This window comes from Apium graveolens, unplaced genomic scaffold, assembly GCF_009905375.1.
Source record: "Apium graveolens cultivar Ventura unplaced genomic scaffold, ASM990537v1 ctg1077, whole genome shotgun sequence".
Taxonomy (NCBI): Eukaryota; Viridiplantae; Streptophyta; class Magnoliopsida; order Apiales; family Apiaceae; genus Apium; species Apium graveolens.
In genome coordinates, this window is record NW_027417092.1 from 7,888 (window position 1) to 79,976 (window position 72,089).

Sequence of the window (72,089 nt, forward strand, 5' to 3'; positions counted from 1 at the left end):
TTGACTGGTCCAAACAAATCCATATGTAGCAGCTATAATGGTTCATCAATTGTTGTTTCAAGCTTCTTTTTGAATGATGCTTTCCTTTGTTTGCCTTTCTGACAAGCATCACACAAACCATCCCTTGAGAATTCAACAAGAGGAATTCCTCTTACTAGGTCCTTTTTGACTAGATCATTCATTGTCTTGAAATTCAAATGGGATAGCTTCTTGTGCCATAGCCAACTCTCAACTGAACTTGCTTTGCTGAAGAGACAAGTAATAGATTCTGCATTTGCAGAGTTGAAGTCAGCTAAGTACACATTTCCTTTTCTAACTCCAGTTAGAACCACTTTGTTGTCTTTCTTACTAGTGACAACACAGGCTTCAGAATTGAAGGAAACTGTATTCCCTTTATCACATAGTTGACTGATGCTCAGTAAGTTATGTTTGAGACCATCAACTAATGCAACTTCATCAATGATGACATTCCTTGTTGAAATCAAGCCATATCCCATAGTAAACCCTTTGCTGTCATCTCCAAAGGTTATGCTAGGGCCAGCTCTTTCCTTAAACTCTGTGAGCAGGGAGAAATCTCCTGTCATGTGTCTTGAATAGCCACTGTCCAAGTACCATAGATTTCTTCTATTTCCCTGCACACTATAAAATCAATCAATTTGATTTTGGTACCCAAGTTTCCTTGGGTCCATTCTTGTTAGCCTTTCTCCTAGACTTCATTCCTCCTGCATCTCTAGACTTAGGTAACTTTGAGTCAACCTTGGTCTTGGATGTAGTTGGTTGAGGTGTAGGGTTAGTCACAGAATCATTTAGCACATTTGGAATATGATAAGGCATGGATTGTGCATACATGTTATTCCACATAGGCATATTGTATGGCATTTGAGGCATACTAAATGCAGCAAGATAAGGATTGTTAAAATATGGCATGTTTGCAAAATGTGCATAAGGATTCTGTTGAGACATAGTAGGCATAGCATGTAGAGATGATGCAGACATGTTAGGCATGGAAGAGGGTACAGTTATGGGGGTTTTCTTAATAGATTTGCAATTAGCAGATAGATGATTAACACTACTATAATGCACACAGCTTTTTCTAGGAGCATACCTATCAGGTGTGTAATTGTTATGTTTGTTAACACCTACCTTCCCATTTCTGTTAGATTTTCTTTTAGTTTCCTTTTTATCCTCAACCATCTTGAGCCTATTATTTAACTGTTCTAAGGTCATGTGCCCTATATTCACCTTACTGACATCTTTGGATGTGCTTGCTTCTTCTTTAATAAAGTTCTTGGAAGTTGAACCAAACTTTTTGTTGAGTTTCTTTAGATTTTCACTAATAGAAACATCTGCCTGTTTTAATTGAGGAACCTTCAACGGATGCTCATTTTCTTCCTTCAACGGATAACCTTCATCATCCGTTGATTCCACATCCGTTGACAGCCCATCAATTAATTCCAGTTTCTTTTTGTTTTTATCCCAGGCAGTTTCACAGAATGATTCAATTCCTTGGACCTTGGCAATTTGAGCACTAACATCCCTAGATGTTTTCCAGGCTTTAATCACCTCTTGCTCTCTCTTTAATTGATTAGAAAGTATTTCTACTTTCTTAATAGATTCAGCTAGTTCATTCTCAACAGATATACAATGCAGCTTGGTTTTCTCTAGGTCAATCAACTTATCTTCTAACATAGCATTTCTATTACTTAAAAACAGATTGTTCTCTTTAATCCTACTATTTTCTTTAGCAAGAGATTTAAGAGACACACGCAAATGATACAATTCAGTAGACATGTCATTAAAAGCATCATTGCACTCTTCTTTAGTAAGTTGTGTTACATCAGTAGTGATTACCTGAGTTGTTACCTGATTGCTTGATGAACTAACTTCATTTTCCTCAGAATCAGCCATGAGAGCTAAGTTGACATACTCCACATCTTCATTCTCTTCCTCTCCATCAGCTGCCCAATCTTTTTCTTGAGTAATGAAAGCCCTTTCCTTTTGCTTGAGCAGATCAAAATATTTCTTCTTGTAATCTACTTGGTCAAATTTCTTCTTTTCAGAAGTTGGCTTTCTGCACTCACTTGCAAAGTGTCCACTTATACCACAATTGAAACACTTGAACTTTGATTTGTCCACCATGTTCTTATGAGGTTTAGTGGCTCTAGTGTTTTTCTTAAACTTCATCTTTGCAAATCTCCTGGACAGAAATGCAAGATGCTCATCAACACTATCAGAGTCATCTTGACTGGAGTTGTCTTCATTCTCAGCAACTTGCTCTTTTCCTTTGCTTGATTCCTGATATCTTGTACCATCTTTGGAGTTTGATGTAAATCTCACAGTTTCTTTTCTGCATTCCCTCTCATTTTCAGCTACCAATGCAACTGAACTTCCTTTCTTTCTCCCCTTCTCCAATACCTCATCCTGTTCCATCTCTAGTTCATAAGTCTTCAAGATTCCATATAATCTTTCAAGAGTGAAGTCCTTGTAATCCTGAGAGTTTCTCAAGGAGACAGTCATGGGTTTCCATTCCTTTGGCAAGGATCTTAAGAATTTAAGATTTGAATCCTTCACCTGGTACACTCTACCATACAGCTTCAATCCATTCAACAGCTTTTGGAATCTGTTAAATGTGTCATTTAAAGATTCATTTTCTTCAAAATGAAAATACTCATACTGTTGAATGAGAAGCTGCATCTTGTTCTCTTTTACTTGTTCTGTACCTTCACACAGCAGCTGAACTGTGTCCCAAACCTCTTTGGCAGTTGAGCAATTTATCACATTATCAAACATATCCTTGTCAAGACCATTAAACAAAATGTTCATAGCCTTCTTATCCTTGTGGACTTCTTCTGTGTCTTCCATTGTCCATTCTGCTCTAGGTTTTGGAATGGATTGACCAACAGCAATTGTGGCCGTAGCAACTGTGGCTACTTTGTGGGGAATGTGAGGACCATTCTCAATACAGTTTACATAACCTTCATCTTGGGAGAGCAGATGAAGGTGCATTTTCACCTTCCAGTGGTGATAACTGTCTTTGTCAAGAACTGGGATCTTTACTCCAATATCCTTCTTACTCATCTTTGTTAGTTTCCAAGATCTTTAAACTCTTTGTTTGTCAAGAGCCTGATCTGATACCAATTGTTATTCCTAGTGAACTAACAATGAGATTTACAGAAGGGGGGTTGAATGTAAATCTCAAAACTTTTTCAAGTTTTGAGTAGTTTATAAAGACTGTGTGTTCAAGATGAACAAGTGTGTGAATTGCTTTAAGCTGATACAGACAGATATATATTCAAACACAAATGTAAAGAACACAATAAACCTTTAAAAACTTTTCTGGTGGATTTGTTGTTCCACCAGAGATGGTATTTCAGAAATTCTGTGATCTAAGAATTTGATCACAGCTGCATCCTAGTACAAACTAGATAATTTTTCTCTCAAGATTTTTCTAAACAGCTCTGGAAAAATTCTTATCTAATTACTAGCTACTACTTGGTTTATATATTACCAAGTTTACAAGTGAAGACAAGGATATAATAAAATAATAAAGTAAGATCTCCACTTGTTTCTTCTCCAGTTCACTCCAGTACTTTGTTGACTTAATGTCTCTTTATACTAGAGTAGAACGGCTGCTTTTTCTGATGTTCCTGAAATTAGGCTGCCACATTTCAGTTATCTCTGTTCACCCACGTGCCTCTGTTTGTAGGTATAACTACCACTTATCAACGGTTAATCAACAGAACATCCGTTGAAGCTTTCATCCGTTGATGCACTCATCCGTTGAAGGATGTTATCCGTTGAAGCTTTAGAGACATCCGTTGAAGCTTAGCTTCTCATCCGTTGAAGGTCTTTAAGTCATCCGTTGATACCACTTCATTTATACAAAATTACAAGGCATGAAATATTTACAATTGGCCTTCCTATCTGCATATCTTCTAGTAGTCAACATGACTCATAGTTTCTCTCAACTTCTAAGAATTACATCTTAAATACAGAGACTGAAATATGCTACAACACTAGACTTATTTCTAAGTAAAGCTACACCATCAACGGATAGCCAAAGTGGTCTTATCCGTTGAGGCTACAGACACTGAATTTCTACTTAAGTGTTTTGTTAAACATATCATCAAACTAATGCACATATATTCCTAACAAGGTTTATGTGCCTCTTGTGATTAAAAAAGTTTCTGTTAAAGATGCCAATCTTACTCTGGATTCAAAGAATATTTCTAAGACAACCTCTGACATGGCTCAAGTTGTTCAGAGTAAAGATGAAGTTAGTTCTGATATGAATGTGAAGCAAGCAACCTCTGACAAAGCTCAAGTTGGTTTGATATCAGAAGATAAGCTGAAAGGTAAATTAACCTCTGACGTTGCTCATGTTAAATCTGCTACAAGTCTCCTACCAGGATTCACTAAAGCTAAACAGACTCAACCTTTGAAGACTACAACAAGTGGTTTTGAAGCAAGGGATGTTGTAGGAAAGGTAGCTAAAGACAAATCTGGATTGGGTAGTTTAAGAGAGAAAAGAGTAAGCAATACTACTAATGATCCAACTTCCTTGAGTGTGTTGGATTTTAAACGCAGCGGGACATGATAAAACACTTTTACACATACAAAATCCAAATAAAAGCATATAAATCGTGAATAAAAATTCGAGGGATCGAATCTAACCTTTAAAAATAATTCGGAGACAATGATCAGAGATCCTTAGCAATTGCTCCTCAAGTGTGAAGCACTCCACCGGTATCCACCAAGAAAACGACTTTTAGGAGGAGGAGGAGGTGGAGAGAATTTGGTTTTCTGAAACTTTTGGGTTTCTGGGGTTAGAATAAAATAGGGTCTATAATAGTGTATTTATAGGCAAAATTTTCAGCTGAAATTTTCCCATAAATAATATTATTATTATCCCATTTATTATTCTCATTAATAATTAAAACACCTTTTAATCATTAATCCTTTTTCTAAACACTTTAGAAATAATTCTCTCTCTTGATTTAATTTCCAAAAATTAAATCCTTAATTAATAATATTAAGAACTTTTCTTAATTAATTTATAATCAATTAAATCTCATTTAATCAATTATTAAATTTGCCAATTAATTATTTATTTCACAAATAAATAATTATTAGCCATTATTAATTAATTCCTCCACCATAAAATCATTCTCTTTTTATGGTGTGACCCTGTAGGTTCAATATTAAGCCGGTAGTAGAAATAAATAATAATAAAACTATTTTATCATTATTTATATAAATTCTCTAATTTATTAAATATGATTAATTAATTAATCACATTTATTCTACATCGTGAGTGATGCTTCTCAACATATCGCGACTATCCGGATAATATGAATTCACTGCTTAGAATACCAAGAACCTGTCAGTGAATAGTTACCGTACAATAAACTCCTTCTACCCTACAATGTCCCGATTAAATACAAGGCATGGATCTCGTGTCAAGCCTATCTAATTCAATCACTTGCTTACCATTTACTATGCGTAGTTCTATGCAAATTAGAAACTCCTTTCTAATTTCATTCACTCTGGCCAGAGATTCCTGAACTAGCATAAGCGGATCAGTCTTGAACATTCGCTTCCTTCACTGGAAGGGGTAGATCCTATATTGATCATACACTATCTTCGTGTACAAATTCCTATACCCAGAAGAGCCCTAATAATTGTCCCTGGAGACTAAGAACTAAACCAAAGCATAGTTCAGTGTACACAAGATGACTATGATGACCTCAAGTCTAAGGATACTTGTACAACTATCACTAAGCGAACAACGACTGACACGTGAGTGAACTCCATCAATTGTTCAGCTTGGCGAGTCATGTTCAGTGAACTTATTCTATAATAAGCACCTACATACTAGCTATAGTGTCACCACACAAATGTCTATGAGAACAGACATCCTTCATAATAAAGCAAGCATAGTATGTACCGATCTTTGCGGATTATTAATTACCAATTAGTAATCCTATGACCAGGAACTATTTAAGTTTAGAGTTATCATCTTTTTAGGTCTCACTATTATGATCTCATCATAATCCATAAAAAGCTTTATTCTAAACTATGGTATATCTTATTTAAACACTTAAATAGATCAAGCCCGTAATAAAAACAAAACAAGTCTTTATTAATATCAATGAAATCAAAACAGATTACATAAAAGTTATTCCTAAATCCTCATACATGATTGGACTTAGGACATATTCCTTTCAATCTCCCACTTGTACTAAAGCCAATCACTCTGGTATCTAATACCCATCTTGTCTTTATGACGATCAAAGTGACTTTCATAAAGTAGCTTTATGAGTGGGTCTGCTATGTTGTTATGTGTGTCAACTCTAATTCAATACAATACAAGAAATGTTACCGCGCTCCCACTAACCCTTTTGTAAACGCATGGTTCATCTACGTTTTTGATAAAATCAAACTCTTTGATTGTCTCATCAAAACGAATGTTCCATCTTTCGAGAAGCTTGCTTTAAACTACATATGGTTCGCAGTAGCTTACACACTAGGTTTTCATTTCCCTTGGAAAGAAACCATCTGGCTATATGCCAGATCTCATAGTCATAGTAAGCAGCATTCGCAAGCAAAATCCGAACTGATTTTAACAGGGCTACAGGTAAAAGGTTTCATCAAAGTCAATCCATTGCCTTTGTTTGAATTCTTTTGCCACAAGCCTGGCCTTAAAGGTCTCCACCTGGCCATCTGCTCTAATCATTCTTTTGTATCTAGTATACATAGATTTCTTTCCGGATTTCATGGCACTATGCCATTTCTCTGAGTCAACACTACTCATAGCCTCATTATAGGTCACAGGGTCATCATCATTAATGATCGACAACTCATTGTCATTCTCAATGACAAGGCCATATTACCTCTCAGGTTGGCGAGACACTCTCCCTGACCTATGAATGGGCTATTCCACAAAAGGTTGTTCAGTCAGAACAGGTGTTTCCACTCGATCTATAGTAGTTTGTGCTTCTTAAACTTCATCAAGTTCAATTTTGCTCCCATTGTTTCCTTCAAGGATAAACTCCTTTTCCAAGAAGGTAGCATGTCTGGAGATAAACACCCGATGATCGGTGTAAAAGTAATACCCTAAAGTCTCTTTAGGATATCCCACAAAACTACATTTTACGGATCGATATTCCAGCTTATCTGGGTTAACTTACTTGACACAAGCTGGACATCCCCAAATCTTAACGTGTTTAAGACTCGGTTTCCTTACTTTCCATATCTCATATGAAGTTTGAGGAACAGATTTGGAAGGCACCTTATTTAGTAAATATGCTGAGGTTTCCAATACATAACCCCATAGGAATACTGGAAGATTTGCATAGCTCATCATGGACCGAACTATGTCTAACAAAGTTCGATTTCTCCTTTCAGATACCAATCTGGAGGAGTCCACTGGGAGACTATACCATTTACTTTGAGATAATCTAGAAACACTTCATTAAAGTATTCACCACCTCGATCTGATCGAAGAGTTATAATACTATGTTTGGTTGTTTCTCCACTTCATACTAATATTCTTTGAACCTTTCAAAGGCCTCAGACTTGTGTTTCATCAAACACATATCCGAATCCAGATCTATCATCTATGAAAGTAATGAAGTATGAAAATCCACCCATGGCTTGCTTAGACATTGGTCCACATACATCTGTGTGTACCATTCCTAGCAAATTTGCAGTCCTCTCTCCATGTCTACTAAATGGAGACTGCAGTGCCATAACGAAGTGAGATTTTCATCATCCCTTTTCTTTTATTAGTTTGTTCAATGTGAAGTAAATTATGTCACATATATACAGACCATTATTTAAAGCACCACGTCCATAAAGAACATTATCTCTAAGTATAGAACATTCATTATTCTCAATAATAAATGAAAATCCATCCAAGTCTAACTTAGGAATAATATTCCTCACAATCGAGGGAACAAAATAACAATTATTTCAAACAATAGTCTTGCCCGTAGGCCTATGTAAATGAAATGATTCTACATCTTCAGCAGCAACTCTTGCTCCATTTCCCATCAGTAGAATCACCTCCTCTTCCTCAAGAGTCCTACTTCTCCTTGGTCCCTACAACAATTGCAGATATGAGAACCACAGGCGGTATCTAATACCCAAGTAGAAATGACATATTCACTTCTATCATGAACATACCTGAATCAGAAGCGGTAGTCTCACTACCCTTCTTCTTCAATTCTGCAAGGTAAACCTTGCAGTTCCTCTTCCAGTGCCCCACCTTGTTACAGTGAAAGCAAACAACTTTGCTATTGGGGTCTTCAGCTTTTGGTGGAACCGGCATTTTCTCACCTACTTTCTTCTTCTTGGAAGAGTTCCTCTTCCTTTTCTTAGGATTGGATCCTTCACCAATTAGAAGAGCAGAACTCTTCTTAGGGGGGAAATTCGATTCCGCAATCTTCAACATGTTGTGGAGTTCAGGCAGGCTGACATCCAACTTATTCATGTGAAAGTTCACAACAAACTGCGAGAACGAACTCGGAAGCGATTGCAAGACCAAGTCTTGGCTCAGCTCCCCATCCATGGCAAAACCAAGTTGTCCAAGACGTTCAATCAAATTGATCATCTTAAGTACATGGTCATTCACAGATGATCCCTCAGACATCCTACAACCGAACAGCTCCTTCGATATCTCATATCGAGCTGTCCTCCCTGCCACATCATACAACTCTTGTAGATGCATTAGGATAGTGTGAGCATCCATATGCTCATGTTGCTTCTGTAGCTCAATGTTTATGGAAGCTAGCATGATGCATTGAGCAACATTTGCACCATCTATCCACCTACGATACACAATATGTTCATCATTATGTGCATCACTAGCAGGTTCAGTAGGCTTAGGTGAGTCAATCACGTATTCCAGCTTCTCAATCCTGAGAACAATTCTCAAGTTTCGAAGCCAGTCAGCATAATTAGGACCAGTCAATTTGTGAGCATCTAGTATGCTCCTGAGTGATAGTGCAGAAGATATAACGTACAAAGTAAATCTGTAAATGATAAACACATAACAACACTTAGCAAATATTCAATTTCATTTCAAAACACTATATGAATCGGGTCTTTATTCGTAAGTGGCTCCCACTAGTTTATCTAATTTATTCAACCCTCTACGTGAAAAATTAAGCATTCATAATGCTAGTGGGAATAGGGATCCTACATTCCATTACACAACCCCGGCAGTGGCACGAAACGCCATGTAATGTTCAATAGGCAGACAACTCTTGTCAATTACATCTTATGTTATTCCCTAATCAAACTTTAGCCTCTTGAATAATTGAGTCACGGCTGTGGCATGACAAACTCAATATTCTAAGTCAAGTCAAACCCAACATTCCGTACAAATGAATCAGTCCCCAAAGGCCCACGACTGTGGCACATAACGACCTTTAGATTCTTATCCAATGTACACATCTCTATGTAATAGACAAGTATTTCTTATTTCGAAATCAAAGCCCTCGGCTGTGGCACGAAACGACAATGATTCAAAAATAAGAACTACTTTCTATCATGTTGGAAGGCTATGACCGACACAAGCCCATTGTGTCATTGGCCAATTACTACTTGATATTATTTAATTTTAGAGGGATTATATTACGTTACAATCATAATCATATTATAAAGAAATTCTTCCTTTTAAATTAAATATTTCAAATCAATAATCAATAATCAGATGATTACCAGATCGGGTGGAGCATTGTCAAGAGGCGTCACTTAATAACCCTTTCTTACAGATAGAAATCTGTTGTTGACAGAATCATCCTTTCTCTCATATCGAAAATTCATATTCGATTACATGTTTCACAAACACAAGAATCTCATGATTGTATTCATAATATTGTTATTAAGGTTATGAAACAATTTCACTATACTAGGTTGTCTAACAAACGCCTTATGTTTATTTAAGTTCACCTAAATCTATCATCGCATGATAAACTAAGCATATATCACATATATCAACATGAATAAACATCAAGGTAGGCATGTTACATCATCTAGCACATAGAACTAAGCATTATACATCTCTATGTATCACATGAAGCATTTAAAAGCAATTAAAACAGTCAAAAACAACTTTGAAACACTTCATGGAAATATAAACTGTTCAAAATTTTTATATAAACTAAAATTGATCACTCCATTAGATCCGTCTCGAAAAAACGAATCCAACGGTATATTGCACGCCTAAAACGGAGTTACGAAACTCCCAGAAAATCAATTTTAAAATCAACAGAAGGGCTGTAACGCATTACAGGAACGCGTTACAAGCCCTGTAACGCATTCCCGTGATGCGTTACACCCCTTTTAAGCCATTAAAGGTGTGTAACGCATTCCCGGAATGCGTTACACCCCTATTTTTTTTTTATTCCACAGCCGCCTGACAGATTCTTTTATCGGTTAGCGTGCCTGACTGTTCTGTCTTCTACTGTGCATCACACATAACAACACAGCATGTACGAATATATACTTACAGCCACATATTATATACAACAGAATATTATATATATATATCTATATTTTATTATGAATTTAATTGTAAGAACTTCAAAAATTCATAATAAAAAATCTATACATCATAAAATTATGAAAAAAATACCCAGACGATCTACAACACTTGTAGAACCCAGATCAACATTCAAAATTATTCTCAGAAACGATTTCTCATCAGACAAAATTAATCCATAATATAACTTGTAAAAATCATAATTAATTCATACAAGCACATAAAATTCTGAAATTTTTACCACAGATCTATATGCATACAACCTACGCTCTGATACCATTGTTGGATTTTAAACGCAGCGGGGCATGGTAAAACACTTTTACACATATAAAATCCAAATAAAAGCATATAAATCGTGAATAAAAATTCGAGGGATCGAATCTAACCTTTAAAAATAATTCGGAGACAACGATCAGAGATCCTTAGCAGTTGCTCCTCAAGTGTGAAGCACTCCACCGGTATTCACCAAGAAAACGACTTTTAGGAGGAGGAGGAGGTGGAGAGAATTTGGTTTTCTGAAACTTTTGGGTTTTCCGGGGTTAGAATAAAATAGGGTCTATAATAGTGTATTTATAGGCAAAATTTTTAGCTGAAATTTTCCCATAAATAATATTATTATTATCCCATTTATTATTCTCATTAATAATTAAAACACCTTTTAATCATTAATCCTTTTTCTAAACACTTTAGAAATAATTCTCTCTCTTGATTTAATTTCCAAAAATTAAATCCTTAATTAATAATATTAAGAACTTTTCTTAATTAATTTATAATCAATTAAATCTCATTTAATCAATTATTAAATTTGCCAATTAATTATTTATTTCACAAATAAATAATTATTAGCCATTATTAATTAATTCCTCCACCATAAAATCATTCTCTTTTTATGGTGTGACCCTGTAGGTTCAATATTAAGCCGGTAGTAGAAATAAATAATAATAAAACTATTTTATCATTATTTATATAAATTCTCTAATTTATTAAATATGATTAATTAATTAATCACATTTATTCTACATCGTGAGTGATGCTTCTCAACATATCGCGACTATCCGGATAATATGAATTCACTGCTTAGAATACCAAGAACCTGTCAGTGAATAGTTACCGTACAATAAACTCCTTCTACCCTACAATGTCCCGATTAAATACAAGGCATGGATCTCGTGTCAAGCCTATCTAATTCAATCACTTGCTTACCATTTACTATGCGTAGTTCTATGCAAATTAGAAACTCCTTTCTAATTTCATTCACTCTGGCCAGAGATTCCTGAACTAGCATAAGCGGATCAGCCTTGAACATTCGCTTCCTTCACTGGAAGGGGTAGATCCTATATTGATCATACACTATCTTCGTGTACAAATTCCTATACCCAGAAGAGCCCTAATAATTGTCCCTGGAGACTAAGAACTAAATCAAAGCATAGTTCAGTGTACACAAGATGACTATGATGACCTCAAGTCTAAGGATACTTGTACAACTATCACTAAGCGAACAACGGCTGACACGTGAGTGAACTCCATCAATTGTTCAGCTTGGCGAGTCATGTTCAGTGAACTTATTCTATAATAAGCACCTACATACTAGCTATAGTGTCACCACACAAATGTCTATGAGAACAGACATCCTTCATAATAAAGCAAGCATAGTATGTACCGATCTTTGCGGATTATTAATTACCAATTAGTAATCTTATGACCAGGAACTATTTAAGTTTAGAGTTATCATCTTTTTAGGTCTCACTATTATGATCTCATCATAATCCATAAAAAGCTTTATTCTAAACTATAGTATATCTTATTTAAACACTTAAATAGATCAAGCCCGTAATAAAAACAAAACAAGTCTTTATTAATATCAATGAAATCAAAACAGATTACATAAAAGTTATTCCTAAATTCTCATACATGATTGGACTTAGGACATATTCCTTTCAGAGTGAACCGGGTATTGGAGCAACTCCTGAAAGTTTGAACTTATTGGAATCTGTACAATTGGTTTATCATACATTCCTGAGAGAATATATCATGCTATATTTTATGACTGATAGAAGGATTTACCAAATTAGGCAAAGAGATATACCACTGAAGTATTATGAGGAATTAGAACATGTATTATTCTTACTTCAGGTGAAGAACAGATTTACAGATAGTGCTGCAGGTTATTTGAAGTCTCAAATTGAAAGGCAGAAGAAGCTCTACTCTGTAAAGTCTGATAGCTCTTATTGTCCTAAGTACAGAGACCACAAGGGTGATATTGTCGAGATGAAGCCTAATACTGCAGAAATCAGAACATATCTTGGTATTAAGGGGCTTGAGTTCAACTTAGAGTCCGATAAAGCTTTTGTCATCAGACTAGATCAGGAGATAAGGAAGGCAAAGATAAATGATCTCAGAGCAGCTATCTTTCAAACTGGAGAAGATACTGCAGAGCTTAAAGATGCTAAAAGGAGGATGATTGATGAACTAAGATATGCTGAGAGATGTTTGTTAAAAAACTATCTCAGAACAACTCCTGACATCAGAGAGATCAGTGATTGAAGCCAAGTCAGAAACTACAACTGCTACAATTATGATATGAATACAGACTGAAGTTGTTATCAGAAGTTAAAGTTAGTAAATCTTTAAGGACTGTAAGTTGTAGTTATCTAATCAGATTCTCATGCATTTGTACTTAATGTTTTTGACATCATCAAATATTTGTTGAACTTGTATATTATGCTAATTTACAAGTTGGGGGAGATTGTTAGATATATTTGTGATGTCATGGCTAATATGATTTATGTTTAGTTATTTCAGATCTTATCAAACAGGGAAGATCAGTACTTACTTGAGATCAGCACTTATACTGAAGACAGTACTTAAGATATCAGAACTTAAGTTATCAGTACTTAAGGTTCAGGAGATATTTATCAGAAGATAATATCAGGACTTAAGAAGATGTTCAGATAAGGAAAGTAGCTGATTGAAAGGAAAAAAGATCAAGACGAACATAAGAAGAGATATGCATGAAGAAGAATTCTATTGAGAATAGAAGACTTGGAAGAAAAGATATCTGATTGATATATTTTAGGAAGCAGAATTATATTCCATATCAATTAAAAGATCTTGTAACTATGTACTATATAAACATAGACATAGGATTTACACTATAGGTGTTATCATTATTGAGCATATTATTTTATTGTAACCCTAGCAGCTCTCGTGATATTTGTTCATCACTGAGAGAGAACAGTTTCATATTGTAACAGAGTTTATTGAGTTAAATAAAATCTGTGTTCTGTTACTTGTATTCTTAAATTCGATTTGATTGTGCTATACACTGTATTCAACCCCCTTCTACAGTGTGTGTGACCTAACACAGACCTAATATTCACTTCTTTGAGGTCTACTCTCAACTTATGGTAACTCTTCATCACTTTCAAGTTGCAAGGAATGCAGTCAAACTTGTCACAGAATGAGTAGGGATCATTTGCATTTGCTTCATTATACTTGCAGGCTTCCTCAACTGGCTTGCTAGCAACCTTTTTACAAAGGTGAGTTAGATGATTCACTGAACCATATTTTTGACATTATTTCCTTGAAGCATCTGCATTAAATGCAAAGTTGTTGCTTTTATTTATCCCATTCTTCCCATTTCTATTCTTTTTCTTCTTTCTTGCATCTTCAAGTTTTACTTCCTTGATAGGTGTCTTGGAATCTTGGTTGACCATGGGCTTCTTTTCAACTTTAGAAGTTGGAGTTGTTTCTGTATTCTTCTTTTCATTGTCTTCATCAGCAATTTCTTGCTTTATGATCAACTCTTTTTCACTGAAGTCTACTTCATATGCTTTGAACATAGGTGAACCAACCTTTCTCAGCATAGCTGGGACATCTTCATTTTCAGTTGTTTTTCCTTTACCACATATAGCTTTCTTGTTGTTATTCAAAGCATCATAATCAAGACCAATATCTATATTAACACATGGCTTGTTCTTCTCATGGTACTGACCAACCAACTCAGATGCATTCCTGAAAGACTTCAACTTTACTTCATTCTTTTCCAGCTTCTCCCTCAACACAGCTTCAATTTCAACAGCATACTTCAGCTTGTTTTTCAAATATTCATTTTTTTGCTTGACTGACTCAAGCTCCACAAGAAGCAGAACCAACTTTTGCTTCTCACTCTCAAGCTTCTCGTTAGCTTTTGTTAGCCTATTTACTTACTCAGTGGCTGTTACCATGCTAGTGTGTATATGAAACATCTCTACACTCATCTTTTCCACAGTCTCCTTATATTTACTAGCATTTAAATCAATAGTGGTTAGAGTTGGTACCTCTGATTTTGAAGTGGATGCTTCTCCATGCTCAAAAGCCATTAGTGCATAGTTTCCAACTTCTTCATCCTCATCATCATTATCAGTGTCATCCTAACTCTTTCCTTCTGCAATATAGGCTTTTCTAGACTATTTCTTCAAGAGAGCTTCATACTTTGCTTCCAGTTCCAAGTAAGCTTTATCCTTCTTCACCTTTTTGGGCTTCCTGCATTCAGTAGCAAAATGACCCAACTCATCACAGTTGAAGCACCTTATCTTTGATCTGTCCACAGATCATGTTTTGTAGCCACCTTCGCTAGCTGAATTATACTGAGCTTTTGGTTTCCAATTGTTGCTGTTGGAAGATTGTCCCTTTCCTTTGAAAAACCTTGGCTTCTTCACTCTTATGGGAAAATTTCCTAGCCAAGTAAGCCATGGATTGGTCCATTTCATCTATCTCATCCAAGGTGTAGTATTCATCTTCCTCCAGCTCCAACACAACTTGCTTCTGAGGTCCTTTGTTCTTTTATTCCATAGCTTGAATAACTGGAACTTGATTATCTTGCTCATCTTCACTTTCTTCTCTGTCATAAACAATCAAAGCACTGGAACCATCAACAACATGTCCATGGTGTGTTTTCAATGACTTTCTTTGCAACATCTCAAGTTCATAAGTTTTCAAGATTCCATATAGAACTTCCAAAGTCATTCTGCTTAGATCTCTTCCTTATCTAATAGCTGATATTTTCTGTTCAAGATGGTCAGGAAGAGCTAGCAGGAACTTTAGGTTAACCTCTTCAGCGTCATAATATTTATCATGTAGCTATAAGTCATTTATCAAATTATTAAACCTCTCAAAAACTTCAGTAATTCCTTCTTTTGGTTTAGCCATAAAACCTTATACTGAGATACCAAAATCCTTCTTTGGTTTGACCTAACTTCCTCTGTTCCTTAACATAAAATTTCTATCTTCTCCCAGATCTGTTTGGTTGTGTCATAGTTGATAGTATTATTGTACATTACATTGTCAAGTGACTCTATTAAAATCAGCTGCATGCTACTATCCAGAGAGACTTTCTCCTTTTCAGGTTTTAGTGTACTTTGAGGGATCTTTAGGAGCATAATGTGTTGGAATGACCATGTCTCCATCTGTAGATTCCTCAACTCTTTCCATGGGGGTGAAAGGGCCATTTTTGAGAATCTGAACATATAGTGGGTTGGCCATTCTTATGAACAAAATCATTTTCTTTTTCCATAATGTGTAGTTAGATCTGTCAAAAGTAGGGATCTTGATACTACTAAGCTTCTGTGTATTCATTCTTCCAAGATCTTTAATCTGTTTGCTTTCAGATTTTGCTCTAATACCACTTGTTAGGACTCTATCAAGATTAGCTGCAAGCCACTGTCTAGGGAGACTTTTTCTTTCTCAGGCTCAGTGTACTCTGAAGGATCTTTAGGAGCATAATGAGCTGGAATGACCATATCTCCATCTGTAGATTCCTCAACTCTTACCATAGGAGTGAAAGGCCCATTCTTGAGAATCTGAATATAGAGTGGATTGGCCATCCTGATAAACAACAACATTTTCTTCTTCCAGAGAGTGTAGTTAGTCTTATCAAAAGTAGAGATTTTGATGCTAATAATTTTATGTGTATTCATTCTTCCAAGATCTTGAATCTGTTTACTTTCATATTTTGCTCTGATACCACTTGTTAGATAATGAATCACACACAGGGGGGGGTGAATGTGTGTTTATGTTTTTCTGCTTTTCTTGAAGTGTTTTTGATGGTGAACAAAGTAAATTAAAATCTTGTAGTAAAATGTGTTAGTACTGAATTTAGACAAATAAAACAGTGAACACAAATCTTTCAAAACTCACTTAATTTTATATTAAAATTAAGCATGTTTTGCAATAAAATTTCTAGGCTCTTTGTTGATAAAGAGTTTAGCTTCTTTCCTGAGAGAATACAAGATTTTTCTTATCTAAATTGTTACTCCTAACAAAGCATCCAGTGTTTACTTTATAGAACAGTAAACACTGGTTATTACACAGCATGCATTAACATGTACTAAACCCTATTTTTGGATAATCAAATCTTTTTATTTCTGGCTTAGTGTATCTTTGCTAATCTTGCACGTCTGTGACTTTACTTTGCCAGTTAATCTTGGCCTTTGATCATGCACTCTTCAAGCTGCTTTTGTAGACTTGTCAATCAAACTGATTAGATTGTTTTTGATTGATAATCTTGGATATTGAACTGGTCTGCACTTTGTACTTTGAGTTTTACCTCGAGATCTCCAGTTTGGTATATAGAGAACTTGACATCTCGATAAGTATATTGGCTTATCGAGATCTCTAATCACTCTACAGTTATTTTGACTTATCGAAGTCTCTGAGTTCTCTATAAGAGAATTTGGCTTGTCGAGATCTCTCATCTTCATGTCTTCACTTTGGCTTATCGATAACTCTGAGTTCTCTAGTGACAAGTTGACTTATCGATAACTCTGAGTTCTCTATTAACAAATTGCCTTATCGATAACTCTGAGTTTCTAGTGACAAATTGGCTTATCGATAACTTAGAGTTCTCTAGTGAAGAAATGACTAGTCGATATCTCCATTCTTCATGTCTTCAAATTGGCTTGTGGATATCTCTGAGTTCTCTAGTAGCTTTTCCTGACTTGTCGATAAGTCATTCTAGAGTTCTCGAATGACTTCTCTATAAGACTTAATCTGTGACTTGTAGAGATCCTGACTTAGAATATTTTTCCCAAAACAGATTTATTCAACTCCAAGCTTCTTCATAATTCTTCTGAGGCATGATCTTCTTGATCTTCTTCCAGATAGAATTCTTAGGCTTGATACTGTTTACAGAAAAAAATTCCAGTCTGCCCTTGAACATTTTTACAGACTTAAGTGGTGCAATACAAAATGCAAACTTAGATTACAATACAACTTACTTAGGGCTGTCAATTTGACTTAGTCTTGTTATAGTACAGGCATGTCTTGTACAACAAATTTTCTATAAAAGAATGGTAGAGTAGCTGATTAGTTTTTTGTGTACGTGTTGTTTGTATTGTGTCACGACTACTGATAAAGAAGAGTACTGGATCGCTAACAAAAGGGAGGGTGCTCGGTGCTGAGCTAAATTTCAATGGGTTGGGCTTGTTTCTATGTTTGTATTTTAAGGCTGTTTCTATTTGAACAACTATATATATATATATATATACCCTTCTCCTTATGGTTGTAATTATGGACCTTCGACGACTCATGAAAGAAGCCAAACATGAAGGGGAAAAGTGTTGGGGTTGCTAAGCAGACCTAACTCCATATTAGTATGATTATATCTGCTTTAGGCCGAGCTCACACGGATTTTTTTTTGGGAACTCCTAAAAGGACTCACATTAATGGATTTATCTAATTGTTTATATACTAGCAATCATCCCCTCCCACAAATGATATGGGACAACTTCAACAATCCCCTCATTCACACATCGGGCTCGACACCCATCGAATCTGCCTCCTAAATGTTTGATCTGGCTCCCCTTTGATCCATACTATAATTCTACTTGGACTTGCCTGCCCTTTGGTCCATACTGGAACACCCACATACCTTTTCGTTGAACCCAAATTGGGGTAACCTATCTGCCGCTTCATAGGTTCTTTCTGGGAGCCCATAGGAGATGGTTATGGACTGTTATAACCTGAAACTCTGATACCACTTGTTGATCTTGTTAAGAAGACCTAACTCCACATTAGTGTGATATTGTTCACTCTGGGCCGAGCCCGCATGAATTTGTTTTTGGACAACTCCCAAAAGGCCTCATTTTAATTGAGTTATCTAGTTGCTTATATTCTAGCAATTTGCCCTCCCACAAAGGATGTAGGACAACTCAGGCTCATGTGTAACATTGGGCTAAAGTTTCTGTATATAGGGGCTATTTTTTGTTTAAATATGTAACTTTTTTTGACAAAAACCGAATTTGGCTAACGGCACAAGGGCCCGTAGCATGTAAATTTTTATTTTATGCTTAACTAATGAATGGCTTATTCGTATTATGTTGGATGTGTCTTTTGATTAGTATTTATTTTTCCTTAACATAATATTTTATTTTCTTTGGTTCGTCAGGGTTACGGGGAATGCTATAGAAAAGTATAGTGATGTTATGGAGATAAATGAAGGAAATCTTATGGTAATAGTTCAAAAAATAGGGTAAAGAAAAAGGAAAATCATGGTAACAATGATTAAGGAAATAATAAAATAAAATAAATGGATATGGGATATGTGTTTTGTATGATCACAAAGGGGGTTCAAAGGAGGTGGGCCAAGAATTAGGAATGATTAAGAATGTTAATGAGGCAGTTAAACCCTCTTTTGACTCCACGTTTTGCTCCCACTTGTATAGGGGTGTTTTATGTATGTGTGTGTGAGAGAGATTACGAATGTTACTTCAGACCTATGTAAGGGCCTTAGTCCGAAAAGTTCATGAAGGCGAATTTAGAAGGATTTCCCTAAATTAATAAAAATTGCATTTTTAACACGGATTATTTGGATGTCATCAAATATTCCTTTCAAATTGCAGATGGGTGTGAGATCAGAATACTCCATTGGAAGGAATGGAAAATGTTGGGAGGTTGTTTAGTGAAAATTCTCATTACCAATAAGGGTTGACATGAGAAATATATGATGTTCCGATGAGGAGACTCAGAGTATTTTCCAGAATACGGGGTCCCCGACGGGACAACTGGGAGATCCATAAAATCGAGGAAAATATATTTGATGGAGGAGGAGACTTGGGGTATTTAACAAATATAAGTTCCCACTACGAATATATTGTTTTTATTAAAATAAGTCAAGAATCAATCGAAATTGGTATAATCAATCAGAACTTAGATTAATTGGTAATGTTGCCCAGTAAAGTAATTGTTTAAGGGGGTTGGATACAATTACTTAAACAAATCGAATTATCACAAAAGTAAAGTAAGCACAGATAAATCAAATAACAATTTATATTGATCTTTAATAAACTGTTACAAAACTCTCTCAAGAACAATATTCTTAAGAGCTATCAGGTTATAGAATACTTGAGTTCTGCACCCATAAAGTTATAACCTATTATGTGTTTTTATACCACACAGCTACAATAAAACTATACCAATTACAAGGTATGTTACAGTATAACTCATCTACTTTTTATACATATCTAAATCAACTACGATCCTACAAGTCAACACATTCTGATTTATCTCGCAGCTCTGACTTGTCACTCAAGACATCTTCAACGGATAACCAGATCAACGGATATATGTTAGAGTTTCAATGGATATTCATATGTAAGTATCAACAGATGACTGAATAGAGTATCAATGGATGATAATGAAGCTTCAACGAGTAATCATATCCTGACAGTTGATCAGTTTCTGATTTTCAGACAGATCCTGATTCTTGACTTAGCCAATTCCCAACAATCTCCCCCAATTTATGCTTTGCAGAATAAGCATAAATTCTAATAGAATTGTCTAGTGCCAAAAATCAGAGAGACAAAATGTAGAGTATAAAGCATATTTTATTTCAGACTTTGATTTTCATATTTATTGATAAACTCTACAGTATCTCTGAACAAAAATTTTAACTCTGTCATCAATCTTTATCAACAGAATCTCCTCTAGCTTGATCTTCAAATTCTTCCCATACTCAGTTTCAACAGACAACTGGTAGATAACAGCTCTTAGATTTCTTATGAGTTCTTTCTATCATCAACTCCTCCAGTGACACATAACAAGTTTTTATACCATCAGGATTCATGGTTATATGTCTCTATGTGAGAATAGTTTCAATAACAGCTCCTCCCTTCTTCATGTTGACTTCTTGCCCTTTTAAATTTATGTATGTAAGAATGTATGATCCAAAGTAATGTGGACCATTATCCAGTATCCTTTTTCTGATAGTTGCAAGAATCATATTTGACCATTCGCTGGAAACTTCATCTTCAACTCTTAGCAAATAGTGAATGTATTTCAGTTCATTTTTTTGACATGATCAATAGTTCATCAAGTGAAAGAACTTGAACTTGATTATTTTGCAATAAGAGTAAGATTTTCTGCTTGGATTCAGAACCATCTTATTTTTCAAGTATAATCGTCACAACTTTAAGTCTGTCCAAGTGATCAGCGGTAACATCCTGACCAGTACTATCAGCAATAGTGAAGTTTAACAACTTTAGATTGACCAGTTGAGCTTCATGATGTCCTATTCCAACTCTTGTAAATGGTTCATTCAACATGCGATTCTTGGCTTGTATCAACCAATACTTTTTATCCCCCATAGTATTAGAACCAGGTAAACCATCCACCATTATACCTCCAGGAATAAAGCTCATTTCATCACTATAAATAAGATCAACTTTTCTCCATTTGTATTAGTTCTTAATCTTTGGAAACACTTGATTTTTCCTCTCTGCTCTTTCATATAACATCTTCATATATGTACTCCTCCATCTATTCCTTTCAGATCTTCTAAGCATGTTTCTGTATGCTTGATTTGCTCTGTCAACAGCAATCCTGATTTTTCCATCCCGAGCCCTTTCTTCTTTGTCAAAAGCCATTTCTTCTTCCTTAAAGTTTTCAGCATTAAAAGTTTGAACATATGCAGAAAGAATCTGTAGATTCATCTGAAATAGAATTTCTTCTTCTTCAATTTTAACAGAATCAAGAATAATTATTACTCTTTCAGTATTAGAAACTGAATCAGGATTTGTATCTTTGTTGTTAGGAATTGAACTTGGAATAACAGGAGCAGCTTCTATCTTAGATCCATCCTTGGAGACTTGACCTTTTTTTTGGTACTATCTCCCCCTTTTTGGTATCTAGACTTTGTAGAAGAGAGAAAATAACATCCAATTTAGAATTTGTAGCATTATGACCAGCTTCTAGAGCTGTCATTTTTTCTGACATATGATCTCGTTTAGCTTCCATGCTGAACATCCGACTTATTAAGCCATTGCGCTTGTTTGTACCTTTAATAGTCACAGATAGGTCAACAAGCTCTTCTCTAAGATCAACATTATCTTGCTTGAGTGTAGAGATAGAAGAATGCAGGCCTTTGACTAATACTGCAGTGGTCTTGATAGAGGCCTTCATGTCAGGATTAGAAACCAAATGAACAGCATGATTAACGATTGACTGTGCAGCTTCCAAGGAAATCTTCTCACTTGGTAACCGCCATGAATGATTCCATTCATGAGTTCTGTGAGCATCAAGAACAAGAGCATGGCCAGATGATGAACCAAAAGTAGACAATTTATGTAATATCCCAACATAAATAGATTTCTCAGAATAATAGATAAATTCAAGTTCACTTAAATAAAGTTCTCCAAAATAAATCTCACCAAATTGATACCAATCCAAAACTCCAACTTACAATCCATGAAGAAAAATATACTTAAATTGTCCATCTCCAAATTAAAACCACACTTATGAAGTCTGAATAAAATTCTAATAAAATGCAAGAAAATAAATGAGCCCCTCTAGATCCGCACTCGCGCTCATCCCATAAAATAGCCCACCTAGTTAAGATTACTAGCCGCGAAATAAGGAAACAAAACTGGCAGTAAGAGAAAGGCTCATATACAGATAACCACAATGTCAAGGTCTACAAAAGTTATACATGATAATATATATGAAAATAAACTGATCATCAAAATAAGAAGTGCTGACAAAATATAAATGTGATAAAATGTCATGAATACCAAAATCACAAAATAAATATACATGATTTCCCATCAAAATATCCAGGCTATATACATACTCTAACAGTTATAAATAATATTCAAACTAAATTTAATGGAATGCCAAACTTACTTACTTACTTGGGAGACAATCTTACACTTACAGGATGTCCTATACTACAAGAAAAACAGGGTGACACAACGGTTTTTAACCGTTATCTAATACCCCTTAATACCGTTGAGTATTGAGGCGCCGTCTGATACGCGTATCAGACAACGGTACCCGTCTATTGTCTCACTTAACTGAAGACAATAGAAAGCCGTAAGGAAGCATTGTTAGAAGGTTGGATTAGACAACATATTTCATTACAGAGGGTTGTAAGATACCATATGAGTCGTGCGGTTTTTAGAAGGATACCAGCCTCTGAAATCATTAACACAGCGGTTCTTGTAAAACAAAACCATTATACTACTCTCGTGTAGTCAACAGTTTCTTAAAATGAACTGTTGTAAACTATTATATTACTCAAGCATTTGTTAGATGCATACCAAGATCGGATATCTTTCACACAACGGTTTTTATGAAAAGAAGCGTTGTCCTTATTTCCTACAGTCAACAGTTTCTAAAATATGACATGTTGTCTAAAATGACTTACCACAATGGATTACACAATGGAACTAACAGATTACGCTCGTTTAAATTTCTAACAAACAATAGTTTGTGAAACTCAAATTGTTGTGAACTAGTTTGTCAAATTATATAATTTTAACAAATATTATTTTCATTCTATATAAATCAGTTGCAAATACAAATTGCAAAATCAAAACCCAACCATTCAAATATGTACAATACAGTAATACAAATTGCAAAGTTAAATACAAAATACCACCTTCATCTTATCATAGGAAACTATTTTCACTACAATGCCATGACATTATTTTTACTAAAAATGTGGCATCTGATGTGCACACCTCCCATAGGCTAAGAATTTTTTTGAGTAATGATGGAAAATGGTTCAATGGTTGTCACACATCCAGGTGCTAACTGCTGATCCGGAATCAGTACTTTCTCCTCCTGACCTTGAACTCCCCTGTATATAAAACAAACCAGCCAACCCAAGAATAAAATGATTCCAAAAGGGTACCTGTACAAATTCCACAAAAGTACACTTTTCTATCAAAGTAAAATGAATATAAATTCAAAGATGGTAACACAAAAAGAGATAATACAGAGGAAATCATTATGAGAAGTACTACTTATATTCTGGTCCTTGTTACAGTTTTGAGTTCAAAGTTCTTTACATGAAGAGAAAAAAAAAGCCCACATACAAGTTAAAAAGAAAAAAATAAAGGTCAAAGATAAGAGTAATGAAGATTTAAACTAACCCTGGAGTTTATTGAAGTTTCATAGGTCAGGAAGGAAACATTTCCAATGTTGCTGCATGTTCAGCTGTATAAAAACCTGCAGAAAATCACAAAACCCCATAAAATCTCTAAGAATCAGCAAAAACTAAAGAGCATTTCAAGAAAACTCAAGTAAATATTACAGGAAATTCCTAAAGACAAGTAATATTATCTTTTCAACTCCCACTTTTTTCAGTTTTTCTTCTTCTGCAGTTATGGAGTTAGTAAAACATGCAAAGTAAACAAGTTTCCTTATTTGAAACCTTACACCATTCAACTCCTTCTCTTAAAAATGATTACTATGTAAAATTGGCAAAACTCCATCTTGGCCTTTATTATGGAGACATACATATATAAACTTGTATCTCCATAGGTTTTAGTAGTCAGTTATACTTGGCAGACTTGTATCTCTATAGGTTTTAGCATCTCTATAGGTTTGGGTTGTAATGTAGCCAATTTTTTAATATAAGATATCTTAATAATTATGATAATTGAGAGTTTACATCTCCAGTTAGTAACACATACCGATAAAATTCTAAACTTGAAAATAACAACTAAACCACTACTCCAATAATAAATTTCGAAACTGAAATTATAGTTTACCTCAAACTCATCAACATCGACCTTAAGAAAGATGACATCAGGCATCTTCTTAGCAAATTCTTACTGGGGCAATAAAATGGCAAGGTCTACACCATGAAGCAGTGAAATCCACCACAACCTATCATCCAAATTCAAACACAGTAAAGATTAATAAAGGAAATAAAACTCAACCAAGGAAAAATGACTAATTGCCATTGCGGATGATTGTATTAATTACAAAACTAACGTAGCTGATGCACAACAACCAATCAAAAACCCGAATTAAATTAATTACAAACCAACGAAGCTGATGCACAACAACCTATCAAAACCCGAAACAAACTTGGATCCAGCAAAATAATAGGCTATAGAGTTAAGTGATTATTACAAACAGATCTGAGACCCAAAAACACAAAAAAAATACCCACAAACACAAAAAAAATACCCACAAACACATAGACACGTGATAAAACATAACAACAGAAACTAAACACTTCACAAATTATAAATTATAAGAAGGAAAAATTATAAACCCTTTCTGATTCTTCCCATCCACCAGTCTCAAACTCCTAGGAAACTACCCTTCAATCGCATTGGCATCCCCAATAACAGAGAGAGACAAAGAGAAGGAGAGTGAGAGTGAGAAAGAGATAAAGAGAGATAGACGGAGATAGAGAAAGAGAGAAAGAGACATAGCGGCAGACATAGAAAGAATCCAAACCTAGCTCGAAACCGTAGTTAGAGAGTAAAACTAGCCAGAGAACCCTAATTTAGATGGAGAGGCGGGTGAGTGAAGTGGGAGAGAGGAAGTGAGAAATGGGCTCGTGTATAATTCACTCTTCAGAAATGGGCCAGTGTATATTTCATCTGCCACCGAGAAATGGGCTACAGTTAGGGGCCATTTGTTAATAGATGAATGGAAGGGAATGAACTGAATTACTCATGAAATAACCATTCAGAGTGTTTGTGAATGATTTTTTAATCTGGACGACACCTGATTTTTTCTGGACGAATCCTCCTTTCAAATCCAGCTGAACCATTCAAATCACGTTGTACTCAGTGCATCTCCTAATCCATTGCCAATACTTACTCTTTTTTTACTTCAAAAGTTACTTGTTACTCAAATAATTGATAAAAAGTAGTATTATTATTCATTTTCATATTTTTAAAAAGCTAAACAAATAGAAGGAAATAAATACTTGTTTGATATCAATTAAAATTATTTATCCTATAAAGGTACATAATATCTAAAAAATTTAATTCAAAAAAAAAATTAAAAAAAATATTTTTGATTTAATAAACTAATCATTACTCGTATCTATGGCATCAATACTGTAATTTATGTAGTTGAAGTATTGAATTTTTGATGATTTGTTTTTTAGTTGGTCATAATATTATGACACTAATTTAATTAAAATATAATAAATTTAAATATCTAAACAACTAAAAATGGTCTAATGTTTTATTTATCAAAACAAATTACCTAATGTTCAAACTTCTATAACATTACATGCTATAAAAACTTTAAAGAAATTAAATTAAATTTAAAAAATATTCATTCAAAAATTTATATACTTTTTTTGTCAAACAACATTTCTCGTTCATAATTCAGATTAGTTATTCGGTCAGATTCATAATCGTTCAGAAAATATCGTTCAGATTTAACAAATGACCCCTTAGTGTTTTTGGTTTTGTTACGATTCAATTTTAAAAATACTACATATTAATTTAATTTTAAAACTTTTATTTTAAATTTATTTAAATATTTGAGTACTTATAAATGTAAATAATTTATTTATTTGGTGGTATCTTACTCTTTCTAGAACCGCCTTCAATAATTTTATTAAAATTAATTATTTTTAAAATTAAATAATTAATTATTTTTTATTTTATTTAAAAATTAGAAAAATATTATTATTAGTCTACGCTAACAATAATGGTGGTGTAGTGTAGCATCTCTTGCAACTTGAGTGACATTTGTCCTAAGAATAAATACTCATTTCATGTAATTTTTTATTTACTTTTAAAATACTTAAATATAAATATTTATATAAACATTTAAAGATCATTAGTTCTAAAATAATAGGTTTTAAACTGCGTTAAATACTAATTTGTGATAGACAATGGTTTCATAAAAATAATACAAAACAGTTGTACTTGTAGTATTTCTACAACAGTTTAGAACAAATGATTTATAAGACGTTGTATGAGTTTCTGTTCTACAACGGTTAAGTGAGAATAAACTGACATCTGTAATCAAACGATGGATTATGTCTTAAAACCCGTTGTTTGATTAATTTTCAGACAACCGTAAATGAGTCTCATGTAAATATTAGTCATTTTACCTAATTTTCCTTATAAAATCATTCAAGATAAGTTTGATTTTTTTTATAATTTTTGCATATGACTAAAATCTATATACTTTAACATCCGTACGGTTGGATCGTTCAAAAAATTATTTAAAAAAATATTTTGTTGATCGAGAACGAATCTCATTATAGGGAATACTACTTTTACCGAAATTTGCTTATAAAGTCATGCAAGGTAAGTTTAATTTTTTTATAATTTTTTCATATGACTAAAATCTATATACTTTAACATCCGTACGGTTGGATCGTCTAAAATATAATTTTAAAAATATTTTTGTTATTCGGGAAACAATCTCTTTTAGGGTTATAGTACTTTTACCGAATTTTTCTTATAAAGTCATGCAAGATAAGTTTAATTTTTTTTATAATTTTTTCATATGACTAAAATATATATACTTTAACATCTGTACGGTTGGATCGTTCAAAAAATTATTTAAAAAATTTATTTGTTGATCAGGAACGAATCTCATTATAGGGAATAGTACTTTTACCGGATTTTCCTTATAAAGTCATGCAAGATAAGTTTTATTTTTTTTATAATTTTTCACATGACTAAAATCAATATAATTTAACATACGTACAGTTGGATCGTCTAAAAAATAATTTTAATAAATTATTTTGTTTTTTGGGAAAGAATCTCGTTTAGGGTAGTAGTACTTTTACCGAATTTTCCTTATAAAGTCACTCAATATTAGTTTGATTTTTTTTTAATTTTTTCATATGAACAAAATCTATATACTTAAACATCCATACGGTTGGATCGTCTAAAAAATTATTTTAAAAAATTATTTTTAAAATTTAAGAATTCGATATCACACAACAGATTTTTTTAAAAACCGTTGTGTGACACCTTCAGAAAATCAAGGGCTCTTATTGTGCCAACTAAGTGATCTAGGTGAAGTCAATCAGTGGGTGAGATTTTGCAAACTAAGCGATCCGGGTGAAATATTTTCCACCAATCAGATGGTGCCACGTTTTTCTATAAATATACAACGGTTATTGTCTTGTTAGAACTTTCGTCTGAACCTTATTTAAGAACTGTTGTTTGATGTATAATAAGACCAGACTTTTCATAAACACTTGTCTGAAAGGTAAATATCCAACAGAAAGACTTCTAAATTAACCGTTGTCTCGGGATGGCTTAGATAACAGCTTCATAAACTGTTGTTTTTTTACATTTACAAGACGACGGTTTTTTAAACCGTTGTTATAGAGATGGATTAACAACAAATTTGAAAAACCGTTGTCTAACATATTACAACGGTTACTCATCCCGTTGTGTGAAGTATATCAAGACAATAGTTTTAAAAAAACTGTTGTGCAAACTCCACCTTTTTGTGATTTTTTTTACAACGGTTCACAAAACTGTTGTATGAACCTTGGATTAGACAATGGTTGTAGGACGGACAAAATAAAACTGTTGTCTGTCATTTTGGGAAAACGGTTCTTTTGTCAACTGTTGTCTAATTAGTGTTGTCTGAAGCTGTTTTTCTTGTAGTTAACATTTTCGGTTATCCAGAATATGCAGTCATCAAATCTTACAGGGGCTTGCATAGTACAAAGCAAATGTTACCCAAAATCTTACAGAGGCTTGCATAGCATAAAGCATATGCTACCCAAAATGGCTAAACACACACATACAGACTAGTCATGACTATACGTGTCCCACTACTCCGGCGACACACCTATACAATTTAAATACACCGTATATGAGGTGCCAAGCACGAGATTATCCACTCGTGATGGATATCTTATAATATCTCCCAAATCATATCATACCACTGTACAACCAAAAATATATTTCTCAACCATCACCAACCAAAATATCTTACAAAATAGAATATTGGTGCTTAAATCAAATATGACCAGTTCTGAAAAATATTAATTTACTCTATGAAGATGATCTTATCTGAAAAAGTACAAAACACAAAAAACGTAGAAAATTCTGAGAGCTTTCCAGAATGGTAAGCCTCGTTAAAATTGACCAAGTAACGAATTCGGAGGATAGACATTTGCGAACTGCTGAATAGAATCAGCCCCTGGATATTTTAATAATTAACTATTTACGACATCGAAACTACATAATTTAGCAGCGGAATATGAACATAAAATGTAGAACTCGAAAATACCTTTCAGGAATATTATTACTCATAAAATTTGCATAAAATCTCAATTTAATATGAATTTTTAAAGTTAGCACCTCGGTTTCGAAAATATCCTGGCACGTTACAAAAATGGCAGAAAGCACACTCTTACAAGCAGGATTTCAGAAAAGTTAAAGAGTGAAGATCATAGAAAATTCAATTATCTTTCTAGGGACACCAAGATCACCCTCATACGATAAAATATGAATTTTATACAAATATTATAAGAATTCAGACTATTGTAACTCTAACAACTAGCCACTACGAAAATAAAGAGCGGGTAAAACAATATGTACCTTAGAATTCAGAAAATATGATGGATACTCAAGAAATTCAGATGTCCCCAATCTTACTAAACCCTAGTTTAAGAGTAAGAAGTATCAAAACCTATAAATTTTATATCCTAAACGAAATACGATTGCATTTACGTAATTTAATCTTTACCTTAGCTTCAAATAGATTATGTTATCTTACTCCTCCCTCTCCTTCTCTCTCTACCTTCCTCCTCCCTGACCAAAATAATAACGTAAGTCTTCAAAACCCTATTCTTTTTCTTTCTTTTTTATATTCCAACGCCTCTTTCTATTTCTTTTCTTTTTTTATTTAAAAACTACTTTCTAATTAATAAGACAATATATAATATATTAGTTAATATTTGAATATTAAATAATATAAATATATGTCGAGGTCTTACAATTTAGATGCTTCTATTCGAGCTTCCATAGCAGCATCATCAGGATTGTCATCATCATCAGAATCTCCAAATTCATCATCATCATCAGAAAATGTCTCAGGAATATCAAAACAGTGTTAGGAACTTTGCCTTTGAGCTTTAAATTAGGAGTTGACTTAGAAGGCTTAGTTACCTGTGATGTTCCTGAAATAAGAGAACCAAAACCTAAATCTCTCTGTTCTTTTAAAGTGATCTCATCACTTCTCACACATATATCACTTTCAATAGTAATATTTTTCTCACGTTTATCACTCTTATCTACCTCTCCTTTTTCCAGTACAGGAGACTGCCTCTCAATAATTATATTTTTCTCTTGATCTTTTCTCACAATCTCATTAGAAAGGCTCAACTCACTAGGAAAAGAAGAAATAAGATGTGGCAAAGAGGAGTGGTCTGTAGTCATATAAATAGAGGTATCCATAGTAATAGGTCTATTTATAATCATGCTAGCAGATAAAGTAGATGTAGACAGAATTGTACATTGAGTATTAGAAGCCATTGGTATTGCTTTGAGAGGTTGTACCAATATGGCTCCAGTGTTATCCTTAGAAGTGACCAGTACATTAGGATTTGTAGAGTCAGGAACAGTTTCATCAGGAATTGACCTTGTGTTAGGATTTTGCTGCTTGTCAGGAATTAACCTCATGTCCGGATGTGATATGAAGTCTGCAACAGTACTTTGAACTGTTGGTTCTTGTGGGACTTGAGGTTCAGAAGTTTCTTCAATACTTTGAACTGAAGGTTCTTGTGTGCTTCCCTCAAAGATGAGATCATTGATGATAGCATACAGTTAAGCAATGTGCTTCTGATGCTTCTGATGAGCTTCCCTTTCGTGTACTGTCTTCTGAATATCAGCATCCACAGAAATATGACTCCCTTGAGCAATGTCAAGAATAGTCTGTTGAGTTTTAGTGCTTGCACCCACACTTTGAGAAGGTGGTTCTTGTGTAGCAAGGGCATTAACAGTTGCATCTTCACATTGAGAAGATGGTTCTTGTGGACTGTACCCCTTCTGTGGAAACTGCTTCTTGGACTGCTTTCTGACATACAATGTAGTGTCTGCAGCCTTTCTGTTAGCTTCATCAGGATTTGACTGTGCTGAGTCAGGATTTGATGGAGACTTGTCAGGATTTGCAGTTTCCTGACCAAGAGCAACTTGAGCTAAAACTTCCAAACCAGCTTTCTGTTGCTTATCCCGATCCTTTTCAGTTGCTTTAACTAGTCTTCTTTTCTTTTGCACATGACTAGCTGCTATAGATTCAGCTTTTTCTTCCTATGTACTAGCACCAGTAACCTCCACTGGTCTAACATGCATTTTAAAAATAACTGGTCCATCACTATCAGTATCTGATGGCTCATCTACCAGCTTAACACAAGCTGTAGTCTTTCTTTTCTTTCCACCTATACTCTCCTTGATGTTTGTTAGTGGTGTTACACTTTTCTTCCTTCCTCCACCTTGTTTCTCTAATGATTTAGTGAGAGTGAACCAACCTTTGAACCTGATTGTCTCTGAGACACATCAGTCCTAGCTATTGGTTTTTATTTTACAACTGATTCCTTTTGAGAAGAATTAGAGGTGATATAGTGTTTAGATTTGGTACGTGAAGAAGATACAATTGGGTCAGGAACAAGGTGGGATGTGCCATGTTCCAAATTGTATGAACTGGAGTATTTGTGAGGCATTTTGTTAGACAAAAATACCCACATTTCCCTTAGTAGAATTGTATCTCTCCTGAAAGTATCCTCCCTCTTTGGCAAATCAAGTAAAGACTTTGAATTGATTTGAAAAATCATTAGAAGCTCATCATCATCAAAAGTTACATTAGGTAAAAGATAAGTAAAAATCAACTACAAAAACCTAGTGTAACCAACACCACCATCCTCATCATTAAATCACTGTTCTTTTGAGATTAGCTGGTTGCTTCTTGAAACCTATGTGTTTTAACTATTCATCAATATTAAAAATAACTCGAGAATAAATTAGTTTTGCATATGTCCGAATTTTAATTTGAAGGCTAAAATTATTAAAACAGGCATTATTCACACATGCAAATTCAAAAAGAAGATGAACAGTCACAAGATTGTAATTCTCACAAGAATATGAAAAGTTACTAGAGCATGCATCACACATTAAGAATGAACAATCAAGGATTTTTCATTGATGATTTGAGATGAGTGCAAAGATAGAAATATAAAAGATTTTGAAGATTTAAAATAGTCCTAACTCCTAAAAGCAAGAAACTACTCCGTCTTCGTCTGCTTTTCTGCCTCCTGGCTCTTCATTGCCCGACGATGATAGATGTGAGACATGGAGGATGTAAGAGAGATGATGTTCTATCGCAGCTCCAGAGCCTCGAGGCGACGTTGCTCTGCCTCCTCCTATCTTCGTTCTTCTTCAAAATGGGTCTCCATTGTAAATAACTAGAGTTCCAGTTGATCATCCCAAGAGAGATGATCAAAGACTGACTGTGGAAAGTCAGCGGGGTGATAAACTTGACCGTTTATCTGGACACGACGTCTAAACGGGTCAAAGTAGATACTCCCATCAACAGGGTTGTTGACAGGGAAGTAAACACCGTTGTTACAACGGTAGAGTTGAAAGTTAGCCATTTGTTGGTGTAAGAAAAGAAAGGATTGAGAGTTGTGTTTGTCGAGAAGGGTTTAAAATTTTTTTTTACAAGTATAAATTATTCTAGTGAGAGAGGATACGTGATTATATAGCTAAACAAGACGTGAGAAACTAAAGAGACGCTATTGATAATCGTGTAATAATGAAAACAACATGCATAATATTACACGTATCTATGCAAGTAAAAACAAAGTCTCTTTATTTACTCCTATTCCTAATCTTAAAAGGATACTGATGACAAATTTATCATGATTACTCTAAAACAAATTTGTATCAATTAAAATTATGAAAGAAATAATGTTACCGTCCTTTAAGGAAAAATCAAGTCTTGTCCATCATGAGCTGAGATAATATTCGCAATCCACTTTTTTTAAAAAAAATCAAGAAATTTAATCATGACCCCCCCCCCCAGCATTTGCATTGATGGGTTCAGTAGCAAAATCAGGATTCTCATCAGCATTGATCAATTCGTCAGGAATTGACAAATCATCAGTAATTGAATTCCAGCATCGGTCCCATGTGAAACTCCCCCTGTATTAGTGTTGTTAGTTCCTGATTGAGTAGAGTTTCTATCTGTGCAATGTTCACCAATTTGATTTTCTCCTGAATTTTGAGTAGACTTTCAGTTTGTTGATGTTGCTCCCCCTCAACCTGTGCAGTGTCACCAATCAACTTTAGATCATCAGGATTTGCCTATTTTCATGACTTAAGCCTTTTGTTTGCAGATACACGCTCTTCATGAGTTTCTTATTTTCCAATCTACTGATGCCTTGCATTCTAAACAAGTTTCAGGACCATCAGTATTTGCATAAAGTTTGACTTCATAGATGTTTCCATGTATGTAAGCTTTGAAAACAATCTTCTTTGTGACTTTATGAAGTATTTCACAGTGATTATCATAAAACACAACATAGTATCCTATGTCAGTAATTTGACTGATGCTCAACAGATTATGCTTCAGTCTTCTACCAGAGCTACATTTGAGATTATGACATTTCCAATGATTATATTACCATATCCCAGTGTTTTTCCTACATTGCCATCACCATAGGAAACCATTGGTCTAGCCTTCTCCTCATATTCTGACCACAGGGATTTAATTTCAATCATATGAGCGGAACAACCACTGTCCAGTACAAGCACATTCTTCTTGTTAGAGCTTCATATATGTTAGAGTTTCAACGGATATTCATATGTAAGTATCAACGGATGACTGAATAGAGTGTCAACGGATGATAATGAAGCTTCAACGAGTAATCATATCCTGACAGTTGATCAGATTCTAATTGTCAGACAGATCCTGATTCTTGACTTAGCCAATTCCCAATAGGTAAAAAAATTGGTCTAGTTGGTAAAAATTAAAAATAAAAAATAAACCTTTAAAAGGTGGGAACTGAAATTAAAAGAAGTACTATTGTTGTATAAATAATTCTTAGTTTAGATAAATCACAAATTCTCTTAACTTTTTCACTTAATCTCGCATAATTTTCAAAGCTTGATCTTCAATTATTCGATTAATCATTCTAGAATAGTCTCACTGATCCCGTTAAGATGTAATATATATCCAATTAATTTTTTTGATCTGAATCCTTCATTCTTAGATATAATTGGTGATATCAATATTTAGCTATCAGAGTTTTCCATCAGAGTCTGTGACTGGAAGATATTAGAGTTTATCAATTTATCAGCATTTGACAGATCAGAGTTTATTATCAGCATTTATCTGTTAGCATATGTCGAAACTGGATTCGAGGAACCGATTGATTCTATCTAGAAGACTTGATTTGCAGAATATATGTTGGTATAGGACTTTACTTAATTGTAACAATCAACAGGTGGATATGTATTACAATTACTTTATTCATGCATATCATATCTTAGATTGATTGTGTAGTTGTGCAGTATATAAGCACATATTAGGTTTACATTATAGGTGTTGATTATCGATAATATCATTCGTGTAACCTAACAGCTCTCAAGGACATCTTTTCATCCGTTGAGAGGTTTGTAAATAGTTTTTATTTATTTATATAAAGATTGTTCTTCATACTTGAGTTTTAAACCGATTTGATTGTTAAATAATGTATTCACCCCCTTTATAATATACTTTAAGGCCTAACAACTGGTATCAAAGCAAGCTGTTGATACAGATACAGTTTCAAAATCTAGAAAATAATCAATAATGGTTGACAAAGAAACTCAAACTATACAACCACCACCAGTCACAAACTCAAACAATAACAACATGAGCAGATATGAAATCATCCGTGTTCTAATATTGGAAATGAATGAATATCATATTTGGATAGTGAAGATGGCTATGTGTTTGAAAACTACAGATCCTGAATATCTTAACAGGATCTATGATGGACCTTATGAGCCTAAGAAAGGGGTTGTTATTGTTGGTGGTGAAACTGAAAAGATGGTTGACAAAGAAAAGAAGGACTATACAGCTGATGATTTGGCATCCATCATGAAAGATGCTAAAGTTAGACATCTCTTGCATGGCAGTCTGGATAATATTATATGCAATGGAGTTATTGGATGTAAAACTGCCAAAAAAATATAAGAAACTTTAGAAATTAAGTGTCCAGGCACTACTGCAATCAAGACAGGAAGACTATACCCACACAGGAGTATGATTACTTTGACTCAAAAGCTGATGAGTCACTAACATATATCTATGACGGGTTTAAAAAATTGTTGAATGATCTGTCATTAGTGGATAAAGAATATGATCCAGAAGACTCAAATCTGAAGTTTCTTCTTGCACTTCCTGAAAAATAAGATTTGAAAGTCACTTCTATTAGGGACAATTATAATCTTGAAGATATATCTTTGTATAAGATCTATGGAATGCTCAAGACTCATGAACTGGAGATGGAGTAAAGAAGTAAGGAAAAAAGGTCAAAATCATTGTGATCATTGTGATGATGAGAACCTTTTGCAGATGGATGCCTTGATGGTGAAAACCTTCAAAAAGTTGGCCTACCAAGATTTCAAAAAAGGAAAGAAAAGATTTCGAATCTTCAAACTCTGGTAAGAAAAATTACTATGAATTATGATGAGAAGGAGTCCAAGTCCGGAAACGTTGGCAACTACTATAGTTGCAGCTACAACAGAGATGACAGACCACAGACTAGACCTGGCAACATTCCGTTGAAATACCTATCCATCAAGATCAACTTCCATCTCAACCACTTGCGCTTCACCCGAACCATACCAACCTCCACGTGTAAACTTTTTTGTACTCCTCCATATCATTGCAGATCCTAGCAAAAGAAAAGTCTTTTTGTTCTTCTCTTAATTCCTCATACAAATTGTTGAATATATTAGCTACTAGCTGGTTTTTGCCAACCAAATTATCAGTAACCCCATGTTTAACTAGCACTTCTACATCACCGGCTGTGTTTCTGAGGCTGTCCATGAAGATTATATAGCTGGCTATGTGCTTCTCATAGTTCCCACATTGTTCATATGCTATTAGATTACGGAAGAATGTTTCAGACTGTGGAAGTCTTAGCAGCCCAGATTTAAATGATAAGTCAAACAAATCTCCCATCCCACACCAAAACGCAAACCAGCTCACTGGCACTTCTGGTTTACTCGAACCTACCATTTAGAATCCTCTCATTTTTTCTGTTCAAAGGTCTGTGAAGGATAACTAAGAATTCAACTAGATGCCTTGAACGTTCATGACCATCAATCATTAGTTATGGAGGACATTAAACTTTCAACCACATTAACGCGAACTTCTCCATTGCTTTCTTCTGAAATATGTGTCACGTCACCTATATTTACCATCTGCATTCCCTCTTTTCTTTTGTTACCTGCAGAGATGAACACCCAAACAAGACACACTCAGTCAGTGTTTATTAACAATGCAATAGTAGGATCCGCAAATTTGTAAGGGAGCCAGGGAAGAGAAGTAAATAATGGAAAATAGATTATGTTCCTCTTTCTCTTAATCTTTTCAAAATCGGGAAGAAATGTTATAGAGACAAAGATTTGAGAAATTTCTATTCAATTCATAAGCTTTCTTTACCTTTTCTTTCTTTTCTATTAGAACAAAATAGAATAGAACAATGAAAAAAAATCTTGTATCACTCTAACATTGGTATTGCACAGGAGACTCTGTACTTTAAAGTATCGACAATCAAGAGAAATGATAGCATTTGGTCATTTAGGAAAAAACTATAGAGCCTAACAGGTAACTTGATTTCGTAACTACATTTTACTTTTCTGAGGATAGTAGTGAAGGGTTATCAGCTATGCAACAGATATATGTAAAGAATACTTGAATTACACAAAATCAAGAACTTGATACGTCTATGTAACTACATTGTAATCTTCAAACTTGTAACTAAATTCGAACAGCAGAGAGCATAGAGCACGAAATTATAAGAAATGTAAGAAGAACCTGGTCAGACCGGTTGAATCTGAATCAAGAACAAGAAGTTAAGTTGGCTATGTAATAATAAGAAATGTAATACATGATTTGGGCGTTGACTTCAACAATAGTACTTTGCATCTCTTACTTTCCTAACTTATTTGCTAACTTATTGTGAATTTATCATAATTGATTTTTTAAAATAGAACCTATTATTTCATGTTAAATAAACTAAACTGATCAGTATAAGAAATCTGTAAGATTCTTAAGATGCTAAAAGCAGATCAACAGGGCATAATTAGTGTATCATCCATGCAAACAAACAGCTATGAAATGGTGTAATTTGAACACAGGAAGGTGTTATAGATGTGAATCCGAAACGCTTACATAGAGGATAGTTGAGCTTTTCACTGATTAGTGAAAAAGTTAACGAGGAAAAGATAAAAAAACATGTGAGATTTCAGAAGTTAAACTGACAGCTAGAGCAGGAAAGTTGGTCATCTATTACTTAAGTCCTGAAATGGCGCACACAGTTTGTACAATATTAAGGACTGAGGACTACAACTGTAGTTGCAGCTATGAATGAGACTACAGACCATGGATTGCTGAAATACTTAATCTTCAATATCAACTTCCACTTGAAACATCTCGACCTCCATTGGTGATACCTGTCTTTTCTGTACTTGTTCAGATTAATACAAGTATCAGCAAAATAGAAGTCTCTCGCATTCTCTACTACTTCTTTGTGCAGATTGTTGAACAGGTCTGCTACTAGATGATCTTCACCAAGCTTATTCACAAGTTTCCTTCTTGACGTGCAATTTTACATCCTCAGCTGTGTTAATAAGGCTGTCCATGAAGATTATGTAGCTGGTTATGTGCTTCTTGCAGAATCATCTTAGAAAACTGTTTGGTAAAAACATGTACTAAATAGATAAAAAAGACGGTGTAATAGATGTTAATCAGTAAAGACTACATGAGAGAATAATCACAGTGCATAATACAACTGAATTTGACAATCCATAGTTGAACACTTGACTGATTCCTGAAAGGTACATGATAAAAAGGAGAAAGGCATATGTATATTTCACAAGTTGAACTCAACGCCAGGCTGCCAGGCCATGAGAGTAGTTCATCAGTTACTATAGTCCTGATATGGCGCACACAGTCTGGACAATAGTGAGGACTACTACTATAGTTGCAGCTATGAATGAGATGACGGACCATGGATTGCTAAAATAGTTATTCTGCAACATCAACCAGCTCGACCTCCACTGGTGAAACCAGTCTTTGCTATACTCGTTCAGATCTTTACAAGTATCAGCAAAGTAAAACTCTCTCTGATCCTCTACTGCTTCCTTGTGCAGATTGTTGAACAGGTCTGCAACTAGCTGTTCTTCACCGAGCAAGTTGTCAATAATTTTATGCTTAACTAGCAAGTTGTCGAACTCTAAGGCCGTAACAAAATCAGATCCATACAGCTCAAGAAGAATCGGGGGCTTAGGGTTAGGGTTCCTCCTCCTCCTTTCTTGTAGTACTTTCCCATTATTTCAACAACAACAAGACATTTAGTGATGCTGTTGGGGTTCCTGTTGTAGTTCTTTCCCCTTATTTCAACAACAACAAGGGATCTGAAATTGATAACACAACAAATGATGATCATCCTGTCGTAGTTCTTTCCCCTTATTTCCGCAAACCACCAAACAAGGTGCTATTATCATTTGTTGTGTTATCAATTTGAGATACCTTGTTGTTGTTGTTGAAATAAGGAGAAAGAACTCCAGCAGGAACCCCAGCAGGAACCCCAGCAGCATCACTAGATGTCTTTGTTGTTGTTGAAATAAGGGAAAAGTACTATAGGAGGAAGAGGAACCCTAACCCTAAGCCCCGGATTCTTCTTGAGCGGTATGGATCTGATTTTGGGTTTGATGATACTGGATTCAATACTCCTGCTCCTCCACTTCACTGGCTTATAGTAATCTAGAAAATACGGATAGTAGTAAAGGGGCTATCAGCTATGCTAACATATGTAAAGAACACTTGAATTACACAAAATCAAGAACTGGATTATATATTTAAGTAACTACTTTGTAATGTTCAAAAGTAATTTAATTAGAACAGCAGAGAGCATAGAAAATAATAAGAAAATGTAAAGGATTAGTACAATAGAAACTAGCAAGAATGAATAATAGGATGAATGAGTAAGAAGAACCTGGACAGATTGGCTGAATCTGAATCAAGAAGAACATGAACTCAACTTAACTTGGGTTAATCAAACACATTGACGATGTACTAACAACTTAGTTGTATATCTGTTCTGTATAAGATGGTTCCTACTGTTTTCTTACGGTAGTTGACTTCAACTGTATGGCTTTGAATTAGAGATGTTTAAAAAACCCGAAATCCGATCCGATCCGATCCGATCTGATCTGGAAAAAAGTCCGAAAAGCCCGATCCGAAAAAAAGCTCGGCCCGGTTCGGCCCGATCCGCGGGCCTTAAATTGGACTCCTTTTTTGTCAAAAATCCGGCCCGGCCCGAAGCCCGAAAAGCCCGAATTTAAAAAAACCCGGATAAAAGCCCGGATCGAAAAAAGTTCGGATAAAAGACCGGGCTTTTTGAAAAACCCGATTAAAAAACCGATTTTTTATATAAAATTTGAAATTATACAATACTTTTTATGATTTTTAAAATAATATATCATAATATTAGAAACAATTAGAGTATATATGATTATTTATATATTATATTAAAAATAATTTTTTATTTCGGTATATAAACTACTCTATCTGATATATCAAGATATTATTTTCTCCGGTATTTAAACTACTCATAATTTGAGTTATAAAATATTAAAATATTTTTTTAATATATAAATAAAAAGCCTGGATAAAGCCCGGTTCGGCCCGATCCGGCCCGGCCCGCGGACCTAAAACGGGCCTTATATTTTTAAGGAAGCCCGGTCCGATCCTTTTAAAAAATACCGGGGTTTTTAAGGACCGGATAAAGTCCGGCCCGATGGACTTTTTGTGCATCTCTACTTTGAATCTTTCTACTTGGCCACTTGCCTTTAAATAATTGAAGTATTTGAAACTCCAAAATTATTTGTTTGAAAATTAAAAAAATTGAGTTGCATTTGTTTATGCAAAGGTTTGATAACTTTGATTTTATTATAATAATTATATCTTATAATGGTATTTATATTTGAAATTGAATATTAATGAAATGTCATGCAATTTTTTTCTTATATTACAAGTTCATGTTAAATAAACTTAAATTGACTAATGTAAAAAATCAGTAATATTGTAAAAAGGGAAAATACATTCAACTATTTATTTCTTTAAAAACCTTTAACTTTTTTTTTAATTTTTGTCACTAACATTATATTTATTTTTCATTTTAAACCATATCATTAATTTATCTTAAAACATTAATTTTAGGATTTTATTGTGATAAATGTTCATTAGTTTTGAAATTATAAATACATAGATCGTTCGATTTTAACCTTTCATGTTTTTTAGTGATTTTTGGGTTATGATTTTATGTTCGTCGAAAAATTAGACGCCATTTGTAATTTTCATTTTTCCGCTCGATTGAGTGATTATTTGTTCGTATAAGTTGGTGTAATATCTTCTAAAAATGTATTGGTTTATATGTATTAACTCTTATTGAGTTTTGAATCAATTTTGATATTTTCGAATTTTAAACTCGCCAATTTTTTTTTGTTAAACTGGATGGAATTCTTAAAAAGCATTTTGGTTGTGATTTTTGTTACTAAACATGAGTTGTTGAGTTTGTATAAAGTAATTTGGACTCAAAATTATAAAAAAACAAAACTAATTTGATCATGAATTGGCTTGACCAAAAAAGTTGTCGGTGACCGGAACCCAGAAATCGACAACACTTTCTTCGTTTTTTGATTATTTTAAAGGAAATAAGTCAACTTAACGGATTGTGGTAAAATTTAATACAAAAGTAACGTCAGTCACAAAAAAAACTAATATATAAATTGAGTGGTAAATTTTTAAAGAAGTAAATAGTTGAGTGATAAGAAAATCGATTTTCTCTTATAAAAATGCTAAAAGCAGATCAATGATTATGGAAGTAACTAGCAAGTAATATCATCCGTGCAATTTGAGTAACAGAATGAAAAGTAATGACTGGAGTGGGAGAGTCGGAGTCGAAAAGAAAATTTCTCACTTTTTTCTCTCATTCAGAACCGTGCATAAGACTTTCATCTCACACGGCTCCTAAGTGATCAAAAAAGAAAGAAAAACCCATCTTCTTTCTTTTTTAATTACCTTCCGTCGTGTATGTATAAGACCGAATCTATTCGATTTTTTAAAAAAAATACTAATTCTTAACTTTTCAAGAAATCCTTCATCAATCGTTATGAATGACTTGTTTTTCAATTTTTTCTGTCTTGGTTCCCTATGATTAAATCAGAAACATTGAGAAAAGTCATTTTTGCCAATAAACATGCCAGAGAGTCTTGTACTTCCAAACTTATCCATATCGGACACTTCTAGCCGAGTTCAAGTAATATAGGCGGGGTTAAAACTACTAACTGACTGCTTAGTACAGCTGACTCAACCAACCCATATCTGACCTTCCAATTGTTGAACATTCTAAATTGTTGAACATTCTACTTATCCAGGGAAACTGGCAAGAATTGTTCATTTATAGCTTCAGTCCCAGGATGGTGCTCACAGTTTGTATAATAGTGAGGACTACAACAATAGTTGCAGCTACGAACGAGATGACAGACCATAGATTGTTGAAATACCTAGCCATCAGGATCAACTTCCATCTCAACCACTTGCGCTTCCACCTGAACCATACCACCTTCCACAGAAATTATAAAAAAAGAAAAGAAAGAAAAACACTGAAATTAACAACGGAAATCAGACGACCCAATCTGACCTTCCAATGTACTTAAACAATCTACTTATCCAGGAAAAGCAATGCTGATCACATGATGAACTGCACGCTAATACATATGAATTGCTCATTCATTGCTTCAGTCCCAAGATGGAGCACACAGTTTGTACAATAGTGAGGACTACTACTATTGTTGCAGCTAGGACAGAGAAGATGACCTATGGATTGTCGAAATACTCATTTATCAAAATCAACTTCCATCTCAACCACTTGTACAGCTTCCACTTGAACCATCTTGCGTTCCACTTGTGGATGTAGTCTATGCTATACTCATTCAGGTCATAGCAAATTTTACCAAAATGAAAGTCTGTTTGCTCCTCTATTACTTCCTTGTACAAATCGCTGAATAGATTAGCTACTAGCTGATTTTCACCAAGCAAATTATCAATAAACCCATGTTTAACAAGCAGTTTTACATCCTCGGCTGTGTTTATGAGGATGTTCATGAAGATTATATAGCTGCTTATGTACCTCTCATAGTGCCCACATTGTTCAAACGCTATTACATTACGGAAGAATGTTTCAGTTCTATCATTCACTGTCAACTGTGGAAGTTTTAGCAGCCCAGATTCAAATGATACCTCAAACAAATCTCCCATCCCACCAAAACGGACACCAGCTGCCTGTAGCTCACTGGCACTTCTGGTAAACTCAAACCTACCATTTGGAATCATCTCATGTTTTCTGATCCAAGTCGAAGGTCTGTGAAGGATAATTAAGAATTCAACTAGATGCCTTGAACGTTCATAACCATTTATCAAATTTAGTCTCCTTGTATTCCCCACTGCTCCAAAATACTTCAAAGCAAGTTCATAAAAAGATTTTTGCATAACTCGTGAATTCAAAAACTCATATAGTCCCATGATAAAGAATAGAGGAAGCTGATTTTCAAGTAATAACATGTCGTGCATGAGTCACTCGCCATCCATTGATTTCCAAATAACATATCACCAGATTCTCTCAATTGTACAAGGGTTTTGACAAAGAGCTGAACAACAAAGATGCCGTCCATCAGAATCATTTGACAGAACTCTTTTGACGTAAACTGAGAGGTATCTTCATAGCATCTACGAATAGAATCTTCCATCTCAGCTACATAATTAATCAACTTTTCAATTCCAATTTCAAACTGAAGTATGAAGCTCAGCATGTATCCTGATTTGTAAGCTTCCATGGCTTGCAAATTATATTTACCATGGTGAAGAGGCCCAATTGAGACTACCCGAGGTGTGTAGGCATCTTCGTTTGCTTCCCTATATTTCTCAAAAACTCTGAAAATACATACTGCATATGGATTGCGACTTTGTATAGCTAGCTCTAGCTCCTTAGTTATGGAGGACATTAAACTTTCAACCACATTAATGCGAACGTCTCCATTGCTTTCTTCAGAAAGATGTGTCATGTTACCCAGATTTTCCATCTTCTCTTCCTCTTTTCTTTTGTTACCTGCAGGGATGAACACCCATACAAGACACACTCAGTCATTGTTTATTAACAATGCAATAGTAGGATCCGCAAATTTGTAAGGGAGCCGGGGAAAAGAAGTAAATAATAGAAATCTTATAGAGATTTCTATTATTTACTTCTTATAGAGACAAAGATTTGAGAAATTTCTATTCAATTCTTAAGCTTTCTTTACCATTCCTTTATTTTCTATTAGAACAAAATAGAATAGAACAATAAAAAAACACGTATTGTAATGAAGAGAATGATGATGTTCGTAATAATTCATAACTTCTACTGGAATGCAAGATCACAAACTGTCCCAGTGTCCCTTTGATTTAAACATATTTCAGAGAACATTAGCAAAAAACTTAATGAATACATTGATAATTAGATAAACAATAGGAGGAACCGATGTTAGAGCGACGCATATTGTGTAGAACCCGAACCTCTCAGTAGAGATTGTTCCTGTATGGTAACATGATTCAGCTTGAACAACTCTTTATGACTGAACATACTATAACTTGAGCAGAATTACCACTACTAAAACACACACACACATTGGTATTGCACAGGAGACTCTGTACTTTTAAGTATCGACAATCAAGAGAAATGATAGCATTTGGTCATTTAGGAAAAAACTATAAAGCCTAACAGCTAACTTGATTTCGTAACTACATTATACTTTTCAAACTTGTAACTAAATTCGAACAGCAGAGAGCATAGAGCACGAAATTATAAGAAATGTAAGAAGAACCTGGTCAGACCGGTTGAATCTGAATCAAGAACAAGAAGTTAAGTTGGCTATGTAATAATAAGAAATGTAATACATGATCTGGGCGTTGACTTCAACAATAGGACTTTGCATCTCTACTTTCCTACAGTAAACTTCAGCAACAATTTACTCAAATTAAAAAATATTACTTATATTGTTTATCATTTATAAAGATTCATTCACCACGTGCTGTGATTTTGAAATTATTTGCTAACTTATTTTGATTTTATCATAATTGATTTCTTAAGATAGTGTTTACATTTGAAATTGCATATTAATGAAATGCCATGGCATCTTCTTCTTCATAGCACCTATTATTTCATGTTAAATAAACTAAACTGATCAGTATAAGAAATCTGTAAGATTCTTAAGATGCTAAAAGCAGATCAAGAGGACATAATTAGTGTATCATCCATGCAAACAAACATCTATGAAATGGTGTAATTTGAACACAGGAAGGTGTAATAGATGTGAATCCGAAACGCTTACATAGAGGATAGTTGAGCTTTTCACTGATTAGTGAAAAAGTTAACGAGTAAAAGGAAAAAAAACATGTGAGATTTCAGAAGTTAAACCGACAGCTAGAGCAGGAAAGTTGGTCATCTATTACCTAAGTCCTGAAATGGCGCACACAGTTTGTACAATATTGAGGACTGAGGACTACAACCGTAGTTGCAGCTATGAATGAGATGATGGACGGATTGCTGAAATACTTAATCTTCAAGATCTACTTCCACTTGAAACATCTCGACCTCCATTGGTCTGCTACTAGATGATCTTCACCAAGCTTATTCACAAGTTTCCATTCTTGACGTGCAATTTTACCTCCTCGGCTGTGTTAATAAGGCTGTCCATGAAGATTATGTAGCTGGTTATGTGCTTCTAAGAATCATCTTAGAAAACTGTTTGATAAAAATATGTACTAAATAGATCAAAAAGACGGTGTAATAGATGTTAATCAGTGAAGACTACATGAGAGAATAATCACAGTGCATAATACAACTGAATTCGAGAATCCATAGTTGAACACTTGACTGATTCCTGAAAGGTACATGATAAAAAGGCGAAAGGCATATGTATATTTCACAAGTTGAACTCAACGCCAGGCTTCCAGGCCACGAGAGTAGTTCATCGGTTACTATAGTCCTGATATGGCGCACACAGTCTGGACAATAGTGAGGACTACTACTATAGTTGCAGCTATGAATGAGATGACGGACCATGGATTGCTAAAATAGTTATTCCGCAACATCAACTTCCACTTGAACCAGCTCGACCTCCACTGGTGAAACCAGTCTTTGCTGTACTCGTTCAGATCTTTACAAGTATCAGCAAAGTAAAACTCTCTCTGATCCTCTACTGCTTCCTTGTGCAGATTGTTGAACAGGTCTGCAACTAGCTGTTCTTCACCGAGCAAGTTGTCAATAATTTTATGCTTAACTAGCAAATCCACATCCTTGGATGTGTTTATAAGGCTGTCCATGAAGATTACATAGCTGGTTATGTGCTTCGTGGAGTACAGACATTGTTCCAATGCTATTACATTACGGAAAAATGTCTCAGTTGTACCATTTACTGTCAACTGTGGAATGCGTAGCTCTCCAGTAAGTTTATTAAATAATACCTCAAATAATCCTCCTGAAGGCAGTGGAATGAAACGGACGCCAGCTTCTTGTAGCTCACTAGTACTTCTAGTTCTGGTATAATCAGATATGACATTCAGTGATCTACCATGTTCTGCCTTAGGCTGTTCTTCTGTTTCATCCGGTAGTTCTGCGTCAGGTGGTAGGTGAAGTCTTAGTAGATAATCAACTAGATGCAATGCCGATCTAAAATCAATCGTCTCTAGTCTGTTTGTTATCCCCACTTCCAAAAAGTATTTGTGCAAGTCTTTTGAAAAAAAATCAGAATCAGAAGGCACCTTTTGTAGTTCATCCAGTATCTTTAATAGTCCTTTAACGAAAAAGAGTGGAAGCTGATTCTCAAGTAACAACATATCATGCATTATGTCACTTGTCCTCCATGACTTGTTACCTGATAAAAATGGATCTGCTATTCCGCTGAAGCGCTCCTTGTCCTTTCCAATCAGCAGAATTATGAAAATGCCATCAAGAAGAATCATCTTTGAAAAGTCTAGGGAAGTAAAGTTGAAATCTTGATAATAGGAACGGATGTTATATTCACAGCTACTGGCATATTGAGACAACTCCTTTAACTTGATTCCGCACTTAATTTTCAAGCTCTTCAAACATCTTAATTTGTACGTTTCCATGGCTTGCAAATGGCTCTTGCCATGATGAAGTGGCCCGATCGAGACTATGCGAGGTGTGTAGGATTCTTCTTTTACTTTCCTATACTTCTCAGAAACTTTGTAGATTATACCAATATCAAAAAGCTTACGAGGCAATGTTGCTATTTCCTCTTCTAGAAAAGATTCTAAACTTTTACCATCAGAAATTTCAACTTCAATGGAGTCGCTTTCACTTAGCTCAACGTGTTCGTTATTTTCTTCCACATCTATGTGAATTTCGATGTTGCTGTCTTCAGTATTATCCATGCCCTCCATCTTTATCTTCTTTTACTGGAAGGCAAATTACACAGACGCAATCACGTACCTTATACAGGATTAGCGAAAAAACAACAGACATAGTTCACATTACATAAATTATTGTAGAAAATTGTGTAACCTGAATCCCCTGTCTGGCTATCCGAACTGAACGATATGCTGAAGAGTATGTTGCAGTTTTTAGGTATTCTTTCAATTGCAAGGATGAATGTCAGGCCTAGTATTTTGTTCTGGCTTTCATGAATTCAACAACTAGAGTTAGTCATATACAAGTCGGACTTAGTTACTGTCTATACAAGGGTGGCCCCGGCTATAGGCCAGCAAGCCTTGCGCCTAGGGCCCCCGACAAATAAGGGCCCCAAAAATTTCTAACTTTTTTAAGTAAATATGTATAAATTTCCATGATATATGTATATTAGGGCCCCATAAACTTATTTCGACTAGGACCCCTTGAATCTCATGGCCCCGTGTCTATTCTTAAAAGATTCAATTATTGAGAATAACGAAGTCAATGGTTGTGCTAAAACGGATGGATATCGACCTATTGCTAATGTATATGCTCTAACAACTGAAACAAATAGCACACTAATAAAATATGAAAGGCACTCTGAAAATCTAATGCAACCGATTCTGCTTTGAAAAGCTGAGAGAAGAGGGAACCTGAAGCTGAGGAGGAACACGCAACTTAAAATTCGAATAATAAAGTCAGTAGTTGTGCTAAAACAGATAGATGCCAATGTACTCACTCTAGCACATGCTAAGATCCGTGCTTGATAATAATGGAACACATGCATGCATAAAAATCTCCACCAATAAAATTTCGATAACTCATCAAATACGGATTTTTAGCATTTGACCGTTGACACAAACTAGAAAAACCGATAAACGAAATATGGAAGGCACTTGAAAATCATGAAAAACTAATACATTAATCACAGGAATCTATAAATGCAATCTATTCTGTTTTGACAAGCTGAGAAAAGAGTCAACCTGGATCTGGAGAAATTCTGAGGAGGAACATGCAACTTGTTTGATATAACACAGCAGTTGCCTAATTGCCTGCAACTTGCAACTTGTTCGATATATAAGTAGAGAATTGTGAGTTAGAGTATTCATTTATTATTCAGTACGATGAGGGCCAGGCGACTCGACCTCAACTTTGAATCACTATGTAAGATATTTTGAATAGGTAAGTAGAGATTTTTATTTTTATTCAATTATTGTGATTCATTGGTAGTTATGAATTAATGGCAGTATAATTGTATGCAGAGAAATTTAACGCTAAAAACCGACAGGCGGAGCAGGACAGGAGTAACACTAGTTATGTAACCAATTATGCACTTATTGACTAACTTTTAATTAGGAACCTAAAAGCAGTTATATGGAACATGTGTGATAAGGTAAATAATAAAATAGGGGTAGTACTAATTCAATAAATTTTCCCCTTATATCGAATATGAGTATAATTTTTTTTAGGGAAAATATGAGTATAATTAGTTGTATTTAATTAGTTCAACTATAAAATGAATATTGACTGTCAGTCTTCAATAAATGTATATGAACGGTTTAATTTTTGTTGAAGAATATTCATATTTTTGAATATTCCTACTAAACTAAAGTTGGAATTTTTTCCACTCTATTAACTTAAGTTTAAGTAGCTTATGGGGAATGTAAATAAAAGCCGTCTCCCTCGTCTGCTCTCCTAGGATTTGTCCATTTTTAAGTAAATCGAGAGGATTTTACTGGTTTTTTCCGGTGAAAAGCCCAAACCTCTTCTTTCTCTTTTATTCTCGTTAATTTCCTTTCGACAAAATCTAATTTTTTGGGTGTTTGTGTGTCTCTCCTTCAGAGTGTGTGTTTTATCTCTTTTTCTGGAGTGTTTTGTTATGTTTTTGTTTAGTCATACTTGGGTTTATTTGGTGTTGGATCCGTTGAGAACGAGTCTATTTATATTTTTGGTGATTTACAAAGCCTGCATCGAATCTGAGCGGTGTTGATTATTAATAGAGCTCATCTTTCACAACCAAGGATTGTTCATCCTTCACGGGTTTACACTTCCGGCATGTCTATAGCTGGTATCCGGCATATAAATAGTTGGAGTGCTTTCGGCATGTCTATAGCTGGTGTTTGACATGTAGATAGCTATGATGCCGCGGTGCCGCTTCTCCAATCTCAGTTTATGCAATTGGTGTTTCTAAACATTGGGCTAATAATGATTTTTATGTGATATGGTCAATTGCGATGTTATTTTCAGAGATGTTGGTGCAATTTGGATCTCTTGAGATGTCTTTGTGATTTTGTTTTGATTTCGTTTTTAGCTGTAAGAATTTTTAAATTATATGTGTTAAACGATTAGAAAAAAACCATATAATTATTTTTAGTATGTTATTTATTTTAACACCTGGTTATATCGACAGTTGAGGGTTTGTACCAGCTGTATCATATTTAAGTTAATGAAAACTTTTTGCATTTGTAAAAAAAAATTGGAATATTTCCAACAACTATTATCATTACTAATAATATATTATTAAACTAATAATCTTTTTAAAGATACAATCTTGACCTATGTTAATTATTAATATAAATTTTATGATTACAACTAATTAATGTTCTTAAAATTAATATAATTATTAATAAAAATTTATAAAAATTGTAATATAAGAAATTAAATGTATAATGGAAAAGCCTCAACATGCATGGGTAATCTACTTTACTTGATATTTTCTCCGTCCCAACCAATTCTTTATGTTTGGTTTGAGTACGGAGGTTAAGAAATATGTCCCAACTAATTTCTTTAGGCTCCATATTCATCTGAAAAACATTCACTGATGCTTGATATCTCTTTTTAAGTTGCTCCATGAACCACAATATATGATCCTCTTCTTCATCATAGAGTAAAACCACTGATATACCAGAGGCCGCAATACAATTTCTAAATTGTTCTTCGCATGAAGTAGAAGCCACTTTTTGAGGAGTTTGAGCATCTTTACGATCACTATCACAAATCATATTACTATTATTTATGTCAAAGCTTCCTCCAGATTGTCTCTTGAGGTTGGCCCGAAGATCCTTTATGGCCTTGGCCTACTCCTCACTATCAAGATTTTCTTTATATAATATCTCGTAATTTTGTAACAAAACTTCTAATTTTCCACACTTGACATAACAGTATGTTATTCTTAGCCTAACATTGCTATATGAAGCTGGTCCCTGAGGGCTGCATTGTAGTCATCAATTGCTTTTTCAAACTATTCAAGTTTTGATCTGCAGGTAGCTTTGTTGCTCAACAAGATGGCGTTGTAGGGATCATAATCAAGTTCCCTCATATGCATTACATGCTTCTGTGTGTCGTGATGATTTGAAGAGTTCAATGCCTTTAGATCTCGTTGTTTTCACTGCTCTCGTTTTTCTGCTAACTGTGTTTGCTTCATTGTTATTTATATCAAGCCTTGTTGCACGTTGAGCTACAGCAGCAACATCTTTAAATCTGCCAGCTGTCATTTCCACCTGAGCCCGGATTACAAATAAACGTGCCTGGCCAATATGTTGGGCTTGCTAAGCAGGCCTAACTCCACATTAGTATGATATTGTCCGCTCTGGGCCGAGCCCGCACGAATTTGTTTTTGGACACCTCCCAAAAGGCCTCATTCTTATTGGAGTTGTTTGGCTGCTTATATTCTAGCAAACTGCCCCTCCCACAAATAATGTGGGACAACTCCTAACAATCTCCCCCTTCACACATCGGGCTCGACATCTGCCGACTCTGCCTTCTTCAGTGTGACAAGGCTCCCCCTCGACCCATACTGAAAGTCCATCTGGCTATATGTTCCCCCTAGGCCCATACTGGAAGGCCCGTCTGCCTTTTCCTTGAGCCCATTTTGGGGCAAGCCCATCTACCTCTTTCTAGGTCACTTCTGGAGCCCATCTGAGATTGTTATGGATCGTTATAACCTGAAACTCTGATACCACTTGTTGGGCTTGCTGAGCAGGCCTAACTCCACGTTAGTATGATATTGTCCGCTTTGGGCCAAGCCCGCACGGGTTTATTTTTGGGCACCTCCCAAAAGGCCTCATTCTAATTGGAGTTATATGGCTGCTTATATTCTAGCATTCTACCCCTCCCACTAGCTATGTGAGACAACTCCTAACAATCTCCCCCTTCACACATCGGGCCCGACACCTGTCGATTCTGCCTCCTTCAGTGTGACCAGGCTCCCCCTCGACCTATACTGAAAGTTCATCTGGCTATCTGCTCCCCCTAGGCCCATACTGGAAGGCTCGTCTGCCTTTTTCCTTGAGTCCATTCTGGGGCAAGCCCAATTGCCTTTTCCTAGGTCACTTCTGGAGCACATCTGAGATTGTTATGGACCGTTTATAACCTGAAGCTCTGATACCACTTGTTGGGCTTGCTAAGCAGGCCTAACTCCATATTAGTATGATATTGTCCGCTCTGGGCCGAGCCCGCACGGATTTGTTTTTGGACACCTCCCATAAGGCCTCATTCTTATTGGAGTTGTCTGGCTGCTTATATTCTAGCAAACTACCCCTCCCATAAACAATGTGGGACAACTCCTAACAATCTCCCCCTTCACACATCGGGCTCGACACCTGCCGACTCTGCCTCCTTCAGTGTGACAAGGCTCCCCCTCGACCCATACTGAAAGTCCATCTGGCTATATGTTCCCCCTAGGCCCATACTGGAAGGTCCGTCTGCCTTTTCCTTGAGCCCATTCCGGGGCAAGCCCATCTGCCTCTTCCTAGGTCATTTCTGGAGCCCATCTGAGATTGTTATGGATCGTTATAACCTGAAGCTCTGATACCACTTGTTGGGCTTGCTGAGCAGGCCTAACTCCACGTTAGTATGATATTGTCCGCTTTGGGCCGAGTCCGCACGGGTTTGTTTTTGGGCACCTCCCAAAAGGCCTCATTCTAATTGGAGTTATATGGCTGCTTATATTCTAGCATTCTACCCCTCCCACAAGCGATGTGGGACAACTCCTAACAACACAATAGGACCAAAATATTTTGTACTTTCGTCGACATTAAAATTAGGGCCCTTTCTCAAGACTTTATCAGCTTCTTGGTGCCTATTCAGCTTCATTAAGGCCTCTGCTTTTAGAGCAAATATCAATGATGCAGTACCTGCATCGACAGATATAGCAAGATTGCTTTCTTTTGGCAGACCATTTCAATCGCGTTGCCTTTTAGCATCAGTGCGCCTGTTGAGATGAACTTGCACACTTCTTACTTTAGTCAAAATATTTGGGGTCAGCTTCTGCACCTGCACATTTGAAATGATACATCGCCTTTTTTGCCTCTCCTAATATGAGGTTAAGGCTGCTAAACGATTATGAGCTCTTTGATAGCGAGGTTCAATTTTAATTGTTTTCCCTGTATTTGAAAATATCCTCAAGAAGCCTCCCTAGAGCCGTCAATACGACACTTTTGTTGCTCCTATATGCAACCTTTTTTTATTCAATAGCTATAGCAACATCATACCAAGGTAATGCTTCTTCGAAATTTTTATTTCCGTAATCCTCATTTCCCACAATCTTCAGTTCCTCCAAATTCATTGTTGTTGACAAAAATCTACATAAAGAATTTGGTTTTTGACTCACGTCTTCCGGCTTCTTTACTACATTCCCCGTCACACTATTTGGATAAGATTTTTCATAATGGAAAACGTTATCAAGCCACCTATTTTCATGAAACTGAAGATTACTCATTTTCTTATATCTCCCTTCCACATGATACTTACCATATTCATTCTCATGAAACTTATACTCTGGAATCGATTTATACCCGGTAAAAGGATACACAAATTCTCTATTAATAGTTTTTTACTTGATTCAACAGTGAAAACAATAAAATCGGTTTGAAAACTTAAATGAAACACTTCAAGGACATATTTTGCAGCTGTTAACATTTGTAGTTGTTTAAAATCCTCACTATCATCACCAAATGTTTTCTCAACTATACCCAGTTTATCTTGTTTATCAACAGCTAAAGCATGAGTAGGAGAAGTATCTGAATATTGACTTACTGTAACGACCGGGAAATTTACGTTGTATTATATCATATTTATAATAAAATATGTGTATTAATATGTCAGTTATGTGTGATTATCTGTTAAACCCTAATTGTTATGTGCTACGTGTATTCCGTATCATTTCTGTATTTTTAAGGTATTTTTCAGATGTTTTATATCGTATTCGTAGGTTTCATTTCAAACGTTTTACGACCTAAACAATGATTTTAAAGCCACTATTTCAAATAAAATAATGGGCCTTATTTTTCATCAAACGGCTTTTATAATCGCAATATTCTGAACATCTAGATATTTTATAAATTTTCCCGTTTTGCGAAAAATGATTTTTCCGGGCCCCATTGGGTGTCAAAAACCCCACAAAAATCACATTTTTATTTTTATAAAATTATAGGACTTTCATTTATATTATTTCTTTGCATTTTTGCATTATTCACAATTTTTGGGAATTTTTGGCATATATATTGCATATATAAAATATTTATAAATTAAATTTTAATACCCAAAAATTATGAAAATTAGGGCCAAATATTTTTATTAAATGTATAATTAGCCCCTTAATTTTTTTTAGGGGTATTATTTTTCACACTATAAATACCCTAATTATTATTAATTTAATTAATTAAAATCAGAAATTCAGCAATTATTCCCCAAATTTCCAGAATTAGGGTTTGGTGTTCTTGAGATTCAAGCAGCGATTTGATCGTGATTCCGACCTCCAAATCAGACATGTGAGTACTCAATCGAAAGCTTTTGATCTCTACTTTCGATTTCTGTCATCAATTTCGTGTTTTGTTGCTTTGATTTTCAATTCGATTTTTAGGGTTTATGTTTGATTTAGGCGTTTTTGATTCTGGAATCGTTTGATTGTTTTGATGATTTGAATAGCTTTGTCTTGAATTCAGGAATGATTTTGCATAGCTAATTAACTCGTATAACCCCAGGAGGGTATGGTTCGAGTTCATGGGTTTAGCCGAATTTTTGATTCGTTTTTCTGTGATTTTGGTGATGTTGTGAATGTTGTTGAGGGCTGGGATTGATTGTAGGAGTTAATAGCTTTATTTTCGTATATTAAACATTGAGTTTGGTTTCCGTTTAAGCCAAACCCGTTTTTCCGATTTAACCCGCCGGAAAAGCCTTGTTTTTGGCCGGAGAAGACGACGGGGCTATCGTCGGTGGTTGCTGAGTGAGTGGTTGTGACGACGGAGTTGAGGGGAATATATTGGCAGCAAGAACGGCGTCGAACCATCACGTTTTGGGCTCCGATTGAGCTTCGCCGGAACCGGCCATCAGCGCCGGATTCTGGGTTGTTCTTGGACGACCCGGGTGACCCGGTTTCAACCCGGTGTTCGACCCGGTTTCGATCCAAAAACCCCCAATTCGTTTATCTGATTTCTGTTTCTGGAATTAAAATTTATTTACTTTTATTTTGATAATACAGAATTTAATTTTGTAAATTATAAAAATCAAATAAAAATCAGATTAAAAATCTGAAAAATTTTGTAAATAATTCCTAAATTATGTTCCTAAATTATGAATTCGAATTTAGTAATTTAATTAAGTATTTAATTATTTATTTAATCACTTATCTATTTATTTATTAATAGTTAATAATTCATAATTAAGGATTAGATTTATCGAATATTACAGGGAACGATTCGATAAATAAAGGAATAAATCAAATAACTCGTAGTTATACGAGTAATTGAACGATAAGTTCGATTATTAATATTCAGACGATAGATAATTATTCGTATAATACCGTAATAATTATTCATAATGAATAATTAAATACAGATAATTAATTAAAGCGTATACGTGTAATAATAACAGTATTGTTTCGATAATTATGCAAGAAACGCGAATAACTCGTAGAAATACGAGTAGTGGATCGTTGCGTTGAAATATGATTCGAATAATGACTCATTTATCCAGTAATTAACGTCCAGTTAATGATATCGATTATTTACTTGTAAATAATCGATCTAATCAAATAAATAACGACGAGTTGTAAATATTTGCAATAAATTGTGATTAATCCTAATAATTAGGGATTAATTATTTTAAATTAGTAAATAATTATCTATTAGTTATTTAACTATTAAATATTTTAAAAAGTGATTAATTATTTCGATAATTGGTCACAAAATTTTCGATAAATCATAACTTCTTCATTTTAACTCCAAAAATTATAAAAAAATTATTTTTGACTTTGATTTTTCTTAAATAATTATTTAAAAATTATTTTGGGATTCAAAAATTAGCAATAATTATTTATATTGAATAATAAATTGAATTATCAATGTTTAATTGATAATAATTCAACCGTTAGTCCGATTCGAGTGAAACGAAAGCCATTTTACTCAGAAAAATGAATTCTTTTTATTAAAAATAATATGAAGACCTAATTTCTTCTCGAAATTAGTTGACTTTATTGATTGCTTGATTATCAGTCAAAATACGCTCCGAGACGAGTCCGAAAAATTCCGGAAAAATGGGAAATGAAGTAGAAGGTGATTAATGAAGCAAACAGCGAGTCGATTTTGATTCTAAAAATTATTTTAACTATGGAAATGATTATGTGCTTATGTGCTTATATGTATTATGTGGTTAATCGAGTCTTACTTGCTTATATGTAATATAAGAGTCAGTTATAAGCGCATGGGTAGATAATAGGAACGAAATGAAGTCAATTCAAGATGCAAATTGAAGTACAAGATGACTTAACCAATCTATTTTGCTAACAGAAACTAAGCCAGCAAGGTAGATCAAGTAGAGAATAGACAGAAGTGATTTAATTGCAGTAAGTCGCGCAAAAGGCAAGTTTCTCCTCTATTCTAATTTCAGAATAGTAATATTCATTTCAAATTCTTATTACGCTTGTATTCCTTTAATTTCTTTATTCATATCTCAGTTCGATTCTTGAATTATTCTTTTCATTTGAATTTATTATTCATATTCCAATTATTACTCACAATTATTAATATATTCTGGTGATTAGAATATATCAAAGTATACCGATTGTTCCGGTTACTATTCTAAGGACTGGATAACATTACTTTTGGGGATTAAGGTTACTTAATCCTAAGGACCGGAACATAACCGGATCCTTGAGATGGGCCGTAGTGCCTGGGTGCCCGACGGGATCTATATAGTGAGATATAGATCTGCACTGTATCCTGGCTGATCAGCAGGGTATAGCTGCGAACTTGAATCCAGTGTAGTTCGTTTATATTCGCCAGCAATGGCCTTCTTTTGATTCTTATGAGGTTATATCTTTGCAGATATACCTGGGATACGGATTCAGTTATATTGCTTTAACATTGTGTATATTTGGTAGACTTGTTGAGCAATTTTGGCTCACCCCTTTTGTTGTTATTCACCTTATTGTTTCAGTTAAGAAGGAATATGAAACCCGTCAGAACACGAGTGGTAAAGAAGCGGGTCAAGCCTCGGGATCCTCTTATACCCAAGGTGTTGATCCCTATCCAGGAAGAAAGCTTTGAGTTGCCCGAGCAGGTGGAGTGTTAATAGATAGTATGTGTGTTTGAATAAAAGCTGAACTTAGTTTAAAATGAGTTAGACAATGGTTTGTAATAAAGAAAGTTTATGAGATTTTGAATGTTGGTTTGTAATAAAAGTAGTTAGTGGTTCTTGTTTTCATACTTCAACCTAGAAAGATCCTGTTAGTTGTTAAGGGGTTTAGTTTCATTTCTTTATTATTTATCAATAATCTTGTACAGGTTTGGTGATTAGCTTGTAACCCCCAGACTTATACCCCGAGTCTGGAGGGTGTTACAGTTTGGCATCAGAGCTGTAGGTTTGGTCCCTGAAAACAAGAACATTAGGACTAAGATAGGATAGGGAGATCACATAAGATAGGGATAGTCAAATTAGGAAGAATAGTATTAGGATTTAGGTCAAATTAGAAAAGGGAAATATAAATCTTAGGATTGTTTAGTGACCTTTTCTTTTCTTTGGTATATTATCAGATGGCATCTTCTGGTTATTCTGCATCTTCTGAGAGGACAGTCACTGGGCCAGCAGCACCAGTCATACCTTCAGTATCTGAGTATATGTTTCCTCTTCTACCACCTCTACCACCTTTGCCACAGGAGCCTGTACCACCAGTTCAGGGGATAGTTCATGACCCCATAGAGATGTTTGATCCTTTTGAGTTCTTCGAGCCGATAGTTCCTTTACCTATTGAGTATCAGTTTATACCAGGTATTGAGCAGGAATTACCACCACTACCATTGTTACCTCCTATACCAGTGCATGCCCCAGAGCCGGACATAGTTCAGATGATTCCAGTCGAGGGGATGGGAGAGCATGATGTGGATCTACAGTTAGGTTTACCACAGCCGGGTGCAGGTATTCCGAGGGTTCCTTCCCAGGAGTCAGTAGGTCAGATTGCTCAGCCGCATATGGTACCATACCATGAGTATAGAGTTATGAGGGATGATATGGAGTATAGGCGGGCACAGTGTCGAGAGATTATGCATCTGTTTGATCAGAGGGACAGAGGACCGTTAGCAGCCCTACAGCCAGATTACTATATGAGGCAGCGACTACAGTCAGTATTGATGAGCGCTACTTGGGAGCTTGATGAGTTGACCCATGATGGACCTCCTTCTTTTGCAGAGTTCTATCGTATATTCCGTTTGGCCCAGACTTTAGTCCAGGCACTTAGAGAGGAGCTTAGGCGTATTCCGCCTGGGTTCTGAGATGGTTTGAGACGATGACTCCAGAGTATGTGTGTATATAGAGGCAGCATAGTATAACCTAGTGAGTAGTGTGTATGTGTGTATCAGTAGTTTAACTTGTAATAGTAGTTTAACTTGTAGCGATAGTGTGACTTGTAGCCGTAGTGATGGCCAGTAGCCCGAGACTTTTTGTATCAAGCATTTACACCTGAAGCTGGTGTCATATATATATATATAAACTGAACTTTTCAAATATCTTTTATTTAAATATTAGTCTTTCCAGTTTTACAGCATTTACTTTCACTTTATTGCTTTACAATCTTTTATACTATAATTCTTGTTGAAAAAAAAAAAAAAAACAGAAAAGAAAAAGAATAAACATTTTATTTAACAGTTTACATTTCTAGTTTTTACATTTAGTAACTGTTTTCTTTAAATAAACCATGTTATTAATACAGGATAAATTGTTTCCATTACATACTGTCAATTGTTTATTAAACTGTTAAATAAATATCACCTGTTTTATTATCAGAAAAAGATGGCACCAAAAAGAAAGACTAGGGCTGAGACCTCTAACAACAATTCTGAAGGCCAGACTAATGAAACCATGAACCAAATGTTCCATCTGATGCAACAACAGATGGTAATGATGCAGCAGCAGATGCAGCATCAGCAACAGCAGATACAACAACAAATGTTACCACAACCACCTCGTCTTGAGCCTCAACCTGTTGTTACTTTTAAGCAGTTTCAGTCAGTTAAACCTCCAGAATTTGATGGGTCTACTGATCCTATTAAAGCTACCACCTGGTTAAAGGAAATAGAGAAAGCTTTTGTACTAGTGAAGGTAGGTGAGGACCAAAAGACTGATTTTGCTAGTTACTTGTTGAAGGGAGAGGCAAATTATTGGTGGGAATCTAAAAAGGCTTTAGAAGGTCAAGATGTTATTGCTTGGGATAGGTTCAAAGAATTATTTTTAGAGAAGCATTTTCCTCGCTACGTAAGAAATCAGATGCACATAAAGTTTTTAGAGCTGAAGCAGGGAAGTATGTCTGTGACTGAGTATGAAGCCAAATTTAATGAGTTGGCTAGGTTTGTTCCGGAACAGGTGGACACTGAAGGGAAACGAGTGCAGAGGTTTCAAGAAGGATTACGACCATGGATACGCGGACAAGTTGCAGTTTTTGAATTAACAACATATACCACTGTAGTCCAGAAAGCTTTGATCATCGAAGGGGAAAGTGAAAGATCTCAACGAGACAGAGGACAGGGAAGTTTTCAAGACCGTTTCAACAGAAAGCCGGGATTTCAAGCCCGAGCAAATCTGAATTTCAAAAGGATAGGACAGGGTACACAAAAAGCAGGTAATCGTTTCCAAGTCTCCAACCAGCAGGGAATTGTTAAGGTTTCGGTGCCGTATTGCAAAACTTGTGGACGCAAGCATACCGGCGTATGTATTAAAGCAGAGGTGACATGTTTCAAATGCAAGCAGAAAGGGCACTACTCTAACGAATGTCCGACAGGAAAAACAACAGAAATCACTTGCTATCAATGCGGAAGGAGAGGGCATATCGCTAGGAATTGTAAAGGACCAGCAATGGTAGCCAGTATTCCGAAAATATTGGCATTACCTCCGCCACCGCCGCCAAATCAACCCAGAGCAAGGACTTTTAATATGACCATGAAAGAAGCAGTGCAGAGTCCAAGTGTGATTGCAGGTACGCTTTTGGTGAATTCCGTAGATTCCAAAGTATTAATTGATTCTGGAGCTACTCGTTCATTTATTTCTGAAGAATTTCTTGATAAGTTACATTGCGAAATCGAATGGTTGGGCGAGACGTTAATCATAAAATTAGCGAATGACGACCAAGTTCCAGTAAATCGAGTATGTCCTGCGTGTAATGTAGAAATAGCTGGACATCATTTCTCTGTAAACTTAATTCCTTTTAAGCTAGGAGAATTTGATGTGATTTTGGGAATGGATTGGTTAGCATATCATAAGGCTCAAATAGATTGTGCGAATAAGAAAGTGAAACTGCGAACTGCGGAAAATGCAACGGTAATATTTAAAGGCGAAAAACAACGGAAGAAATTTCTCACCGTAATGCAGACCAAATGATTGCTTCAACAAGGATGTGAGGCGTACATAGCTTATGTGTTAAATACTGAAAAAGGAAGTCCTAAAATAGAAGATATTCCAGTTGTATGTGAGTATCCGGACGTCTTTCCAGACGAGCTTCCAGGATTACCGCCAGATCGAGAAATTGAGTTCACGATTGATCTAGCACCAGGTACAGAACCAGTTTCGAAAGCTCCATATCGAATGGCTCCAGTTGAAATGAAAGAATTGTCAACGCAACTGCAAGATCTTCTAGACCGAGGCATTATACGACCTAGTGTATCCCCATGGGGTGCACCAGTGTTATTCGTGAAGAAGAAGGACGGCAGCATGCGATTATGCATCGACTATCGGGAGTTGAATAAACTCACTATTAAGAACAAATATCCTTTACCGAGAATCGACGATTTATTCGACCAGCTAAAAGGAGCTGCATGGTTTTCAAAGATAGATTTGGGATCAGGCTATCATCAATTGAAGATTAAAGCTGAAGATATTCCAAAAACTGCGTTTCGTACGAGATATGGACATTACGAGTTTCTTGTAATGGCATTCGGTTTGACAAACGCGCCAGCTGCAGTCATGGATTTGATGAACAGGATATTCAAGAAATATTTGGACAAGTTCGTGATTGTATTCATTGATGACATTTTGATTTACTCCGAGATAGAAGAAAAGCATGCAGAACACTTGAGGATAGTTTTGGAAATTCTGAGGAAAAAGCAATTATACGCAAAATTCTCAAAATGTGAATTCTGGTTAAGGGAAGTACAATTTCTAGGGCATATCATCAGTAGAGAAGGAATCCAAGTTGATCCAGCAAAGATTGAAGCTGTGTTGAATTGGGAAAGACCACAGACGCCGACAGAAGTTCGAAGTTTCTTGGGATTGGCAGGATATTATCGAAGATTTGTCAAAGATTTTGCAAAGATAGCAACGCCGCTGACTAAGTTAACTCGAAAAAGTGAAAAGTTTGAATGGAATGATAAATGTGAAGAAAGTTTTCAAGAGTTAAAGAATCGGTTGGTGACCGCACCAGTACTTGTACTGCCAGACGAGCAAGGAAATTTCGTCATTTACAGTGACGCTTCGTATCGCGGGCTAGGATGTGTATTGATGCAACACGATAACGTCATCGCATATGCTTCGAGACAACTTAAACCTCATGAACAGAAATATCCTACGCATGATCTGGAATTGGCAGCGATTGTATTTGCATTAAAGCTTTGGAGACATTATCTATACGGTGAAAGATGCGAAATCTACACGGATCATAAAAGTCTGAAGTATATCTTTACACAAAAGGAACTGAATATGCGACAACGTCGATGGCTAGAATTGATAAAGGATTACGATGTTACAATCAGTTATCATCCAGGAAAAGCAAATGTTGTCGCGGATGCGTTGAGCAGGAAAGGAAGATTGAATTGGTTAACTTCATGCGAAGAATTGACCAAGGAATTCGACAAATTGGAAATTGAGATTCGTATTCCCAATGAATCTGCAGAAGCTATCTACACTATGACTTTCCAACCGGAGTTACTAGAGAAGATTCGCCGCTGTCAAGATGAAGTGATGAGTCAAAATGACGACTTGACGGGAGAAGAAATTACAACTCAGAGAGATAACGAAGGAATTTTATGCTTTGCGTCCAGAATCTGGATCCCTAATGTGGTAGAATTAAAAGAAGAAATAATGCGAGATGCTCACAATTCAAAGTATTCCATTCATCCAGGAAGTACAAAAATGTATCGCGATCTGAAAGAAAACTTCTGGTGGCCGAACATGAAGAAGGAAATAGCTGAATGGGTGAGTAAATGCTACACATGCCAGCGAGTTAAAGCGGAACATCAATGTCCGAGCGGGTTATTGCAACCATTAGACATTCCAGAATGGAAATGGGAACATCTAGCGATGGATTTTGTGGTAGGACTACCGAGGACTAGGGCAAATTATGATGCGATATGGGTAATCATTGACAGACTTACAAAGTCGGCACATTTTCTACCAATTAATGAAAGATTTTCGCTCGACAAATTAGTGCACATGTATCTCAAGGAAATTGTGATGCGACATGGAGTTCCAATATCTATCGTGTCTAGATCGAGATCCTCGTTTCAACTCAAGATTTTGGAGACAATTTCAAGAATGCCTTGGAACAAAATTAAACATGAGTACCGCTTATCATCCGCAAACCGATGGACAAAGTGAAAGAACTATCCAAACAATTGAAGACATGCTACGAGTTTGTGCGATCGATTTTGAAGGCAGTTGGGATGAACATCTACCCCTAGTGGAATTTTCTTATAATAATAGCTATCATGCCAGCATTGGAATGCCGCCGTATGAAGCACTATATGGGAGAAAATGTAGATCACCAGTACACTGGGATGAAGTTGGGAGAACGCAAGATTTTGGGTCCAGAATTAATTCAGCAGACGAAAGAAAAGATTGAACTTGTTAGGAAACGACTCGATGCAGCGCAAAACAGGCAACGTAAATACGCAGACCAAGCAAGGAAGGATATGAACTACCAGGAAGGAGAACACGTATTACTTAAAATATCGCCATGGAAAGGATTGACCAGATTTAGCAATAAGGGTAAATTGAAGCCACGATACGTCGGACCATTTGAAATTTTGAAGAAAGTAGGAAAGCTTGCATACGAATTAGCTTTACCGCCTCATATGCAGCATATTCACAACGTGTTTCACGTATCAATGCTTAAGCGATATAATCCTGATTCTAGGCATGTAATAGAGTATGAACCGATAGATATCCAACCTGATTTGTCTTTTGTAGAGCAGCCGGTAAGAATTTTAGATCGGCGAGAGAAAGTATTGAGGAATAAGTCTGTATATTTAGTGCGAGTGTTGTGGAGAAATCCTATGGTTGAAGAATCAACCTGGGAACTTGAAAGTGAAATGTCAGAAAAATATCCTCATTTATTTTCATAGAAGATTCTGAGGACAGAATCCTATTAAGGGGGGGAGAATGTAACGACCGGGAAATTTACGTTGTATTATATCATATTTATAATAAAATATGTGTATTAATATGTCAGTTATGTGTGATTATCTGTTAAACCCTAATTGTTATGTGCTACGTGTATTCCGTATCATTTCTGTATTTTTAAGGTATTTTTCAGATGTTTTATATCGTATTCGTAGGTTTCATTTCAAACGTTTTACGACCTAAACAATGATTTTAAAGCCACTATTTCAAATAAAATAATGGGCCTTATTTTTCATCAAACGGCTTTTATAATCGCAATATTCTGAACATCTAGATAATTTATAAATTTTCCCGTTTTGCGAAAAATGATTTTTCCGGGCCCCATTGGGTGTCAAAAACCCCACAAAAATCACATTTTTATTTTTATAAAATTATAGGACTTTCATTTATATTATTTCTTTGCATTTTTGCATTATTCACAATTTTTGGGAATTTTTGGCATATATATTGCATATATAAAATATTTATAAATTAAATTTTAATACCCAAAAATTATGAAAATTAGGGCCAAATATTTTTATTAAATGTATAATTAGCCCCTTAATTTTTTTTAGGGGTATTATTTTTCACACTATAAATACCCTAATTATTATTAATTTAATTAATTAAAATCAGAAATTCAGCAATTATTCCCCAAATTTCCAGAATTAGGGTTTGGTGTTCTTGAGATTCAAGCAGCGATTTGATCGTGATTCCGACCTCCAAATCAGACATGTGAGTACTCAATCGAAAGCTTTTGATCTCTACTTTCGATTTCTGTCATCAATTTCGTGTTTTGTTGCTTTGATTTTCAATTCGATTTTTAGGGTTTATGTTTGATTTAGGCGTTTTTGATTCTGGAATCGTTTGATTGTTTTGATGATTTGAATAGCTTTGTCTTGAATTCAGGAATGATTTTGCATAGCTAATTAACTCGTATAACCCCAGGAGGGTATGGTTCGAGTTCATGGGTTTAGCCGAATTTTTGATTCGTTTTTCTGTGATTTTGGTGATGTTGTGAATGTTGTTGAGGGCTGGGATTGATTGTAGGAGTTAATAGCTTTATTTTCGTATATTAAACATTGAGTTTGGTTTCCGTTTAAGCCAAACCCGTTTTTCCGATTTAACCCGCCGGAAAAGCCTTGTTTTTGGCCGGAGAAGACGACGGGGCTATCGTCGGTGGTTGCTGAGTGAGTGGTTGTGACGACGGAGTTGAGGGGAATATATTGGCAGCAAGAACGGCGTCGAACCATCACGTTTTGGGCTCCGATTGAGCTTCGCCGGAACCGGCCATCAGCGCCGGATTCTGGGTTGTTCTTGGACGACCCGGGTGACCCGGTTTCAACCCGGTGTTCGACCCGGTTTCGATCCAAAAACCCCCAATTCGTTTATCTGATTTCTGTTTCTGGAATTAAAATTTATTTACTTTTATTTTGATAATACAGAATTTAATTTTGTAAATTATAAAAATCAAATAAAAATCAGATTAAAAATCTGAAAAATTTTGTAAATAATTCCTAAATTATGTTCCTAAATTATGAATTCGAATTTAGTAATTTAATTAAGTATTTAATTATTTATTTAATCACTTATCTATTTATTTATTAATAGTTAATAATTCATAATTAAGGATTAGATTTATCGAATATTACAGGGAACGATTCGATAAATAAAGGAATAAATCAAATAACTCGTAGTTATACGAGTAATTGAACGATAAGTTCGATTATTAATATTCAGACGATAGATAATTATTCGTATAATACCGTAATAATTATTCATAATGAATAATTAAATACAGATAATTAATTAAAGCGTATACGTGTAATAATAACAGTAATGTTTCGATAATTATGCAAGAAACGCGAATAACTCGTAGAAATACGAGTAGTGGATCGTTGCGTTGAAATATGATTCGAATAATGACTCATTTATCCAGTAATTAACGTCCAGTTAATGATATCGATTATTTACTTGTAAATAATCGATCTAATCAAATAAATAACGACGAGTTGTAAATATTTGCAATAAATTGTGATTAATCCTAATAATTAGGGATTAATTATTTTAAATTAGTAAATAATTATCTATTAGTTATTTAACTATTAAATATTTTAAAAAGTGATTAATTATTTCGATAATTGGTCACAAAATTTTCGATAAATCATAACTTCTTCATTTTAACTCCAAAAATTATAAAAAAATTATTTTTGACTTTGATTTTCTTAAATAATTATTTAAAAATTATTTTGGGATTCAAAAATTAGCAATAATTATTTATATTGAATAATAAATTGAATTATCAATGTTTAATTGATAATAATTCAACCGTTAGTCCGATTCGAGTGAAACGAAAGCCATTTTACTCAGAAAAATGAATTCTTTTTATTAAAAATAATATGAAGACCTAATTTCTTCTCGAAATTAGTTGACTTTATTGATTGCTTGATTATCAGTCAAAATACGCTCCGAGACGAGTCCGAAAAATTCCGGAAAAATGGGAAATGAAGTAGAAGGTGATTAATGAAGCAAACAGCGAGTCGATTTTGATTCTAAAAATTATTTTAACTATGGAAATGATTATGTGCTTATGTGCTTATATGTATTATGTGGTTAATCGAGTCTTACTTGCTTATATGTAATATAAGAGTCAGTTATAAGCGCATGGGTAGATAATGAGAACGAAATGAAGTCAATTCAAGATGCAAATTGAAGTACAAGATGACTTAACCAATCTATTTTGCTAACAGAAACTAAGCCAGCAAGGTAGATCAAGTAGAGAATAGACAGAAGTGATTTAATTGCAGTAAGTCGCGCAAAAGGCAAGTTTCTCCTCTATTCTAATTTCAGAATAGTAATATTCATTTCAAATTCTTATTACGCTTGTATTCCTTTAATTTCTTTATTCATATCTCAGTTCGATTCTTGAATTATTCTTTTCATTTGAATTTATTATTCATATTCCAATTATTACTCACAATTATTAATATATTCTGGTGATTAGAATATATCAAAGTATACCGATTGTTCCGGTTACTATTCTAAGGACTGGATAACATTACTTTTGGGGATTAAGGTTACTTAATCCTAAGGACCGGAACATAACCGGATCCTTGAGATGGGCCGTAGTGCCTGGGTGCCCGACGGGATCTATATAGTGAGATATAGATCTGCACTGTATCCTGGCTGATCAGCAGGGTATAGCTGCGAACTTGAATCCAGTGTAGTTCGTTTATATTCGCCAGCAATGGCCTTCTTTTGATTCTTATGAGGTTATATCTTTGCAGATATACCTGGAATACGGATTCAGTTATATTGCTTTAACATTGTGTATATTTGGTAGACTTGTTGAGCAATTTTGGCTCACCCCTTTTGTTGTTATTCACCTTATTGTTTCAGTTAAGAAGGAATATGAAACCCGTCAGAACACGAGTGGTAAAGAAGCAGGTCAAGCCTCGGGATCCTCTTATACCCAAGGTGTTGATCCCTATCCAGGAAGAAAGCTTTGAGTTGCCCGAGCAGGTGGAGTGTTAATAGATAGTATGTGTGTTTGAATAAAAGCTGAACTTAGTTTAAAATGAGTTAGACAATGGTTTGTAATAAAGAAAGTTTATGAGATTTTGAATGTTGGTTTGTAATAAAAGTAGTTAGTGGTTCTTGTTTTCATACTTCAACCTAGAAAGATCCTGTTAGTTGTTAAGGGGTTTAGTTTCATTTCTTTATTATTTATCAATAATCTTGTACAGGTTTGGTGATTAGCTTGTAACCCCCAGACTTATACCCCGAGTCTGGAGGGTGTTACACTTACTTGATTTGAAGGCAACTCCCTTACCTGAGAATCATCAGCTTTATCAACATTTCTGAATATCTCTGAAAGCGAATGATGCGTAACTTCTACTGCTCTATATATTGTCTTAGACACCATCTCTGAAATCTCCTTCTCCAGATTCGTAAACTTCTCTTCAAGTTGTTCCACCCTTTTAGTCACCATCGGCGGCCCCATCTACGATCAATGCTTTGATACCACTTGTTATGAACTGGCTAGTTATAACACTCAATCAGTATCAATACGGCAGTTGGCTTTCGACATGCCAATTCTCTCCCAAGAAAATAAGAAACAATTACACAATTCTGAATAACCCTAAGAGCAACTCCAATGCTCGTGGACCGGTTTCCTGTTTTCTGACCCCACTTGCCTGCCACGCATATGAGCAGCTGCAATGCAGGCCGCTTGGTGTCTTGGGAAACTGAAAATGGTCACTGGCTCCAACTATTCACCTGACACAGCATTGGACCAAAAGAAAAAAAAAAGAGGTCACGCCCTCTGTACTGGCCACGGCCAATTGCTCACTTTTTAATATTTTATTAATAAATTTTTGTCAAAACTGAACAAAGTTGACAAAAGCAGTCTAACGTTCATAAAAGCAGCCTAACGTTATAAATTGTAACGTAAATATTTTGTAACGTAAATATTAGTAACGGTAATATTTGTACCCCGTATAATTATAAATTCACTCTTATGATTCATACTCTCTATTTCTCCAAAAAATTAGATTAAAAGATGAATCCAAACAACACTCCTCCTACAAATTCTCAAAATTGAAACCCTCAATTTCCATACCCATATCCAAATCCTTTTTTTTCCAAACACACAAAATTTTAATTTCAATTCTCAAACCCCAAATTCTCAATATCAATTTCCACAATCCGTAAATTCTCAATTTCCTTTTCCGTATCCTCAAAATTCTCCATATCAATTTCCATTTCCTCCATTTTCAAACCCACAATTTGAAATCCAACAATCACCTACTCAAAATTTCCCGCATTCACAAGTGCCTGCTTTTAATAATGCAAAATTTATTGATCTTAATGATGATTACGAGGAAATCGAAGATATTCGAGAAAGTACCGGATAGTGGAAGTGGGTTGAAGATAAACTCTTAATAAGTGCATGGTTAAATGTATCAATTGACCCACTGGTCGGCACTGATCAAAAAGCTGATGCGTTTTGGGAACGAATTCAGCAATATTGTGTAGAAGAAAATCCCGGTGTCATCAAAAGAGGAGTTGTGGCTATAAGAAAAATGTGGCAACGAATAAATGAAGGTGCTAAAAAATATGGAGCGTGTTTTGAAAAGGCCCAAAAACAAGTCGGAAGTGGTTCAAACTTGAGCAACATAATTGATGCAGCTCATTCACTTCATACAACCACGTACAAGAAGAAGTCTAACTTTGAACCACATTATTTCCAGCTTCATGGATAACCCAAGTGGAGAACTCCGTCATCTACTAATAGTTCTAAAAGAACTAAATTAAGCTCTTCTAGAGCCTACTCATCATCAGGAAATAACGATACACCAACAAGTGAGAATGCTGTTGAATCTCCAGTTCGTCCTATGGGAGTGAAAGCAGCTAAAAGGAAGGGGAAAGGGAAGGCAAGAACAACAGAAGCAGCTGAGGAGTTGGAAGCATTAAATGCAAGTGCATACAGAAAGCTGAACTTAATGGAAGCATTAAATGACATTAAGCAAAAAGAAATTGAGACTCGACAAAAAGAAATTGAAGCAAAACAAACTGAGATGGATTTGCAAGTCATTTTGGCAGATACTAGTAAAATGAATGAGGCTCAGCGGAAAGTTCATTCAAAAATGCTTGAGAAAATAATGGCAAGAACCTAGTGTTTATTTTTATTTGTTTGTAATATAGCCGTTGGAAGCTAGTGTTTGTTTTTATTTATTTGTAATCTAGCCGTTGTAATCTAGCCGTTAGAATAAATTCTCTTTTTCCCTTCTATATAAACTACCTTTCTCAGATCTTTGAAATCACTTTCATATGGATCAAACACTAGAAAATTTAACTGAAGGCTTTATTGATGGTTTTGCTTCGACGATACCGAAGATAATCGTCGTCTCGAACTCTATCATGAAATTTATGGTCAAAGCTCAAGATCCATGCCTCGAAAAAGTATATTCAGAAACCGTGAAGCAGGGCATCAACGTCTAGAGAATGATTACTTTTCAGCAAATCTGGTATATCCTAAAGAAACATTCCGACGAAGATTTCGTATGGGAAGGCATGTTTTTCTACGTATTGTGAATGCAATGTCAAATTTCGATCCATACTTTCAACAAAGGGTCGATGTTGTGGGAAGAAAAGGTTTATCACCATTACAGAAATGTACTGCGCCAATGCGTATGTTAGCATATGGAATATCCGCTGACGCTGTTGATGACTACGTTCGTATTGGAGAGAGTACTGCAGTTGAGTGCTTAAAAAAATTTGTCTCAAATATCATCATGATATTTGAAAGTGAATACTTGCGAAAGCCAAACTCCGGTGATGTTCAACGGCTATTACAGATGGGTGAGGCTCGCGGCTTTCCTGGTATGATGGGCAGTATAGACTGCATGCACTGGCAATGGAAAAATTATCCTAAAGCCTGGAAGGGAATGTTTATGAGTGGTCACAAAGGAGTTGCAACAATTATACTGGAAGCGGTTGCTTCATCTGATCTGTGGATATGACATGCATTTTTTGGAGTTGTTGGATCAAATAATGACATAAATGTGTTAGAACGGTCGCCAGTATTTGATGATGTGCTAGAAGGTCGTGCTCCAGAGGTAAATTATTCCATCAACGGAAACACTTATAACATGGGATACTACTTAACATATGGAATATATCCTGAATGGGCAACATTCGTTAAAACGATACCACGTCCTCAAAGTGAGAAAAGAAAATTATTTTCAAAATATCAAGAAAGCCAGCGAAAAGACGTCGAACGAGCTTTGGTGTGTTACAGTCTCGTTTCGCAATTGTGCGTGGTCCTGCACGTTTTTGAGACAAAGCAGATCTTGGAAAAATTATGAGAGCATGCATTATAATGCATAATATGATTGTTGAAGACGAGAGAGACACTTATGCCACGCAATTTGGTCCTTTACCAATTTATGATGATGCAACAAATGGTTTATTTCAACCAAATTTAGGTGAAGAACCATTTATCCCGTATGAAAGGTATATCCAAAATACGTTACAAATGCGCGATAAACGGACACATCGTCAGCTACAAAATGACTTGGTTGAGCACATCTCGCAGTTGCATAATAGTCGTTAATTTCTTATTGCACTATTTTTAATTGTTTGTTTCCTCGTGTAATGTTTTTAATTTATTGTTTTTAATTCAGTTGAATGTATTCTCTTTTAATATTAATTTTCTTAAGAATTGATCATTTTAATTTAAATAATTACAATTTAAATATTATTTAACAAATTAAAATTATAATACAAAACACTAGTTAACTTGAAACATAATAAAATATGACAAAGAAGGGCCCGCGAAATGTGGCAAGCGGGCACGTGCTTTGGAGGAGTTTGCCCAAATGTTTTATCTTGCCCTGTTTCTCCACCTGGACTGCATGATTTGACATAAAAAGAGGAAATGGGCATGCAGCATTGTAGCTGCTCTAAGAACTAGTCCTGGTGAAAAGTTGGCCTAGCCACTCCAACCCTCATAGCTTAATTTATCCATTTAAATTTTCACTTTTTCATATGTGGGCTCCAATTATATTAGAGTTAACCTATATTTAGATGGTGATGTAGAGGTAGAGTAATTTTTAATTTGAGTGTCTTGCAGTTGGGTAATGGCCACCAAAGAGGCCACATGACAGTTTTTAGTACTTACTTCAGCGCTACTGCCCTACTTAAACATGGTCATGTCCACGTTTATCTGCCCGAGGTGGGAAATGGACAACATTTTTGTTACCATTGCAGTTGCTTAAATGTTCTCCTTACTCCTCCTTTATACCCTTACGTCCTGCATTTACTGATATGCCCCAAATTTTACTTGATATTTAATGTTTACCCCTAAACTTGTGTTATTGACCTCTTTTTTATCCTCTGTTAATTTGTTGACTGATTTCTCTTTACACTTCTTTCTCAAATATATTATCAAAATGTTTTCCATTAACGGGGTTCATTACGGTTCATTTCCTAAATCATATTATGCATTCATCTTTTTTTTGTCAGGTGTATATCTGATCAACTGTTATCATGTCATATTGACATACTACTAGTTAAGTTTTGTTAACAAGATTAACTTCGGATTATATCTTTTCATTGCTGTATATATTTGTACTACACTATAATCATGTAATATGATAAATCATAAATACATTTATAATTTTGTAGTGAAAGGATCTAATGTTTAAGCGATCTATATTCAACATTGGCCCTCATTAATAATATTAATTTTTTTTTGAAACTTATTAATAATATTAATTAATTATTATGTTCGGCTCTATTGCAATCAGATTGTGAGAAGGCAATGGTGCAAATGACAGCAAAAGTTTACAACAAATTAACAGGGGAATGCAAAGCACAAGAGATGTAAGATCTAAAAGTTTAAATGATTTTATTAATCTTAATGGATAATACAACTTAATTAGAGTGTATACTTCATTATTGCCAACAGATGAACATTACAATGATCCAGGTCATGTGATGCAAATAAAAAACCAAAGCATTCAGTTCTCATTCAGAGCTGAACGCCAGAATGAAATCAGTTAATATATGCTACTATATTCCTAATACATCACACACAGTTTGCACTACAGTGAGGATTATTACAATACCTGCAGCAATGAAAGAGATGGCAGACCATGGATTGTTAAAGTACTTGTTCTTCAAGATCAGTCTCCATCTGAACCACCTCGACTTCCACCTGTGAATGTAATCTTTGCTGTACCCATCCAGATCTCTACAAGTTTCCGCAAAATAGAAGTTTCTATCATCCTCTATTACCTCCTTGTGTATGTTGTTAAAAAGGTCAGCTACTAGTTGTTTGTCACCAAGCAGATTTTTGATTATTTTGTGCTTCACTAGCAATTCGACATCTTCAGCTGTATTTATAAGTCTATCCATGAAGATTATATAGCTGGTGATGAACTTGTCGCTGTGCTCATATTGTTCAAATGCTATCAGATTCCGGAAAAAGGTTTCAGTCATATCATTAACTGTCAACTGGGGAATTGTTAACAGTCCGGCTTTTTTATCAAACGATACTTCAAACAATTTGCTCTTCCCGTGATTGAAACGGACCCCAGCTTTCTGTAACTTACTAGCAGTTCTGTTATATTCAAACCTGCCGCTGCCATTGGGTAATGACTTGCGTGTACTGTTAGAGGGTACGTGTAGAGTAAGCAGGAAATCGACCAGATGCCATGCATATTTACAATCAGGTGTGAGGCTTAGTCTGCATGTAATCCCGACTTCCTCAAAATATTCAAGCAAATCTTTTAGAAAAGACTCTTGATAATAGTCATGTGAACGTTCATAAGTCTCCAAATAATTGACCGGTGTAGCTTCAGCTGATTCCTTAGAAGACTCCTCACAATGAGCTGAATGTTCTGAAGACTCCTGAAAAATGTCAGCTAAATTTCCAACACTCTCCTGGAAATAGTCAGGCGAATCTTCCAAAATATCAGGAGAATACTCGGGTAAATCTTCCAAAGTATCATGAAAATACTCGGGCAAATCCTCAGAATAATCTTTTTTATGAACAGGATCCAATATTCTTAGTAGCCCTGCAATGAAAAATAGAGGAAGCTGATTTTCAAGTAATAACATGTCGTGCATTATATCACTTGCCTTCCATGAATTTCCACCTAAGATTTCAGC

General features: G+C 35.1%; 3 protein-coding genes, 1 long non-coding RNA gene and 1 pseudogene across 6 annotated transcripts in view; 1 reads left to right on the plus strand and 4 right to left on the minus strand.

Annotated features, from left to right (window-relative positions):
* Positions 1 to 23,313: 23,313 nt before the first annotated feature.
* Positions 23,314 to 25,389, minus strand: LOC141699701 (uncharacterized). The gene is made up of 4 exons (XR_012566075.1): positions 25,280 to 25,389; positions 24,580 to 24,697; positions 23,959 to 24,034; positions 23,314 to 23,663 (listed from the first exon to the last, which is right to left on the minus strand). It is a non-coding gene; the product is annotated as an uncharacterized LOC141699701 (long non-coding RNA).
* An 11,768-nt stretch (positions 25,390 to 37,157) lies between these two features.
* On the minus strand, positions 37,158 to 44,754 carry LOC141699697 (UPF0481 protein At3g47200-like; annotated as a pseudogene).
* A 146-nt stretch (positions 44,755 to 44,900) lies between these two features.
* On the minus strand, positions 44,901 to 47,698 carry LOC141699700 (UPF0481 protein At3g47200-like). Of its 3 annotated transcripts, none has more exons than XM_074503553.1 (3): positions 47,537 to 47,697; positions 46,668 to 46,776; positions 44,901 to 46,561 (listed from the first exon to the last, which is right to left on the minus strand). In XM_074503553.1, exon 3 carries the CDS (start codon positions 46,544 to 46,546, stop codon positions 45,119 to 45,121), a length of 1,428 nt encoding a protein of 475 aa, XP_074359654.1. In that variant the 5' UTR covers positions 46,547 to 46,561; positions 46,668 to 46,776; positions 47,537 to 47,697; the 3' UTR covers positions 44,901 to 45,118. The 3 variants fall into 3 exon arrangements, with proteins under 3 accessions (XP_074359654.1, XP_074359655.1, XP_074359656.1); XM_074503554.1 differs by having other exon boundaries at positions 46,668 to 46,780; XM_074503555.1 differs by lacking the exon at positions 46,668 to 46,776 and having other exon boundaries at positions 47,537 to 47,698.
* A 20,664-nt stretch (positions 47,699 to 68,362) lies between these two features.
* Positions 68,363 to 68,935, plus strand: LOC141699698 (uncharacterized). The gene has a single exon (XM_074503550.1). The coding sequence runs from the start codon at positions 68,363 to 68,365 to the stop codon at positions 68,933 to 68,935; it is 573 nt and encodes a 190-aa protein (XP_074359651.1).
* A 2,053-nt stretch (positions 68,936 to 70,988) lies between these two features.
* Positions 70,989 to 72,089, minus strand: part of LOC141699699 (UPF0481 protein At3g47200-like) — a 1,677-nt gene continuing 576 nt past the window's right edge. The window contains exon 1 of the mRNA XM_074503552.1: positions 70,989 to 72,089. This exon is cut by the window's right edge and continues 576 nt beyond it. Coding sequence (XP_074359653.1) covers positions 70,989 to 72,089 — 1,101 coding nt within the window.

Excerpts from the sequence above, each read along its gene's own strand:
- LOC141699700 (XM_074503555.1), bottom strand. The coding sequence starts at position 46,546 with ATGGAGGGCATGGATAATACTGAAGACAGCAACATCGAAATTCACATA.
- LOC141699698 (XM_074503550.1), top strand. The coding sequence starts at position 68,363 with ATGCCTCGAAAAAGTATATTCAGAAACCGTGAAGCAGGGCATCAACGT.